We start from the raw sequence: 60000 nt of genomic DNA, 5'->3' as shown, positions 1-60000 counted from the left end.
CAATTCCTTGAAGCCCGTTGCGTAGTCCGTGTCGAGTTGTCCAATCCTTTATCAATAGGTACAACGGCAATCAGCGTCCTTCAATTCATGCTAGTCGTTGAGAACTCAGCATGTCGTCGTATTCTGGCGAACTCCGAACCGTTGTTCCGAGTCAAGTAGCAAAGCTAAGGGTAGGACGAATTATCAAAAATGGAGCATTGCCCTGCTTTCGTGTCGAGAAGCAGAGTAGCAGATGACTTTCCCGAGGTCACAGACGTAACTCAAAAAAACTCATTCCTTTTGAATTAATTTCGAATAGTTCTTATCTTTGAACCACTAACATCCAAGTATCAACGATGCGCGAGACCTTACAAACAATCTGGTAAGCTTGAGTGGACCGACTGAGATCTAAAATACTATGGTTATGGTTATGGTTATGGTTATGGTATGGTTAGGAACAGCTTGACTTATCTCAACAAGTGCAATTTCTTTCAGGCTTATTCACTGAAATATTAGAAACCCTTTTTTCTTTCTTAATGACTTCGCTCTTCACTTACTTCATATCCAACTATTGATAGCCGGCCTAGTTTCAAAGGATACCCAGGGCGCTAAGCATGAATAGGAGACAGTGAAAAACAGCAATCAGTATAAGAACGAAAACAAATAGTAGAAAGGAGTTAACTTGGGTATAGGTTTCTAGCTTGGGTGGGAGGACTCACTCACTAGGGAGGTAGCCGCAAAAATAGGAAACATAGGGAGTAGCAGCAATTTATAATAGGAAAGTAGGTGTAAGCAGCTACCCGATAGAAGTCTAACGAAAGTAGGAAAGAGTTTATTGAGTGACTTGAGGATAACGAAACCACTATCTATATAGATAGGATTTCCTATGCATAAGATTTCTGAGTAGTACTTGAAGCTTAGCACTAGCATTGGCATTTAGTAGTAGTTCTGGCAATGAGTGACTACCTCTATATACCTTGCTCAGGGAAAGGAATAGGCATATTTCTAAAAAGGATAAGCTGGCAAGCACAGGTTTCTAAACAGGAGTTAGGTATGGGTTGTGTGATTTGAACGACCAAGTAACGGATACAAGACATAGGCCCACTATAAAAAGGAGTTCATTTTTGCGTAACGGTGCAGTACCGGTATATCCATATGGTTTAGGTCAAGTAGTTGGATAAGCTGGATAGGTCAACAAGTGAGTACGTTGAGGGAGCCGAGCCGTAGTTGATTTGTTTTTTCGTTTTCACGGGCAGAGACAGGTATAGTTGTTTTTACAAGGGCTATTGTTTAGCCAATAGAGACATATTGAATAGGTCAATGCTAGGAATATGCAGTCACAGATAAGATAAGTAAAGAATAAGTGAGTATGTACGAGTCAACTCATAGGTTTAGTAGGGCTACTAGAAAGAGGAGCTTGGGACAGAGCTAGCAAGATATGAACCACGAGCAGAGGTTGTCCCTTGAAAGAAGCACCGACCGAACAGGTATCGAGATATGCATCTGGATAGGTTGTTTTAGCTAGCTAGGCATTTGCTTGTGATTAATACTTCTTTTCTTAAGGTTAAGGTAGTTAGCTAAGCAAGTATGTATTCACGGAGAAGCAATGGTATAGGTTGAGGTTTAGAAAGCTAAGTAAAGTATTTCAAGTATGCATGCGTGATAAGTCAAGCAAAACCCGGACGGAAGAGATGGATTTTTTTATTTGTTAGAGGAAGGTGTAATATGTGTATGTAATAGGACTAGAAAGAGGCATGTATGGTATAAGTAAGGAATAGGCTTTCACAGAAAGGCATGGAATAGCTTAGAGGGATAGTATAGTATTTAACAAAGAAGCACGTACCGCATCTGGTTAGGTCAACAAGTTGTTGGTTGGCATTCAAGGTATGTGTAACGTTGAGAAACAGGTGCTAGGTATGAACGAGTAAGCTACTAAAAATAGGCGAGATATGGTTTCAATAGCCTAAGAGTTCATGGAAAGGGATTCACAGATAGGCGTGGGCATGGGAAAGTAAAGTTATGTATGCAAGAGACAGGTATGCACGGAATAGGGATAAGCGAGCACCGGGAGAGATATGCCAGTAATAGGACTAGGTTTAGAGAAATAGGCATATGTGAATAGGGCTACTAGATCATTAAAGTATAGGTTTTGGGTAAGCTCGCTCATATCGAAAGAAGAAATCGAAGGAAATGAAGCATAAGCTGACTAGGTCAAATCCTAGGCTGTTTCGATAGACAAAAGAAAATAGAAAAAAGTAGTGAGTGAGAAAGAAATAAGTAAAAAAATAAAAGACGACCCAGACGAAACAATTAGTGAAATCGTTCTATTTCCTCCATATCCTCAAACATATGCCTATCCCCGCACATGTTCTTACTCGCATATTGGACTTACGAAAGGTAAGCCTTATTCCCAGCTATTTAACTCAAAAAAAAACTCTTAACGCCCATATGTTCATTCTTTCTTTGCTTCTCATGTTTCCATGCTCCTTTCTGGTGGCAGGAGGCAAAGAAGAGACATAATGGAGATAATGATGGTTCAAATCCAACCATTCCTTGGGCGTGGTTCGAGCGAGAATTCAATGATCAGTATTTAGATGTTATGTCTCGGGAAGCGCTTCGACAGCAATTCGTTAGCCTAAAACAAGGGAGTGGTACTGTTCAGGACTACAATATGAAATGCGACAACTTGATGAGGTATGCTCCCGACATTGTGGCAGATGACTTCCGCTTGCGACGGCAATATCTGGAAGGTCCCAGATTTACACAAATAATCGACCTTCCTGGTACAGTGAGACTAGTGGATCTGATGGCACATGCGCTACGAGTGGAGTCATATGAGCGGGTCAGCAAAGCTTTGTTCTCAATGTAAAGCCACGAGGGATCATCAATCAAGGCCAACAATGAATTCCCCGCCATCAGCAAATCCAGCTAAGCAAAATTCTGGCGTTGTGAATTACGAGAAGGTTTGGTGTCGATATTGTCAAGGGAGACATCATGAGTCAACTTGCTACAGGAAGAATGGCACTTGTTACAATTGTGGTGGGCTCGGTCATTTCGCTAGGGAGTGTCCCAAGCCAAATTCAAAACTCATGCTTGGTGTACAGACCGAACCAAACCGATGACACAGGGAGTAGTGGCGAGAGGTGGCGGTACACAACAGCCGAGAGGTCGTGGAGGTCCCATCTCTCAGCGGGACGTGAGATTTGGAGGCAGAGGAGGCGCGCGAGTCACAGTTCAGGCACATCACAGCGAGGCTGGGGGACCAATCGACAGACTAGATCAGACAGATGACACTACCGTGGCCACAGAACTGATAGCAGGTATCTTCAATATTTCTGGGTGCTTTGCTTACGTACTGATTGATACTGGATGCAGTCACTCAGTATCATCTAAAGCTTGGGTCAAAAGATGTGGGCTGGCGACAATAGAGAGTGGAAAAACAATGTTGATCGGAACCTTTGAATTCTTCATTCAGGAATTGAGGTGTTCATACCTTAAGATACAGATTGCAGGACGAGAGCTAAGAGTAGACCCAATAGTTGCAAAAGCAGGACGATATGATGCTGGGCTTGGAATGGTTGACTATGCATCATGCCACGATTGATTGTCCACGCAGGAAGGTGACATTCCAGAAACCGGGGACTAAGCCATTTTCATTGCAATTCAGACAAGTTGGTGATCGAATCACGACAATCTCAGCTTTACAGGCACAGCATCTAATCGAGTCAGGTTGTACCGCCTACCTTGTATCAGCCATGCAGACGAAATCGGAGGTCAAGAACCTATCATCTATTCCAGTGGTGTCAGAATTTACCGACGTCTTCCATGAGACTCTACCAGGATTACCGCCTGAACGAGAGGTTGATTTATGCATCGAAACCAAACAAGCAACGGATGGAGCAACTAGCGCGAAAGCCGTTGCGCGTTTTGGTTTGCTTTATCCGCCATGCCATTGCCATTGCCATAGTAGAAAGAATAAGCTGCTTCTTGTTTAGGGCGGGCTATCTTGACTCTTGAGCCTGAGAGGGAGAAGGCTTCCCGCGTGGGCGGATTAGCAATCCCTAGTCTTCCATAACGCGTATTGGACTTATGTTTCCTCCTCCTCGAAGATGATGGATCTATCTGGTCACCGAAGCTAAATGGACCCGAGCTGTTGATGACCGAATAGAAAGGTTTTTTTTCAATGGCAAGTCCTAGATGATGTAGGCTTTGCTTATCCTGGCCAACCACAAAGTACGCATCTCATGTGCAAAGAGACGATCTTCCGTCATAGACTATAATAAATAGTAAATGGACCGATCACCAGTTTATTGGCTCGTTCATTCAGGTAAGGAGGCTGTGACTTACAAGATGTCAAAGGGAAACCATTGTGGAAGTTCTTCGGTAAAGGGCTTTAAGCGAGTAGGGGTAGCTGATACTACGGCAGGGATTCGCGAAGAGCAACGCCTTACGATGTTCATGACCAATTGGTCAGCATCTAGCAAGAAAATGGATGCGTGTTAGCGCCGTGGCGCTTTCTAACCCTTTTATGCCTTTGATACCACCCTCGGTAACGCACTAATAGACCCCGCTGTTGACTCACGTTGGATTCAATCGATTGCTTTCCGCATTTCTAGCCACGTTTCAGCCCTATCCTTCTGTTCTTTATGCAGTAGTTGGTTGTTTATGGCCAGCCAGCCGAGCCGGATAAGATCAAGCAATAGCCGGCATTCAATTCTTCTTTACATCTGCAGCTCCAAGAAAAGAATCAGAAATTGAACCTTTCCACCAAGAGCCAGCCTATAGTGAAATTGGTAAGTTGAGGGCGCTAAGCCTTTTGTTTAAGATGAGTAAGGGCTCCTTTTTTTCAGGGAATAAGAATAATCCGAAAGTCGCTAGATTAGGAAAGCATAGGATCGAAGTCTTGAACGGACTCATTCACTGCCTCAGAATATGCCCACGCTGCGCGCCCTTGACATTTTGCATCACTGTACATCTTTTCTCCATTAGCCCCACACGAACCAGATTTGCTTTTTGAAGCACTAGAAAAGCCAAGCAAAACTCCAAAGTGCCCGGGCCTGCGAAAGCTGAATGAGGGTAGCCTCTCAATTCCTTGATATTAGTAGGAAACGGCATCCCCAGTATGTCTTTTGTTTTGGCGGGATACACCCTTTCTTTCGTACTCAGAATCCGAGGTTATAATATGCTCGACTGATCCTATTTCACTGTCACCACCTTTGCTTCTTCGGTTGATGAGTCTCAGGTGACTCTATTAGATTCTTGGGTCGGGGAGTTTTCAGTTTCTCTAGTGGGAGAAATGGTGTTTGACAGGAGGGCCAACAGTGTTAAGAAAAAAAAGGAGATTCTGGCGGATACATAAAAACCAAATGCTTAATGTAGGGGATTTTCATACTGTCAGATCAAGAAGGGTTAGGGGAACCATTCAATGCCAGAGTAAGCTGGGATTAATACAGCTTAATTGAAGACTTCTTTCTCTTTTTACCGAAGATCATTCTTCCCGAATAGAGTACGCGTAAGGATCTTCACTTTTTTATTAGTAAGGAGTAGCGAAAAGAGACTTTCTATTTCTCAGAAGCCTGCCGCAGCTTTTTTTCTCACGAAAGACCCTTTGACTTGATAGCCAGAACGCCGATGAAAGAGAACGTAAGTAAGTCTCCTAAAAATAAGTAGTAGCCCTATCCGATTCATTCTCCTATGCCTACAGATCGATTTTGAGCCGATGATCAGAGTGTTTGTTTGGAAGGAGGTAGTCCCATCCCATCCCATGTAAGTGGATGTAGGCAGATAGCCTTCCCTTGTTGAAGAGGCTAGTCTTTGTTTCGGATTCCCATGTTGACGAAGAAAGTGCCCGAGCTATCACATTTCTTATTCGAGGGATTTTTATGTTTACGATTTGCGTGTTTGGGTGAACCTTGACCAGCCTCGGTATCTAGTGAGCCAATGAAATTTTCTTCCAGAGAGGAGCCTTACCTAAAGAAGAAACTATGCCCCTGGTTTGAAGCGAAGCGAGAAAAGACAGCCTTTACCATCTTGACGATAACGAGTCACTAGTCTACAACGTAAGCAGATTCCTGAACTGACCCAGCTCTACTTATGCAAGCAAGTCCGGCACAGACAATTCACTTATATCTTGAGTAGCTAGCTATATAGGATCTAGAGAGCTATCTTCTTTGTTGAATGCTCTTTGAGAGTAGTAGAGCCAAGAGGAATAGTACGTTGACCAGTGCTACAAGTTTGGAGTTGAAGCCCGAGCGTTAGCGAGTTTATTTTTCACATGAGATGTAGGCAAGCACTGAGGTAGCCGATTCCACTCCGAACTCCGCGCCTTTCCATACACTCTTACTCCAAACCATTTGAGAAAAGCATACTGCGTCTTATTGCCAGATTAACGTCCGGGCCAAGCACGCACCGATTGCACTCTGACCTTATCTTATCTTGTCAGGCGTAGACGAGACAAGCAATGAAACGAAGAATTTACTAGTGAAGCCGCGGAGACAAACCCAGGAAGAGATCTGATCGAGAACGCTGCGCGCCTTTTCCACTTACGACAATATACGAAACACTTCATGATATCGCAAAACACAACCACAATCTAGATCCGTCAAAATGTGAGTTGGTAGCCCGCCCGTGCAACTTAGAAATGTGGTATAAGAACAATCGGGCAACATCGGGAGCAGTAAATGGGTTTACCGAGTATAAAGAAGAGCTGATGTTAGAACGCTTCAAAGCCCGGCTAGTAGCCAAAGGTGCGGAGCAAAGAGGAAGGAGTAGATTTCACAGACACTTTCCGCCCTGTTGTTCGACCCACATCAGTACGTGTTGTACTTACCATTGCCTTATCTTTTGGTTGGCCATTACATCAATTGGATGTCAATAATGCTTTTCTGCATGGTGACTTGGAAGAGCCGGTTTACATGCTTCAACCACCGGGTTTGACTGATCCAACCTATCCACAGCATGTTTGTAAACTTAGAAATAGGGCTCCCCGTGCCTGAAAAATTCCAAACTTGCTTGCAATCACTAGGCTTTCATTCTTCTCAATGCTTCGCCCTTCCTTATTCCTCTTCGTCTTGGTATGATACTTTCCTAAAAGCAAGGATGGGTTTCTTTTGCAAATGATCTGATCTAACAATTGAATGAAAGCACATGGTTTGCGGGGCAAGGGATGCTGTAGTTTTTTCTGAATGTGATAGCTAAGAACTGTTATTATTCGCTCCACTCTTGCCATCACGCTCTGTCTTGAGCATCTCCCACATCTAACTGCAAGCCTTGCTTTCCATTGGCTGATTCTCTGTTCCAGGTACAAGTCAAGTGGTCCGGGGATGGATTCCTGGTGAAGAGCACTTTTGGATTATCTAGTTGTTGCTTTGACTACCCCAATACCCAGGATTAAAGAAATACGATTCCTAGCGCTAGAAAAATGCATATATAGGGTCCAGAATTCATGCAATGGAATGAAATAAGGGTTTAAGCCGGGGATTAAAGAAAAGGAATTAGGGGGAATGTGGAGAAATCATAAAAGCTAAAATCAAGTCGGTGGCGCGATAAGATAGTTCTTCAAATGTTTGCGAAGCGCAAGACCGTGTATCTGCTTATCCACCCGCGGATTGTAGGTTAGTAATGCAGATCTTTACCCCTTATGGACCAAATCCCGGGCACTGTAAACACTTGCATTTCGCCACCGGGTGATAAAATCTGCAGGATCCACCTTTGTTTGATATCAACTGGACCTTATGCGAGAGAAAGTGATGCCATCAGAATCTTAAGGTATTAATATGTAATTGGATAAACTGAGCTTTCACCTAGAAACTTCTATTTCTGTGTAAGAAAGAAAGACTAAAAGCGAGTTCTACTAAACTCCAGATTGACTGGTTGTCTTACGCAGTGCTAGCAGGGGTTCGAATCTTCTTGATGCGGATTATCCAAGCTTAGAGTATGAAAATAGGAGCTCTTCTTAATCCCGGGCCAGCTTTGCTTTCCTCTAGAAGAGACAGGCTTACTGAAACTAGCACTAGCAGCGCGTCTTGTCGTCAGTCAAATCCAATTCAATAAAGAACAAGAAAATGTAGGTGAACAAAGAAAGAAGGCAACTGCACTGCTCTAAGCCGTATGTCATGTGCAGGTACAGCCCGGTTGAGTCTGCATTATTTAAGAGCTTCTAATGTCCGTATGCTGTCGCGGTTTGGTCAAGTCTAAATGCTCATTATGGTGGCTCATGCGACCTACAATTTAAATAGAGCTAATTTGGCTGCCAAGAGGCACCTGCCAAGAAGACTCAAGCTGTTGATTTCTGCTTTCATAGGGGTCTTTTGGGGGTTGTTTAAGCATAGGGATGGGCGAGTGTGGGCTACAATGCCACCGGACTTGCTGTGGGTAGCTCAAGAGGTCTGCCTATGGTTCAATTGACAGGTGGTTGTAGTTTATTTTGAAGTTTTTGATGTTTCATGTACATGATGATAGAGATCTGTCAATTTGGGATTTTTACACCCACTAGTTTTATAAAACTTAGATGCGAGGAGGTTTCTTTTAGAACACTCTTCAATGAGTCCTCTGCGAGCCTTATGAGTTCAGATCCTCTACTGTGCAGAAGCTCACTCTTAGCGATTCATCTTATCTCATGAACGAAAGGAGACTGCTCCGGTGTGCGGGTGAAGGGGACGAGACCTTGTGCCTTCCTAGTATCGAAGCAGGAGCTCCTTGTTAGAGTAGAGAAAAGTTGGTCGAATTGGAAATGAAATATTTAGAGCTTTTCATTATCTAAATTTACCAACTAGAAAATACTTGACTATTTTACTTAACTTATTCATAAGTTGGCGCTGTGTTTACTCAGGAAAATCCAACTAAAACACAACAACAAGAGAAAGATTCTACTATGATATGACCTTCTGTAATAATGAACTAGTTTTGCTGATGCAAGCCATCGATTCAGTCTATAACGATGATTGGAGGGTGAGAGGTGCTACGTCTTTCATCAAAGATCGTTTGAAAGAGATAATATACACTACTGGGGAGTACCATTTTTATCCGATTGATCTATATCATTTAGATAAATATTATTTAAAGAAAGAGAATTTCCTCTATCAGTTAGTTACTATGGAAATGGAAATGGAAGAAGATAGAGGGGTCTTAACCACAGAATGTGTGAACGGTGATGATTTACATGTCTATAAGTGTAGATTTGCATCTGATGCACTTCTACGCGTTAGCAAAAGTGTTATTAAACACCGTCTTAGTCTTAGTAGATGGATATGGATATTACACACCCCCGCAACTCACTAAGTTGAGGGATCTCAAGGAAGGCCACTATAAAGGCTTAGGTGAACAGAATAACGTTAAAGCACTTGTAAAGATACAATACAGTTGAGTGATAGTTTCTATCATACAAATCAAACTGATATATTAGCATATATTGATGGTATTATCCCCGATGGTCTTATAAAAGATCTAACCGGACAGGTTGTTAGTCTACCAATCTATTCTATTCAGAATCATAATATGATAAATTACCCATGGGTCTCTCCCGTAGGAGAACTAACTAAAGTTCTATTTCATCTTTACTATACTATACTATACTATACTATACTATACTATATTGAAAATTGAAATTGAATTGATACAGTGTTTGATAAATGGTATCCAGGAGTACAATATAGCCGTTGGTATAACGAAGTATTTATAGCCTTCAAGTACGATGATTTTGTATGTAACCTAGAAGGTCTTCAAAGTCTATTATCTACAAACCAACTAGAAGGATCTGTTGAATATATCGATTATATAAATAATTCGTATTTTATCACTCATAACGATGAAAAGTTTGTTTACCTGTATGATGGCCATGTTGAGGTAAGGACCCTCCATGGAGGCCGATCATTCTGGGAAAAAAAGGTAACACATAACAAAACATCTTGAAAGGGGTTAAGCAGGGAGATCTCGACTAAGATCGTAAAGGAGAGAGAGACTAGAGCCGCTTACTCACCCTAAGGCGGCAAGGGACAACAGAATCGAGGAGAGAGTCGAGTAATCGCAGAGTCGAACCACGATGAAGTTGTGCCCGCAGTGTTAGTTTGTAACGTATAACTTATCGAATGTTTCCGTGGAAGCGGAAACAAGTACTAGTTAGACGCAGGGAAACGAGCAGAGACCGTAAGTCGCCGTTAGACGAGTGAAGGCGACCCGAAGGGGCCGGCCCGCCAGAGTAAGCAAAAAAGGCTCTAGTAGATCTCGTAGTGGAGAGAGAAGTCGAGATATCCAGATAGGATGGTCTCTTTATGTCACTAATAATGCTATCTGTTAAAGACTAGCAAATATTATGACAAAGGTTGTCTGGCTCTAGACTATAACATGGATAGAGGTGGGAATACCACATGGGAGGAAGGGGAAGTTTGCCTGGTAGATCTATCTACTCCAGCTTTCATCGTAGTTTTCAGGGGAAGGGCGGACGAAGCCACTTTGACAAACAGGAACCAGCCACAAGTAAAAAAAAAAGGTGATGGGAAATTTCCAATTAGATCGAGATTCTTCTTTATTGTTATGGATAGAGGTTCGCTTTCCCAGCTGTAACCGATGCCACAAAGGCCTTAGGTTTGAATGTTTGATTCGACTTCTTTTCCAATTGTCTTTATCTAAAGGCAGAATTCGCTTGTTTATGAGTCGTTCCTGTCCTGTAGTTCAATACACTATTATAAGGCCAGTTGCCTATACAGGATCTCCAGTTTCTAGTACAGTCAGCTTTAGTTATCGCTACACCCTCTCTAGACAAACGATTTGATTCAACCCACTCTACTACTGGTACAGTAGCACCCTGCCTTAATAATCGCATAGGCACCCGGGAACCTTACTCAGTAAAGAAGGAGACTCCCTAAACAAGACTGCTAGCTGGTATGGAGGGACTCGCTTTGCTTGCTTCCTAGTCAAATATGCCCTATCCGTCTGACTTTAATATGGAATGGTATATATATAAATATCCTTCCTGCAGAACTTAAGGTCTACACGTGAGAAATACGTATAATACTACGATAGGAGAACTACTAACTTCCGCCATCTGCATTAGTTACGTTAGCGTAGGTAGGCGGTTCTCATGCCAAAGGGGAAGATCTCGCTCAGCCAAGTGCACAACCTGAGTAAGTACACTTATCGAGGAGTGATAGGGCAGCAGAGTTTGAGGCAAAAAAAAGATTTGGGTGGCTATGGGTGATATGGGGAATCTAACAATTAATTGACAATGATTTCACCGTGGTGTGCATTGGTAGCTTCAAGACGAAGGCATTTTCCATATGTAAGCCACAACACAATTTCAGTATCTTATTCTTCTGAACCAGGAAAAGCGTTCTGGTAAGGAGGATGAAAGAAGAGTACGAAAAAGGAAGTCAAAAGTGGTAGATCCAGGACATGCCAATTTCTTTCTCATCTTTCGCATCGCCAGACAGCGCATGGTTTTCTCAAGATCGTAGTTAATTAAAGAAGAACGGAGATTGAGAAGAAGATAAAATGAACTTAAGTCCTCGTCTCAAGAAAAGAGAGGGACGAGTCGAAATTCGTTCAGGACTTGTGCACGTAAAAAGGCTTCCACGTTTGACCATAGAAGCCCTGGGTAGAGCAAAAAAAGAACATAGAAAAAGAATAGGCCTGATTTGATTCGTCTGCTCGTGGGATTGCCGATACTGCTACCCGGCTACACTGAAAGAGGGAAGCGAATAGCCTGAAGATTCTTTCCTTTGTTGTCTCACTATCAGAGCTTGCGAGAGAGACCAAAAATACTCTCTTCGGCGACTTAGACTTACTCATTTTGGCGATGTCTGGCACCCGCGCAGGAAGGGTTGAATTGTCTGAATTGAACTCTGTGAGATAATGGATCTAACGTTAGGGCTTAGTTACTCCATCTCTCTAGCCGGAACTACTTGAACCCGAGTAATTAGCTTCCTTAAGCCATGTCCATATTTATGGAGCTAAATCGGATGGTAACTAGATTCATTCCGTAGCATGGGATGGGATTCTGTAAGAGCATCTCTAAATAATAGCTACGCATCAGTTTGAGTTCGAGATTGAAAAGTCCTCTCAAGTTGACTATTTTTGGATAAATGGGTCCTGTCAAACTGTTGTGACTGGCATCAAAATACGAAATGTTAGATTACCAATACTATGTTAGCATTATCAAGACTGCAATCTATCACAATTTTGAGATGCTCTATAATTATAGATACCAAGAAAACATGATTATCTGTAAATTGGTCCAGAAGTGAGAAAATAGGTGTGAAATTCCAGGCTAGGGTTAGCAAGGAATTGTTTGGGCTGATTGAGGATATAGAGCTGATGGAGCTACCTTTGCAAGGGCGCAAATTCACTTGGAACAATGCTGTGTCAGCTGCTAAGTTAGACAGATTCCTTTTTACAATAGACTGGGATTCAATGTTGTATACCCATGCTGTGGCGACAGCCCCTTCCTAGATATGGTATGGTTCAGACCATGTTCCTTTGTTGGTGGAGTGTGAGACTGAACTGTTCAAAGGGTTTTTCAAGTTTGAAAGATCATGGTTGAAACAAGAAGACTTTATTCAGAGGAGCATGCACTGTTGTTAAAAGGAGAATTGGGGAAGCCTTTTGAGTACATTTACAACAGATGAGAAAGTGTTTTAGGGGTGGAGTGCAAATGTGAATAGAGAGATTAGGAGAACAAAGGAAGAATTGTTGACCAGTCTGGATAAGTTGGAGCTTTAGCAGGAAGAGAGGGAATTGGAGCAAGAGGAGTGGGAGTGCGTTGATTACTGATTTCACAGGGGTTCCCCTACCGTCCAGAGAGAGTTGTCGCCAGGTCCTCGAAAAAGAATCTGCCATAAAAGAGATGGAGATTGACCATCTGCACCTGCTCATTCAATTATTCTATTCCGAGAAATCAGGACTACAATCTTCAGACAGAGCTTCGATAAACTACTTGTCTCATTGGGAATACCCTCTTATGGAGAGCTAGATTCCGTAGTGGAGTTTACTTAGCTAAATTAGCAACTTATCGATCTGCTGTAGCTTTTCAAATCCACTCTAACCGAACTATGTTAATTATGGAGCCTATCCTTAGAAAATAAGATTGTCCTTGTACTTGCTCTCTCATTCCTGGGAGTCCTTCAAGGGTATCAGATCTTGAAACAGGTTTTTCTTTCGCGCTTCCCCTAGCGCAGGCAGTAGTTTGATAGCGAGTTCACCTTCCTAGTAACGTTTGCTCATTTCTTTGTTTAGCATTTCTTTCCTGAATCAGAGTTTTGAGTAGCCGGGACGGACATGAAATTAAGAAAGAGCCCGCACGATCTAGATGCACTGAAAATGGCTATAAAATATCCAGTTTTAGAAAACAACACTCTCTCTCTCTTTACGAGAATTTCAAGTGGGTTGGTTCAATTCCTAGCTTTTTTGGATTTGTATTGCCTTACGAACTTGCTAACTAAAAGAAGGTAGGTCCACAAACAAGTCTATATTGGAATAGATAGAGAGCATTTTTCCCCCTTGTAATTTCACAAAAAGTGGAGAGCCCTAGCATTGAATGAACGTAGTTACTTATCGAATTACCTGAAGTGAAGGAATGCCCAGACTTATTTACTTGTCCGAATAGATTGACTCGGTAGGCCGTAGGAAAAGATAACTCATGCCTACTTTACTTACTTGCCCAAGCCCTACCTACATATTTTACTAGTAGTTCTTTCGGAGAATTACTCTCTACCTACCTATCCTATCCTATCCTATCCTATCCTATCCTATCCTATAGTAGATTGAGTCGAGTAGTGATGAGCACTTATATATACCAGTCCGAGTATGGAATCGAACTAACTCATACATAGGAATTCCTTTCAGGTTGTCTTGCATTTACTTTTTCTTTTATTTGTCCCGAAGAGACAGGGAAAGCTTTACCAGTTGAAAACTGCGGACGGATTAGCCCTCATTAACTTAAACTTATGAGTTAAGTTTAGTAAGGAAGATCTTGGCTTTGTATTGCCGCTTTTCCTAGATATAGCTATAGCATAGTAGTGCGTTTGCGATAAGATTGAATTGAAACTCGAAGTGAGAGCATGCATTTCCAGCCATACGGAGAGAATTACCCGCCTACCTGGATGGCCTGCCTAGTAGTTCTTTTGAGAAGAAGTGCGCGCACATCTTAATTCCAACCCATTTCATGGATTTTCTCTAGCTACCTCATTTCAGTAAAGTTAAGCGGGTCGCCCTTTAAAGCCCCAGATTACCTGGTGGGGCTAGAGTCTATTGTTCAAAGCTAGCTAGTCGAAGTCTTAACTCCGTCCGTTTGGCTCAGTAAAAAAGTATGGGAGAAAATCCCGTATTTATTTTAGTTAGGCCCCCTCTTTCCCTCGATAAAAAGCAACTCAAAAGACAGTATGTAGACTCGGGGAAAACCTCTACCTAGGACTTGATTTACTTGTTTGAAAAACTTTTTATTATCGTATGGGAAAGTCACCCAACACTTTCTCTATAAGGATAGAGAAAAGAACAACAGACAACAAGACCAAATCCAACCGTTCTCCCTCTTCTTCTTTTTTCCGTCTATGTATAAGTATAAGGCTCTTTCGAAGCGGAATGTATTCTGCTAATGTGCACCACGGCACGGAGTTTAGATGAAATCCCGGTGGACCTTTGGGCTGCTTTATCTCATTCCACTGCAGAATTGGGGGTTCACAAGAACTTTGACATCTTTCCGCGAGAGCTGGCAGATCATCCACTCTTCATTGAAAAGTGCGTAAATTGCCTACCTAGTTTTAAAATTAATTAGAAAATGAGTGTCACAGCAGTAGCTTTTAAGATAGATGGTAGCCATGAATAAGGATATAAATGAGAGGAGTGAGTGTGAGGAGAACTTCCCATTTGCTGTTCTTAGACCCTGTAATAAAAACTTTGGAAGCTTCCTAGGAGCGAGTCAGCAATTTCGCTCGTTTTCCTGGTATCCAGACTTTCATAGTAGGTCTCGTAGCCAATATCCCTACCAGACAATCCAAAATGGAACCTTAGAGTGCTTTACCCGTGACCTTTCTTGTTGCTCCCTGGGCAAATAGAAACTATATCTTTTTCTATAAATAGGTCTGCCGCCCTGTTAGTGCTCTATTAAACCGGCTTTGTTTAGTCTGATCACTGATCATTTCACATCAACTCAGCGATTAGAAACTCGATGTCTTTTCGGCTGTTTTATTAGCAGCGTTAATAACCCTCCCTTCTGCTCTACGTTCAAAGACTTACTTCGTTTTTATTTGAAATAAGAATAACAGAGATGAGGGTAGCGGCTCTTACTGTGGCTGTGGCTGAATCACCGGCAGCATTAAAAAGGAAAGCAAAGACGTACGTGTATACTAAAACCCTCCAAACAATAGGTCTCCAATCCAGCGAGTAGATGAACGAGCCGACCAATAGGTAGGAAGGAAGGAGCGAGCCCCCCTTTTGATTTGAGAGGAATGGCTCATCCCCTCACCTCAGCTTTAGGAAAGAGCGAGCCATTCCTTGCCGGGGCGGTATGAGTTAGCCATTCATCTGTTGGATGTATGGAGCCGACTCAGTTGGGGCCAACGCCAGCAACCTAAGAAGCAGAAATTAGAGACATAGGCATTTTGCAAATACATACAAATAGAATATACCTGGCTCACAAATCGAAAGCAGCAGAGTAAGCAATTGTTAGAAAACCAAGACAGGTCAATTGATCCATCTTAAGTAAGCACTGTCTGTGTGAACTAGACCGCCTAGTAAGGAGATGCTTATTGCTATGTGGTTTCCACTCTTTCTTACAAGAGCTAATGAACAAGAGCTATTCCCTTCCTCAGATTCCATTTAGAAGCTAAAAACATCAGTAATGATGGAGGAAAGAAAGCCAACCTTAGCGGCCTTCTTCATTGGAAAGAACATTTCTCCCTTTTTCCGCTGCGCATTTCCCCGCCAGAATCCTCGTAGTACTATACTATACTATACTATACTATACTAAACTAAACTAAACTAAGTCGTGGCTTACAAGCTAGCCCGAAAGCAGCTTACCCTTAGCTTAGCGATTTGACTAAAAAGCCGAGTTAGCTAAGAATGCAGGAAAGAGAGATGATCTTAAAGAAGATAACCAAGTGGTGTATCAGCCTGATAGCTTGCTTGGCTCCTTTACCCTTCATGGTTAGAATGGGTACCTCGCGGTTGGATCCATTCCATCATCCATCAATCTCAGGATCCAGGCTCGCCTTCACTCGGTCAAGGGGTAGCCCTTTACCTCGTTCCGGGGTGATGAACCCTTTCATTCCTAGAACAGGGTATCTCCAATTTGAGTAACCAGCTTGCCATCCTTCTCAACCCACAATTGGAATTAATCCCGATAATCCTTTCCTTAGTTAGCTGCCCAGAAGGCGATCCAAACAAGAGCTGTATCAGCTCATGGGGATGACCCAGAATCTCTTTTCTCTGGTCTGTCGATCCAACCAGCTACCATGTAAACAACTATACCATGACTAGTTGACCCAGTGAGTAACAACTATCGTAGCGAACCTAAAGCATTCAGGCTTACCTCTTGGTAAACTTTGACTTTAGTTTGATATTACGCATAACCTTCCATCCAGTGGCCTTCCACCAGATCTTTCTACATCCGTGGTTATTAGACAGGATTCTGTGCTTCTACTTTTAGGCTTGCGTTCATAGACTGAATTCCACTATCTTAGCTCGCTTATGGTGGGAGTGTTCACTCGCTATCCTTGGGTAGGATCTTCTTACCGAGGGTATGACTACAAGAGCACAGCCAGCTGTATTCATGCTCTTCGAAGTACCCCTTTCTTGTCCACAGCTAGACAGCTCGTACTCATTTGCCCAGCAGTGGTCGGGTTCACCCATTCTTTGAACCTACCTATCTGCTTAACCCTCACCTTCCTTCATATCAGAATGGAACAGTAAACTATATTGTTAGATGCTATGTTTCTAGGATGGAATTCCCTGTACTCAACAGTAAAAATACAAATAGTATCCATGGGATAACCCTGATCGATAGAAGTCACCGCTAAACAAGTTTTGACAAGAGGAATGCTTATTGAATAATAATAATTATTGGCTTTATTTATTGCTACTAGAAAGGTAGATACCGGTGGTAAGCGAAGAGGAAATAGACTCCTGTGAGTATCTATTTGAGTAGAGAGGTATGCCATTAAAAGCAATTAAATAATAGAAAATGAAGGAGATACTAGGTAATGTGTATGAAGGGGTAGCCTGTATAGCATGGTCTAGGGTTCTGAGAGAGATCGGTCATCAAGAAAAGAGATAAGAGTTCGCCCTCCCTGTTTTGAGTGGGTGCTCGCAAGGTCAAAGTAGAAAATTCGATTCTTTCATTAAGAGGATAAAGAGTGGAATTTATTTACACCTCGAAGTAGAGATGTATTGGTTGAGTCATTCGCTAAACAACTCGGATCGAGACCCGACCCCTAAAGTAGAGTCTGTTTAGTAAGTAGTATGTGGCGGTAAATCGAGCAAATCAACTCAAGGGCTTCTGTTGGCTCATGATCTATGTACCCACAATAGGGATTATATTCCTCAATACCGATAAAGTACCTCAAGTCACCAAGATCTTTCATTCTGAACTGTTTCTGAAGGAAAGAAAGAAAATTCCCATGTTAAATTTCACTTTCACTTTAACAATAACAATGCCTGCTTTTTTAATGTTATAAACTTAGACCAAAAAAATAACCATACCATAAGCCGTATAACAAACAAACAAAGAATGATCACACGAGCTCTGTCTGAATCCAGCTTCATTCACCAGCATGGCCATCTTGAATTTTGCAAACCGACGCTCTGGGTGCTTGTTTGAGACCATATAAGGCTTTCTTCAATCGGCAAACAAGGGATGGATCGGAAGTCTGATAGGGCTTTAAGAGATAGGGAAAACTGCGGTAAGAAAGACCCACTCAGTGAATCGGTGGATCACACACTTGGACCCGCCTGACTATTTCGAAAGTAGACAAGTGTTGAAAGAGTGAAGTCTGGGGACAACGGTAAACGTAAAAAATGGGATCTCCAAAGCTACCCGCCCTACTAAAGAAGTTCGCAAGCAAGGGACATGCCGAACACCTACCTTTCCAACTAAGTCCCACGCGAGGACCCTTTCATCCTTCCGTCGTTAGCAAGCGGTGGCCGACTAGGCCTTTTCCCTAAATATTTTAGGAAGCGAAGAGGACAGAAAAAAGTTCGGTAATCTTCTCCCTTTGGTAGGCATTTACCCAAGGCACTGATATTCTGAGTCTCTCGATTATACGTGAAATAGGGAGTTCAAGGTCTTATTTGTATTTCTTGGCCTGGCCAAAGTGAAAGTGAATATGAGCGAAAGTGAATAATTCACTATTGAAAGTGAAAGTGGAGTGAAATCTGGATATGAAGGTTCAAGTCCAGTTCCAATCTGGATATAAAAGTGCTGTTTAATCGTCGAAAGTGATCTCTCTTTTGTTGTTCTCTTTTAGTCCACTTTTTTTTTAGTCAGAAGTTCACTTTAGCTTAGCTAAGTAAGTAGTCCTTCATCAAACTTGCATATCTGGCACTTTAGGGGGTCAATCTTTCATGTTGGAAGCTAAAGAAAAGGTACTCCCCCTCATTTGAAAAGGATAGGCAATTGAGAGAGAATAGGGCGATAGCGATAGACACAGGAACTGAAATAGACTAAAAGAGGACTCCCGTAGAGGAGAGGGGAAACCCGCTTAGATAGGGCGATAGCCCGGTTTTTCTTGAATATCCTTTCCAGTGCTTGTCTTGTATTGAGGTATACCGAAGATATGAGTCAAAGTAGGTAAGAGAAGGAGGCTTTCACTATTATTATATTAAGAGTAGGGCTTTAATGAAAAGAGTAGGCCCTTCGTATCTTTCCTCCAAGACGGAGCGAGACGGATAGGCAGAGCAAGAGCTCTTAAAGTCTACCCTACCCGGGCTAGCTTCTTCATTCATCCATTTAGGTCAGGGGCGGGCTTCTTCCCTTATATACGATGACATAGATAGAGCCTCCTTCTTTGATCCATTCATTGATAAAATAAAGTAGTCTTCGGGGGCAGTTTACCTTTTGAATCGACAGTAGAGTAGGTTTGATCTTGCTTTCTCAATCTTTCTCTGATCCTAGCCGTGTAGTAGATCCGGCTTTATTCGGCTAAAAAGAAGTGTGTGGCCGTCGTATCTGCTCGCCCCCTTCTTCATTCATCCATTTAGGTCAGAATGGATCCAGGGAACCTGGCTCGGGAACAGCCCTGAAAAAACACAGTAAGAGAGTCCAATCTCTGAAATTTAGCATTTTATCTCCTAACCTAAGTAGTAGTAGTAGTAGTAGAAGGCTTAGTATCTGACTTGATCCAATAGAGTAAGAACACACAGTAGATCCAGATTCCACACCTTGCTGTGGACTGGGGAGAGAGCAGCTCTGCGAAGCTGGGCGTTCTGTGTGATTATGGAGGAACTGTAGTACTCGCCCCAAAATGCAAGCCGGGATAGATACTTAAAGAAAGGGGGAGCGGTGGGCCTTCAAAAAGGAGCGAGGGAGTGATGGGCAACCTTAGTCTATATGTTGCTCGTGAGCCGCCAAGTACCAGTCTCGCAACAGTACTGGCGTTAAAGGATCGGTCCTTCACTTGCGGATCGTTCGCGAGTCGAACTCGCTCTCTTGCCACGCCTTTGACTCACGAACTCGAGTCGGACTCATTCACTGCTTACTTTTTTTAGGATCGTTCGTTCTTCACTCTCTTGCTATTACCCGCAGGGAGCGCAGCAACCGACGGTGCATATTATCATATAGAAAGAAGCGAAGCGTAGCGATTCGTACTACCGGAAAAGTGTGCTAGGCAATAGAGTCAGCTTACGGGGTGGGGCGCAAGTAAGCGTAGCGAATCACATAGAGTTGCCCCTACCTGCCAGCGCGCAGATAGATAGGGCGGGCGAGCGCAGGGATGGATGTCTGAGCGGTTGAAAGAGTCGGTCTTGAAAACCGAAGTATTGATAGGAATACCGGGGGTTCGAATCCCTCTCCATCCGCGAGGGCATAAGTTCTCTCTTGCCTTATCTATAGATAAGAACGAATCTCCTCGACTCGACGGATATGATGGATGGAATGGGTAGAAGGTTTAGGTTATTGTGTGTTGATTTAGTTAGGACTTTGTCTCCCTTTCGTTATCTTCCGCCCCGGGGGGATGACCTGTGGGAGGGAGCTAAGTCGAAGATCTCGGTGTCGCCGTGAGTGGTTGATAAACAGCGATTGCTGTTTGATTTAGGGAGTCCTAACCCGCTTAACAGACAAAGAAAACGATAGAGACTTCCGGGTATAGGGTGACGACCTTAATGAATCAAGTATTCAGGTCCGGTAGAGCAATCTCGAATTATCATATAGAAAGAAACTCTCGACGGGTACGGGTATAAGTAAATCGTTTTTGCAATATTTTAGTCATCGCAAAATTAAGGTGAAGTATGATCTGTATCTGTAAAAGTAGATCTTTGAATAACAGATTGGTCTGAACTTAAAATCATTTTAACAAAGCATGACAGTTTTTCATGACTGCCTTGCTTTCTTTTATATGGGAGCTGAAATCAGCATCCGATCGACCCTTGCTGCGTACATGGGTCAGTAGATATCACAGTACTAACATCGCAAACAGGATTCAGGTTTAAGCCACAAAGATAGATGACGATGAAGAGGAATCGTAAATTTGTTCACAATCATTCCTTTCAGGGAACTCACAAGGCCCATCGTGCTATGTGTTCAACACAAAACCCAGTCTTTATCCGTCAGTTTTACCAACCTGACCAAGAAACCGTATCAACCCTGCCGCAAGGAACCATGCCGAGGATCTTTTGAGATATTTCCTAGTCTAGTGGAAGTCTAATAGGTCTCAGGATTCGAGGTGGCTATCTTCCCTTCCGTGGATTTCCTAGTTCGATTTCTCTCTTGCATCTGTTTATTGTGATACTTCCATGGATCTGTTTGGATCAACCTCATTGGCCAGTTCTAGGCAATAAAGAGACAGACAACTCAAAACTCTATTGGATGCCGGTTTGCGGAGATTACCTACGAGGATTTCTTAGGATGGCTCAAAGACGGATTCGGTCTTTTCCTCAAAGGCGGATACGATGGAATTCGCTTTGGACTAGGAGAGAGCTAGACAGCGGGGATGAAAGGTTTGCGAGGAAGAATCAATGGTTCTACAACTGCAACAGCACTTACTTCAAAGACTATTCTACGACCAGCCGCCTACTTAATTACACTTCCAGCATGGCAAGTTCCTTCTTCTGCGAATATGAGATAGACCGACAGCCGGTACGGGACTAAGGGACTGTGGGAACAGCGAAAGACCGGATTCTAAGATATAGGCCAATCAAAAGGAAGATGGTGAAAGACCACCACAAAGAGACCCTCGCTCACGCCTTAGTTGCGCAACCAGTGCCGTCTCAGATTTCATCAGTGCCTTCTCTACCTCAGTCGACTGAGTGGCTCTTAGACTCAGGAGCTTCTCATCATGTCACCGGTGACTTGCTTCGCACCTGTCCTCTTATTTTGCTTATGCTGGTTCAGATACTCTCACCATTGGAGTGGAGTGGAGATGGTACTGGTATGAAAATATCCCACATTGGCTCTTCTCCTGCGGCCTTGTCTCATGGTTCCATTCACGCTTCGCGCCCTCTCGCCTTTTCCCACAACTCATTCATAAAACCAGTTGTCCGTACACTCCTCAGCAAAACGGAGTGGCCAAGCGCAAACATAGACACATTACCTTAGCGGCCTTGCTGTTATGCAACACGCTTCTATCCCGGTTCCTTTTGGGATGAAATATTTGCAAGTGTGGTCTATCTCATCAATCGCTCCGCGCCTCTTCTTCTTCTCTCTCTCCCTTCACACAATTGTTTCATAAAGACCCGAATCTTCGTATTCTCAGACAGCCTCACCTCAGACCTTACATTGATCACAAGCTTCAGCCTCGTTCGATGCCGTGTATTTTTCTTGGTTATGCACCACAACAGAAAGGTTACCGCTGCCTTCATATACCAACTAACAGAATTTGGATTTCCAGACATGTTGTCTTTGATGAAAACAGGTTTCCTTTTAGGGAGCTCTCTACATCTGGATTGACCATTCCCGAGTCCACCATCGAGCCGGCACTGGCACCATTACGAGCGAGGTAGGGCAGCTAGCGAAACAAAGTGCGAGGGATGGATTCGTGCATGAATGTCAGATGGTTGTAGTGGTGAAGCTCGTGATGCTCTGGATGAGACTGACTCTATATGCCCGAAAGGACCAATCAGGTGGATCATTTGGACAGAGGAAGAGATGGGTGGGTGCACTGCCCTGCCGCAGAGAAAGAAGACAGCTCTATCTCAGAAGTGAGCTCCGTCTCACAAGTTAGCTCAGCTCCGTCGATCTTCTCGAGAGGAGCAGTTCAAATCACCCTGTACGGATCCATTGGGATCTGGTCGAAGTAACGGGTACCAGGTTTTTCCTGGAGTTGCCTTTATTCGTTCATTTCTGGTTGAAATATGGGCTGTTTTCTGTGTGGGTCTAGGAAATCAATCCGAATCTGCTTTCCATAGGATCGTTTGGATATTAATCGATTAAATAGGTGTCTTCTGCTGCATTTCGAGTTAATATGTGTACTCTACCGAACGAGGAGGGTCGAGTCGAGGGAACACTTCCTTGACGAGAATCGCTAACAACTCCTTTTCTTTTCTTTGACGAGCTTAAACCACTCCCGGATTCCTAATCATAGCTTTCTTTTGTGGGCCTCCCATCGGTAATGGTATGGGTTCCTCGGTCTCATTATGCATCTGTTTTGTTGCAGTTTTGAACTGTAGTGACACAGGTGCGTTTTAAGAATGGCAGCAGGTCTAATTATTCGTACTTTCGGTGCATACGCCTGGTGAAGGAACCTTCCTTGGGTAGAAAAGTTACTAATAGCTCTGCCTCGAACAAACCCAATTGTAGTGATCGCCCATATTGGATCTTTCGTATCGAAAAGTGATAGGAGGTGAGACTTGCCTATTTCCTTTGGATGCCTATTCATATGTTTTGTGAACAAGTGAGCAGCTGGTGCTCTAGTATACTGTAGTGAGCCTGAATGGTCTTTATGAATTGTGCACTTGCTATATTATTTGTTCTTGCACTTTGGCCTTGAATCCTTATTGTGCACCGTGGTCTCTTGGCTTTGATGACAGGGATATCCCTTTCCCTTCTACTGCTTGATCCATCCCTGCGGCTTGCTCTCTTGAGAAAAAGAACCTAAGCGAATTCCCTTATCTTATTTGGAGGATTAGCCATGGCCTTCCTCAGATTATGGGGCTCCTAGTTTGCTGATCTTGTAAATCTCTTCCCCGCTCAAGTTAAGGTTCCCACGGCAATGAGTGCTTTGCTTCTCTACATCTCGTCTGCTATCTTGATTGAGATGCTTGTTTTCCTAGTAAGAGTTGTACAGCCCATCTCTTCCCTTCTATTCACTACCATTCCGCGTCTTCGACTTCTATTAGTTTCTTTCTTTCTCACTTTCTTTGGCTACAATGGTTACTGCCAGCAATATCAGATCAGAAATGTTATAAGAAATAGCTATATCTATTTTATTTTTCTACTTCCGCTACAGGTGGGGATAGACTGATTCGGTCGGGTCGATAATCTGCCCCGACCTCTCAAGCCTCTAAAGATCGATAAATGGTATCTATCTGGATGGAATGCTAGCAAAGCAATAAAGTACCTTGCGTTGCGGGTGGAAAACAGAGAGGAATCTCCTGCTGCTTCGTTATCAAGAAAGAAAGCTTAGGTTTGGATTTCTTCTCCTTCACTTGTGACCTATGAAGCACCAATGCTTACGATCCGGTACTAGTCCTCCAATTATCTTCCTCCCAACGCGGCAGGTCGGATCTTCTAACCCGATCTCTTCTCAGGTTTCGAGGTTCCTAGCTGTACTGATTAAGGGAGGACAGGCAAGTCACTACACTACTCCAAATGCAAAAGAGATGCTCATCTACGTAAATTCAAGTCAAGCTCAAGTCAAGTAAATGGCCCAGGAATGGATAGCGTAATGTGTGAATCTCAATTGTTCATATAGAAATGGTGCTCTCTGGTTGACAGGTTCGACTTCTTCATTTTACTGGGATTTTGGGCATCAAGTCAATTTTGCCTAACTTTTATTCGTCACATTATACGTGACTCATTGGATTTCCAATGAGAAAAGTGCGGATCATATAGATGGCAAAGTCCATAATTGGTTTTTACCTAGGGAGAGTCGATTGCTTTTTGGAAAAGTTCATCTCACTATTTGGAACTACTGCAAAACTCTCATTTCCAGAAGCCCATTTTCTTTAGTGAAATTGGAGGATGGACGAAAACACCGGGAAAATGAAAGCAATCTTGATTCCGGTTTGCCGAGGAGGGTAGGCTTGTTTTCCCACTATATGCGACAGGCCTGGCTTTCCATACTCAGACACTATAGGAGTGCTGCTACACGAACATCCTTTTATTCGTCACATTATACGTGACTCATTGGAATGCTGTCTTTCTTTGGAAAGCAGAAGTGAGAATTGGATTGCTGTCTAGGCGAAAGCGGGAACTCAGATGACTTTGACTTGATACTTGATTGAGATGCTTGTTTTCCTAAGAGACCAATCCTATGAATCTTCCTTGGACGATTGCCGAGTTGCCACTTCTGATTACCAAGATTACCAAAGACTTATCACTTCTCGATACGAAAGACCTGTTTCCCAGAACCAGAACCAGAATACGAGGAATCGATTTTGACCACTGCTTTGTATGGAATGGCATACGGCGCTTCTGCTACGAATCAATGTGTCAGTTCCCACTATCCTAGCGAACTGAACAATACCAATACGCGAATCACGAGCCGGAACAAACGAAACGAGTGCTTTCTCCGGAACAGAGAACGAATACACGGCGCTTCGAATGGAGAATACGAGACTGAGGAAGAATACCTTGACTCGCTATCTCAAATTCGAATACAGAAATGCAACATATGGTGGAAATGCTATGAGGAACCACAAATCCTTCCTACTGAGGTGAGGAAAATACTAGATTATTTCCGGCACCTTTACTTTACTTTACTTTACTTTACTTTACAGTAGTAACCATACCATAACCATAGTTGGAGGTAGTTCACTAGCACAGCCAGCCAATGAGTAATCAACCTTCCCTTTAGCCAATGAGTAATCAACCTTTTCCCTTTCTGGACCAGCAAACAGAAGAACCAATACGAGTAACCCTTCAAGCCAGAAGAGTAACCCTGAAACCTACGAATAGGAAACTGTCTTTACTTGAAACCGTAAGCAGCAAACCTATGCCAAGGTCACTCATCTTTCCTAAAGACGTTGACTACGACTCTAGATTAGATCTGGTGAATCACCGGTACCTCTAGGTATGGAGATCCTTCGACAAGTTCTTCTTCCCCATTGGCCAGGTCCCTCTGCATACATAGAATGTCATAGATAGAAACGATATCTCGTAACGGAAGACGATAGATTCTAAAACTTGATCTCGCCGGGACCACAGAATTTCGTTTTTCCTCGATAGAGAGTCCTAAGATCTGATCAAGTGATGCTCACCATGGTCCAAAAGTTGACAAGCAGATTTTCTCTCGATGGAGAGCCAGCTGATAAGAATCAAGTCTGTTTCGTATAGCTGGAAAAGTTACCAAGTCCGTTTTCCCGCGATTTTCGCTTTATAGCAGATTTTTCCTCTAGAGATGGTCTTTTGGTCTGAGAAAAGTATGCTTCCCTTAGTGCCAAAACTACTTCATCTGATTTTGCCGAAGGAAACTCTAATCTGGATTTCGAATAGTTCACATTCCCCGGGTATTTGACATATAGAAATTCTGGGAGTCTTCCTGGCCACACGTGGAGCAAGCGGCACCTATCTTTCTCTATCTATCTTGGCAGGGCTTCAAAACTAGTTCGAGAAAAGAAATGCGTCTCTCCTATAACGGAGAAATCACTGAAGCCTATGGCAGCCTCTATCTAGTCGATTGCTTTTGGATCAAGCCCAGTGCAGTGTAAAAACGAAACCCTATTTGACCTCCGGAAAGCCTATTGACAATTCAAAACTTCTGGTCCCCTATACTATACTATAATAGGGAAAGTAGGCAAGTCCATGGCCACCTACTTGAAGTGAAGAGCAGAAAAGAGATTTGATTCACTACCGAGTTCTCTTCCAATGAGTAACTACTAATGTTACGAATCAAAAACGAGCCCTTCGTCCTCTGAAAGCCGGCGATCGAGTGAGTAAGTCCGCCAGGAAGCTAGTTCTTTAGGGCTTAAATGAAAGCTTGTCGGCTGTGAAAAGTATACCTTTCCTTTTCCTATCCTTTCTTCTCTACTGGCTATCCTATCCTTTCCTTGAGTTTGTTTCTTTCCGCTGCAAAAAAGAAGCTAGTCTACCAGCGCTTCGTTCTAGCTCGAAAGCAAGGTTCTATGAAGACTCACAAGCACAAGCAAAAGTAGCCCCTCCCTTAGAGCAGTCTCTTTTGAAACAAGTCAAGGAAACCAGTCAAGTCAACCTGACCCGAGATGCAATGCAATACGACTTCACAGTTGTGTTGATTGAAGGAAGTGAGCGTATGCCGGCTAGTCCGGTAAATCGTATCATGATCATAGCATCGGGTTGGTGGGACAACCCTAGTCAGAGTGAGGGTTAACAAGAGTAGCGAACGGATTCCAGTATTTCATTTTTCCTTTCACCCGGGTTTCCTCTTTTCTTATCCGACGACTGCCATGCTTCTACCTTTCTTATCTGCCTACTACTAGCCTTCCTTCTTACTTTCTGGTTGGAGTATTTCTATTGACGGATCGAGGTCCGGGTCCTTGGCCTACGCTTTGGAACCTGGAAGAAGGAGACTCATTAGCTGAAGAAGTAAGCAGACCTAGATATTCCCTTAACCTAACCAGCCGGAATCCTTATTCCAATAACCCTTAGCCCTAGCTTTCATTGAAGGAAGTGAGGGTCGACCTTATAACTCCGTATGTATCAACTAGCCATTATCAGATCCGAGGTCCAATTTACTAGATTGGCAAAAGGGGCGGGTGCAGGACAAGAAGCCAATCATTCATTTTCATGCATTGTTCGATTCACACTGCTCCTTGGTCCGTGGCTAGTGCTTTTCTTTTCGCTAATCACCCAACTCTCAGGCCAGTCAGAAGGGCATTGATGGAACACAGACCGGTAAGCTCTTCGATTAACGCCGTCCGAACTCTTGCTTGATAGGACTTCCTATTCTTCACCTGGGGCTGGTACCTTTCCCAGCTTTCTTTCTGGACAGCTATCTTTGATTGACGGAGGGCAGCCTGCCAAACGGCTCTGCCCTAGCTTCTACTTCCTAGTTTAGTTGATATCTAGGTTCCAGTGTAGTAAGTCTTCCAAATGTATAAACACTTTTCTGGTGTGGTTGAACCTATGATTATGATCGGTTGGGCAATCCGCCTATACTATAGCCTGCCTTGGTCCCGGGCGGGCGGCACCTAGCTATAAAAAAAGTGGGCGTATCAGAAGAAAAGAATGGTTTCCTGCAGTACTTTTTAGTAGGGGAAGTTCCAATATATATATATAGCCTTCTCGAAAGAAGAGCGCGCGCAGAGCTCTAAGAAAAAGCATCACTCACTTACAATAATAATGAGGACCAGGAACCAATCTCTTTGTTGCGAGGAATCCGGGAAATAACTAACTCCAAGTCACTTAACTCACTCTGTAAGGCCATGAAAATCCCAAAGGAAATATAGGAAATACAAGTCAGTCAAAGAAATGCAATTCGGAAATGCGCACGCACCAGTCAATCTAGTCAAGTGCTACTCAATCTCCTACTAGATATATAGAGGCCATATAGAGGCAGGCAAATCCAGGAATGAGATATAGCGGAGGGAATACGGGCCTCCTTACCTACCTGAAATAATCTATGAAAATTCAAAGTGGAGTAAAGAAACCTAGAGGTAGAACCCATTTGAGACTATGAATATTCAATCTCAGTTTGAACCCTCAAAAAGGCTAGTTTGAGAGGAGTCTAGAACTAGAAATAGAAATCAGGCTAAAATGCACATGATCCAAATAAGGAGAGGAAGCGGAGATCTTGAATCGAGAAAGTGGCTTTTTCTATCAGAAAATGAATCTGCTTTCTGATGGCCATTTCGGTCCGTTGTGGGACCACGGCTTGCAAAGAAGGTATGCTCGGTCGGCTTGCGCTCTTACTTGGAAGTGGTCTCAGTAGCGAAGTCAATAAAGAGGGTAGTCCTCCTAGCTAGGAAGTCGTTGATGAATCAACCGATTTGTTTTTACTACGTATCATTAAGAATTCGAATACTAGCTTGCGGCAAGTGACGTCAAGTAGGGAAGATACCCAAGGCCCATATGAGGCGCTTGAAGAAGTGATCCATTAAGGCTTGGGACTAAGCAAAGCAGAATAGGAAATAGTAGTTGGATAGCTTTTCCTTGGGGTGTTCCCTGCCCTTTCATCGATTTTCGAGAAGTGCACTACATGTCAAACTCGAAGAGTTACTCACTTGGCCACAAGAGCAAATGTATAATGGTAGTCAATACCCTCACCCAATCTGAGTATACCCTTTGGCGACGAGGCGGGCCTTGTACCTATAAATACTGCCATCAGTATATGCTTTCATTTTTGAGACCCAGCCAATGGCTTTCTTGCCAGTCCTTTCCTGACGTCTTAACTCGGATGGGCTTAGTAAGAAAAGAATGATTCGCATAAAGATCCGGCTGCTATTGACGTAATGAAGAATTTCGGCAGATAAAAGAAGCAAGCTTTCGAGGAGAAAAAAGGATTGAATCAAAGGGTCCATAATAAAGTTGGAGGCCATAATGTACCCTTTAAATCCCGAAAAATACGCTTTAATGCTTGCCAGTGCAAATCTCGTGGGTGTTGCATGAACTGACATGCTAGGTTTACTGCATATGAGATATCAGGTCTTGTAAAAGTGAAGTACTGTAGAGCACCGACAATTTGGCGATAGGGAGTCGGATCAGCGAGAAGCGAACCAAGATTAGATTAGAAGAGAGTTGTGAGTTGGGTGCTACCGGTGTTGAAACCGGCTTGCAATCAGCCAGGAGTGCTCAGTTTGATTTGATATGATAAGTAGATACTTTTCAAGGAAGATAGCCTGAGCGAGTCTTTTCGCGGAGCTATTGTGCCGAACGCTGGCTTTCAACTTCCCGTACCGGGAGAAAGATTCTAACGTTGATCGAGGGAGCAAAAGGGAATCTAAAGGGTGAAATACGCGTCTGTCTCATTAGAACCCCGCTCCGCTTAGTCGACAACAAGAGAATCGAAGCATCCTCCTATTCCTTATGTTTCAAGAGTTCCCGAGATATGCAAGCAAGTTGGGCTGGGCACTTGTTTTTAATAATGCCAATGGGCATTCGAATCCCTGAGAGAGAGCTAATAGGAAGGAAGATGGCTCTGGATTCACTAGGCTTTCGCTGGCTAGAAGCTTCGAGAGAAAGTAAAAGAGATGATGTGGTTGAAAAGGTGGTAACTGTGGATAGCGCCAAGTAAGCTAATCCTAAATGTCCAGCCACGCCAAACCGAACTCTTATCACATTATTTGTAGGCTTTGCTATTCTTACTCCTCTGTGACCTTCATCAATCACTAGGCACAGTATCAGTTAGCGTGATATGGGTTGGTAAAGTAGTAAAGAAAGTCTTAGTTATTAGGAAAGAAATGTTGCAGCCTATCTGCCACTGAGTTGGAATCGATTTGCTTAACCTGCTAATGCACGGAGATTAGCCAAATTAGAGAATATGAGGACGTCGGCAATGGTTGGTTTTAATGCTCGCACAGACGAAATAGAATACCGGATTGGACCTTAGCCGCTCGGGAATAGAATCCTTCACCACCAGACCAGGAAAGGCAATCGCCACGACGCTGACATCTTTTCATACGTACTAGACCCGGAGGCAAGGCAAATTCGGAAGAAGCCGCTTACACGACTTCCAATACAGACAACTCAAGCAAGAGGTTTGACATCACTCCTGCAACTGCAAGACAAAGACTCAATCAAGAACCAGAGAAACTTAAATCAACCTTAGTATTAGTAAGAGTAAGAGTATTAGTAAGAGTAACCACTTCTGGCTCGTTAATGTTTCGCTTCTTTGTCCTTAAAGAACTTTGCATACATCGGAACATGTAAGACAGCATCAAGGATGGGGATGGTAATCTGCGCATCTTGAATCATCTCAAGAAACTTAGCAAACTGCTTGTCTTCACTTGACTTCTCAAACCGTTCTGGAAATGGCTGCTTCGGCTTGGTAGGTGGAACTGAAGTCGAACTGATTGATGATGGATCATTAGGAGCTATAGCTGGTGGTGTAGAAGAACTAGGCTGTCCAGCAGTAGTAGTAGTGGACTGCTGAGGTACCTGCTGGTCCTGTGGAGAAGGTTCATTTATCAGGAATCTACTTGTTGCATAATGCACATGCCACAAACGATAAAGTGGAAGCACACTCAGATGAAGAGGATGGTGAATTGATCAATAATCCCATGTCTTTTTTTGCTGAGAAATCTTGGATCAAGACATACAAGGCAGCATTGGTCAAACATAGGACTACCTAGGCTAGGTCATTCATTGCTTGGTCCGCTATATTCGTTTTGTCTTCTAGTTCTCCACAGGGACTTCCTACTACTCCGCCGAATCTCTCATCTGAGAAAGTAGGTCACCTGGGTCGGGTAAAGCAGCGTAGATAAGGCTGGAGTTTATGAACAAGTTGATGTCTACTAGGGCATTGACCGTACAAGCAGGTAAGTATAGGGCTCGGCTAGGAATTCGTTTATGCTTATATTTATAAGCTTTCTTCTCACTAGGTAGGGCGGGCAGTTGGTCTTATTGCCCTGCATCATATGAGAAGGAGTTCTTCCACGAAATAGAGGTCGTCTATGGTCTTTGTGGCATTGATGGATAGTACTGGTCTGTTGTCAACAAATAGACTGGCTAGGTCACAGTCTGCTAAGTCTACTAGTGGGATATGAATATGCATTAGTAGTAGTTATTGCTGCCGGATTGGTATTAACAGTTGGTCAAGTCTAACGTAACGTTTTTCAAGTAGAAGGATAGGGCATTAATTACCTGGGGTCGATAGGTACACCTTTATAATCAATTATTAGCACAAAGCTCTCATCTCACTTTTCATAGGTAGGCCTCTATAGTTATAGTGTATATTGGCTTTGATTCTTTCTATTGTTATGGGAAAGGCATATCCCCACCCAGTTCTTCTTCGTCTTAATTAATAACTCCTTCCTGAACTTCAAAGTACGATAGAAACTGACTTATATCTCGTAGGAAAACTAGAGAATGAGCCATCTCCATCTCGTAGAGAAACTAGAGAGGTGCTGGGCGCAGCTGAAAGGAAATCCAAGAAGAGTCCATGAAAGGCTAGCACGATTAGGATCCTTTGTAGGGTTTATCTCGGAAGAGAAGGCTATGAAGCGAACATCTCTTCTTTGGGTTGGGAGAGAGGGGAAGATCTATGCAGGACACTTAACCCGTGCCGGAGGACTGCACACAGCTGGTACAACCTCGTACATTTTACATGTTCTTACAAGTCCGATGGTACAGTTGACCTAGTATCGAATTATTATAGATTCCGTTGGCAGCCATTGCCCCCCTGCATGTCGTCTGACACGACCGAAACGAAACTTGACACCCCCTAGCAGCCCCCTGTCGGCATCGAAAACGGAGGGAAGTGCGCGTGCTGATGTTTAATCATGCGATGCCAATGATGTAAGCGCGGGCCCGCAGGTGCAGACAGGTTCGTCGGGGGTTATGCAAGCTTCAGAGGTGGGGGGTACGATTGTGGAAGATCGCGTGGAGGCAGGGGTTGGAGATGTGATGCAAGGGTGCGGGGAATTGGGTGGAAGGACAGTCGTTAATGTGGAGTCAGGTTTGACGGGCGTGAGGCAAGAAGTGGAGGGAAGTGGGATCTAGATTAGAAGAGATAAATACGATATTCCTGATCTGATACCCGCGGACGATCCCTAGCCTAGCTTGGCAATCCCTTGAAAATGCAATGCATTTTCCAAATTGCTTTTTCTCAAAAAAACTCTCAAATCAACTCACGCATATTCCCTTGCTTCTGTTAACTACGCATATCTCCTGTTTCTATACTTGCTAGCTAGCAACCTCTTATCACACAGAAAGCGTGACATGAATGCATACCCCCGTGTATACAACTCCTTACTATCTCTAATATACCGTTGCTTGTTCGGCGCATAGACCTATTATTATTCTCGGTCAGGCTTTCCTTTTGGCAGGTGATTACTATATATAATATAGCGGGCTTTCCCTTATCCGTTCGCTTAGGTATCTGACTGTGTAGCGTAGTTCGCCGATTCCCGGGGCCGGCACGGCACAACCGGATCCCCATCCTTAAGCAAACACACCTTCCTTTGGGTCATTGAAATTTCATCTTACTTGATCCTTCTAAATCAGCTTGTGCTACTTAATCTAGATTTACGAGATTCTTCCTTCTATTCTAGCTAGGTGGCAGGCCAATACCAATACAACTAAGTTTAGGAGTGGATTTCATTTCGTACCTACGTAGGATTCCCTAACTCATCCTCTTATCCATCCTTTCCTGGACTTTCGTAAGGGGCAATAGCACAAGCAGAGCCTTTATAGAGCAGTTGGATTGCGCCTTAGTCACTAGCATACGTTTTCTTGCTTTGAGCTACTAGCGCGGATTGTTCTGGTTTAGCTTGACCTACCCCCGTTCTCTTTCATGCTTAACTTGAATGCTGAACTATCGATAAGATAAGGGCTGTATCGTTCGTGATCAAGTCATCGAGCGCATGTTTGGAATTCAATAGCGCTTTCTTTGGCAAGGCAGGATATGAAAGGAACGGAAGTACCGTTGTTTCCATAGAGGATTGAGCAGTGCCAGATACGGAAACAATAATGGCAGTCAATTCCTTCTGAAATCTATTTATACGGGGCCATTCGAAGCAATACCTTGTAGTTAGAGTCCTCTGGAAAAGCAGAATCTTAATAGTTTGAAAAGATAGAAAAAAGACAGAGTGATACCCTTAGAGCCAAAAGCAGATAAGTCAAGCGGCTAGAGCGAATCCTGGATAAGGCTCCTCTTGCCTGAGAGAAAGGGACTTCTTTCTACAGCCGAAGCCAAGCGCAGACGGCATATGAAAACCCGTCTTTAAAAACCAGGAAAGACACTCATAAGATTTCCAATGAAAGGAACGCTCGCCAGAATGAAATACTTCAATTAGGATGAGCTACTACATATCGTTCTGAAAGGGGCCTGTGAAACTGAAGCAGTTCCTGCAACCATCAACGAAGTCAAGACATTACCTATAGCAAGAAAGACTACCGATACCGATAAAGAAGAGCCGAAGCCCTACCTTGTTCCTGCCATCCCTTCCCATTCATCTCCACTATACCCCTCGTCTTCTAATTCCTTCCATTCCACCACGGAATTCTCTATAATAAAATAATTCGCAAATCCAAATCCGCTAATTGTTCTCTAATAGCACCCAATGAGTAACTACTAATGTTATGAATAAAAGGCCTGTCGCAATTTCCCGATTTCGAAACAAAGCCTGGGGTAGAAAAAAAGGGAGAAATGCTGTGGTTACAAGATGCAATTTCATCTTCGAATAAACCCCGTAATCGTAAGAAAGTAGGTTTTTTAGCGCTGGGCCTAGCAAAAGAGAAATCGCCGTATACTAGGCCCTCCAATTTCTTAAGGGGTTTATTTAAAAGATTCGCGATATAATATAACTAGGAAGACCTTTCAAATACCACACATGAGTCACTGGACATGCCAGTTTGATGTATCCCATTTGATATCTTCGTATCCGAGAATCAACAAATTAGACCCCGCATTTTTGGCAAACAGACGAGAGTGAATTACTCTTACTCGGAATGGGGAGAAATCCCTGACTGGAAAATACCCCGCTCAGAGTAGGTGAACGAAGCGATATCCGGGTGGATATAGCGAGAGAGCCGACCAAAAGCTAGGCTATGTGAGACAGCCCAAGAACCTCTTTTCTTTACTGCCCTCTCATCAAAGATGGACCTGATAAGGGCTTCATCCCATTGGCTTGTCTTGTCCTCCTGTTGCTTGCATCGCTCGTGCTCCCTATCGAGGTCGCTCTTCACCCTATCCCTTTAGTGTAAAAACGGGATAAAGAGCCCTCAATAACACGCTTGCCCAGGAGGGTATAACAGCTGATAGAGCCTCGGATATGGCTCCTTAACTGGTAGTACGCGCTAAAGACACCAGATCATTTTGATAGAAATGAGGTAGACTGGAAGCTGAAGCCAATAGACCAATGGAACTAATCAATCACTTGCTTTCCCGAACTGGACAGCAGGATTTTATCAGCACTGGACTTGAATCGCGTCGATGACTCTAATCTTTAGAGACAGAAGCAGATGGGAGAAGGTTGGATATGGATCATGATCAAGTCTACCTCGTAAGCTAAGCCACTTAAAGATCTTTGAGCAGCTCGAGAGATCTTCATTGGTAAAAAGTAACCTCCCGATTAAGCGATATTATAAAGGTACAAACCAATTAATCTAATATTGATTTGCAGAACGGATTCAAATACCGAGCATCAATATTAGATTCACACAAAGATCCGGGTGTCGGATCTAGTAACTAACTACTAGATCAAGCCAAGGTAAAGACACATCATTAGTATCATTACTATAAATAAAGTTGATACTCTTATATGATTGGAATATCCACCACCGGACGATATGATAAGTTTTAAGAAAATAAAATAAAAATGAAAATGCTCTTTTTAATGAAAGGCTCTTATTTATTTCAAATTAATATGATAATTTCACGGTGTTATTCAAAAAAAACTAGAGCAGAAAAAGCGAAAGCTAAAGCTTTCTCTAAAGCAGCAACTAGAGCAGAAAAAGCGAAAGCTAAAGCTAAAGCTAGAGAAGAAGAAATTGCTCAAGCTGAAGAATATGTAGACAATGTTGTGAAACAACTATCCCAGGAAAAACCTAACCCTGTACTGGATCCTTTTAGGGAAAGCAGCGCTCCTGTCATCGAGCTTGATAATACAGTAAGAGAACGCGATGATCAAGAGATCAGTAAAAAAATGATAGAATCTCAAAACCAAACTGTATTTGAGGAGTGGGAATCAAAAACTAGGAGGTATAACTCCTAATTTTGGGTGCCCAAAGAAAAGAATGGTAAGTACACTACTGAGATGTTAGATCTACTTTATCAGTTCTGGGATACCCTCATGAAGTCCTACGAAACAGAATCACTTGATAATAAGAGAGAGGAAAAACTGACTTATAAAGTTTTTTAGTTTATCAAAAACTCATGGAGAGAAGATCTATCAGATTCAGAATTCAGAAATATACAACTCAAAGTGGAAGATATGACTCTTCACTGTAAAGAAAATACTATATATAATAATATACCACAGTTGAAGGTATTATTCTTCAATAAAGATTTTATATGGATTATCTTCTTGATAAATTACAAAATGAGTCAGATAAGGTTATAGTCAGAGCAATGGGGACATATACAATTGAAACTATTGTTATATGGGTGCTAAGCAAGCACTTTAATGTTTTTGCACTGGAACAAAAAAGTGTACGTCTGTCTACTTTAGTAGCTGAATTAGACATAAACGTAAGAAATTACACGAATAATGAGAGCTGAATTAGAGAATCCTCTATCAACTTCCCAGATTCTGTTGTTGAGACTATGGCTGAGGTGACAGATGATAGTCTTAATCAGACAACTGATATTCCGAAAGAAGAAGCTAATAATAAAAGCAATAAATCAGATAGCTCTAAAGAGCTGTATAATATAGGGAGTACCCTATTTACCTGGCTAAATAATAGGAATTTGGTTGAGATCTACCATCCTCATGGTGATATCAAGAGCCCTAAAAAAGGTAAGTATGCAAAGTATATCACCTATGTTAGGTGTGTATTTGACATTAAGGAGCTACCGCTCCATATAGCATTACCTATGGTGTGTCCACCACTTGAATTGAATGGAGGAATCGCAGACCCAAACGGCTGAATAACGACAGAGTAACAACCAAACTGAGGGATCTAACGGGTGGGTACTTATCTTCTGACCCAGAAGTACTTGGTCATTATACCAATACCTCAACCCTGTTATCTACACACGATGAAGAGCGTTTTAACATATATATTATATGGTGAGTGATGAAAAAACAGCTCGACTAACCCGTGTAATAAACAAGTTACAGAGTGTGCCATATCAAATAAATACAAAATTATTATGTCATTTGGTAAAATGTAAGGATATATACCATGCATCAGGGCTTCTCATGCCTAGCATTCTTGCTTCTATTGATAGAACGGAGGGGACTGTAAGACTAAAACATCATTACTTGAATGACAAAGAAATGAAAAAATATTTTTCTTTAAAAGACTTGATCAACATTTGGATAAAAAACATTCAGTCTGCCTGCTACGAGCAATACATTTTAAAACTAGCTGATGCTTTACAAAATTACAATTTGTATTTCCCAACGTTTTTGGACTTTAGGGGACGAAATTACCGATATGGTCCTTTTCATTACCACGAACGAGATCTTGTTAGATCTCTCATACTCTTTGCGCAAAGTGGGGTGACAGATACACCCCCAGATAAAGGTAGTCAGGGCATACGAACCTTTATGGCTTCAACAGCTTTCCATTATTCCAAATATTGGAAGAATTATAATGAAGGTATAATATGGTTTATTAAAAATATACATGAGTGTCCTGACTTAAATAGTAATAAGGCTGATATCGTGCTAGACAGATTGGCTAATCTAGCACGTAAGGCTAGACACCCATTTCAGTTTCTCTCGAGTGTTATTACACTAAAAAACCGTGACTCTGATAAGATTGCTAGAACACCAATTCACCTGGACGCATCAGCAAGTGCATATCAAATGTTGAGTTATTTACTGGGTAATATTACCATGGCTAGAAATACTAATCTTATAAGTGAGAATAATAAAATAAATAATATTTATGAAATTATTGACTCTGATTTTAAGAAATATATTGAACGGAAATACGGTGAACATATTATCACCAGATATGTGTGTAGCTTATTTGATCGTGATATCATCAAAAATATCTTTATGCCTATTGTGTATGGGAAATCCAAATTTAGCACAGCTATTGATCTGCTGGGAAAGATTGGTAGTTATATGGTAGTAGAAGATTTAAAAACTATTATTAAAGAATGTTACAATTTCTGGGAATCTGAATATAAAGATATGAGGAACCTCATGCATTTGGTTGCAAGTATTAGCTGGGTTAGTGGTTTTATCAATAAACCAGTTATATATTCCACAGAATACTGGATTACAGTCCAAGATTATATAATCATGGAACCTGTCAAAATAACTGTTAAATACCAAACCCATGGCATGGTTCTAATCCTAAAATGAAAAAATCAGTCGTAACGCTACGAATACCCACGAACAAAAAGAATACTCGGAAGAACACTAGTTCCACTTTTGCTAACTTCATCCATCAGAAGGATGCCTTAACTGTAATTCATTTTATTGATATTCTAATGGATGAATATGAATCTGGTAATAATACAGTACCTGTATACACAGTTCATGATAATTTCATCACAACACCATTGTATGGCGCAGCATTCCCAAGCCTATATAGGAAAGCAATGACTCGATTCGATTGGGACACCCCATATTTATAATTAATAAATTCATGTATGACAATATTATATATCGAGCTAAGCAGCTAAGATATGATCTCCTATCTCCTACTACACAAGGATTTATTGAGCAAATAGGCAAAGTCTACGACTCCCATAATGAATTGTATAACACAGAACATACTATATATGAATATGAAAGAGAACTTTATTACTTTCCTCAAGATATTATAGTTGACTGCTTAAGCGTTTTAGTCCCCCAAAAGACTAAGAGAATAAATGATTATAAGAATAATATAAAATAAATATTACGTCACTACTATACTATGATTTCATAAATCACCATGCCAATAGTATAGTATGGATGGACACAATAGTATGATGTATGAACTGAAGCGATTGCACAGTAACTACGATTACTGTATTCATTGTTAAAAAACAAAGTTATAACACGTGTAGGATAACTATCTTTATCAAATATATAAGAATAAGTTATTCCGAGGCCCCTCCTTCACTTCCCCCTAGTTGTTGGGGGTGATGGAGGGTGAAAGAAGAGTGGGTCGGCGGGCTTCTTTCCCTGAATGTACTGAAGAATTAGAACACTTAAACCATTATTCCTGTTTTTTTTTCTGAAATAAAGCTTGATTAATGTCATATTTCTGCACAGACGTTGGTTTGGCCAATAAATACATATTCCCTACGGGCAGGATATCAATCTAGATTGGAAACCTATTCGTAAACCGTTCGAGCCAGGGATTGGCCCCATCTCTCACTGATCTGGATGAACAGTAGCTTTTGACCTTCAATCAATAGTTCGATTTATTATTAAACTATCAGTTGCTATATTGCTTTCCGGTAATGTACATCCGGAGATAAGGGTTTTTTTGGATAAGCTCGAGGGACAATGTGTGTCGAGGATGAGTGATAACTTGAGCCATGGAGCAGTTCCCTGCGCTGCTCGAAGCTTAGGGGTTGCGCGTAGGCTTCCCCCACAGTATATAGATCGGTTCTTCAGTGTGGTCACAACCTAGTTGTAGTCGTCGTCGAGGCCTGCCAGGATGTAGGAGACAAGGTCTTCATCGTCGATCGGCTTGCCAGCGTTGGACATCTCCACTCCAAGCGCCCGCATCTTCCCGACATATTCGGTGATAGATAGGTCGCCTTTCTTCAAGCTGGAGAGCGCGATTCTTGTATTGACTATTGACGACGCGCGCCTTCGTCACAGATGAGAAGGTTGTCTCAAGGACACTCCAGACTTCGGCAGCTGTGCGGCAGGCGGAGACTTGCACAAGAATTTCTTTAGTCATTGCAAGCAACAAGTATCCGAGTACCTGTTGATCAGTTGCCATCCATGATTCATACAATGGATTGACGACTTCGGCGTCTTTCCCCTTGATCTTCTCCTCGGGGGCTTTAGTTGCGCCAGTCAGGCCCCCCACCGCAGCTTACCTACTTGCTGACCTGGAAATGCATATTACCTGACAAGCTAGTCGCTCGGCTGGCACGCTATCAAAGCACGACGGATTGGCTGGTCCTATTCCCATCCCAGCAGTTCCTACTTTGGTTTGGAACATTTCAGATAATATAGAGAGGAGGGAGACTAGTCTAAATCGATTTTTCTATCGTTTCTTCGAAACCTCGCTTACGTTTCACTTCCCTTCACCAACCTCAGAGTACGGGCTTAGACTCTCTAAGATATCCAACTCAAGTGCCGTAGCGAAAATCATAAGTAGTGTTCAGAAGATTGGGAAGGAGTAGGCCCGGTTTGTCTTGTTCATCCATGATTCCCCTTGTGGAGTGAAGTGGAATGCTAAAGATAGAAAAGTGAACCGTAGGATCTCGTCTTAGCCCATTGACAAAACTAGTCCAAGAAACCCAGATTGCTAAGTCTCGAGTATGTCAATCAAGCCCTAATGTTTCCATTCCGCCGGACCAACTAGCCTAACCTTTCACAGAATTGATCATTTATGCCCAAGGGACAAGAGGTTTTGAACTCTCTAGTAGTTCCAAGAAGTATGCTCATTTCCTTGGATGTGTATTCTGGATTTGGATTCACTAATGTGGAGGGCTATTTATTCAAAGATGATTAGGGTGCGCTCAGCATGTCCCACCATCAGAGCTAACCTAACCTGTCCTTATCCTTAGCACGGACAGCACTCAATATCTCGCTGCGGAATATGTCTACCGGAGTAGGCTCCGCAAAGCTCCTCACTCGGCACTAGATCCAAGTCCCCCATCGCACTCCACAAGTTTGGGACGACCCCTTTCTTTCTTATATTATATGATCTTTTCCACTGCAGCCAGCACACCTATTTCCCTTTAGCTGGTAAAGGCAAGGCTTCCCTACTAAACCAGTACACACTAAGTACGGGATCATTAGTCATGACTCCTTGGTCTTCATAGTCCTCGAGAGATCCACAATGTCTCCCATCCCAGGAATAATCGAATACCTTCGTTCTGAAGCAAATCAACGGGCTTGGCCGGGCAACTCACTCTTGCTTTCTCTGGGCCGCCTTAGATTCTATAGTTCTCGTCTCCCCAGTCTAGTGAAACAGAGGGATCCCAGTCAACCCATGCTGACCTTCCCTATCTGTCTGAAACCCAATATGTGCCTAAACTAAACGCTTAGCTGTGCCCAGAATGTGGAAACTCGAAAGAGGTAAACAATTCTTTTTTGTCATTTTGTTCACTGGTCTTCACTTCAAGCAATTCCATTAGTCCAAGTCTGCTGCAATTGGTAATTGGAGATAAGCAATTGGTGGTCGTAGGCTCACCCTCCTCTAAATAGATAGAATGGATCGACCCTTTATGGCACTTTGACTTCTCCACAAGGAGAATGCAACTACAATTCTCACGGAAATGAGACGCCCCAATTTCATGTGGTCAAGTTGCATGATGACCGACGCAGAACTAGCCCGGTTTTTACCGTCTTGCACTTGCAATTTCCATTCTTTCCACGCTGCGCGCCTCTATTCCATAGGCCTCTTTAGTCAGGGAAAACCTTCTACTGAGTTCAATCGGTGATTCTCAATCTTTTTTTGTGCAATTCTACGATCGAACAATTGGAAGGAGGAGCGTAGAGGGCGCTAAGGTGTTCGCATTCTCGAATAAAGCGACAGGAGAGAGTGAAATGCTCGACTGAAAGGAGAGGGTGGCATGTCGACGAGATTAGACCCGTCCATAAATATCCACGCTCTATTCAGGTACCGGGGGCCCCTGCACAAACATAGGACGAAAGAAAGGAAATGAATCTGCCAAGTCGAGAAGTTTTTCTTTTATACCACTGGCACTTTTGCAAGAGCAGCTTATTATCCATGATCCAAAGTATTAAACAGTTCTTCTATCCTGCAAAATAGGGCAGTCAAAACCAGCCAATCGAACCCATGAAAGAAGCCCACTTACCCACTCTTCTTTCCCACCATCCGCAGTATACCAATCACTCACTAGATGGTGGCCTCGGAATCGGAAAGGAAATAAGCTCATACTACTGGAATGGAATGGAATATGAGACACTTTACTTCCTACAAAACTCAAGTGAGGGGAGGGATGGATGTCCCGCCACGAACGGAAACATCAAGCCTCCCCAATGGTTATGTTACGTATCCACTCATCCTACAAGGAACTATGTCCAACCTATTCTATTTATTCCGCTATTCTATTTATTCACGACGAATTTGTTTCCGGAAGTGGCATTGAGAAGTGTTGCTCCAGCCTTTCATACTTTACTCGAATATTTTAGAACACAAATAAGATCCCTCATAAGTGCAAACAATGCAATAGCTTCGGTTAAGGCAAAGCCCAAACAAATCAAAAGAAAAGAAAAATAATTGTCTCGCTAATGATGGATTTCTAGCAACTGGATTGGTTTCTAGTTTCTTTGATAGTTGGAAGTTCTCCAAAAGTATGAAAGGCTGGAGGGCTTTGTACCAACCATTCTAGTGTGGTTGGATTCTGCTCAACAGCCCAAGGACTTTCCGCACATCTTTTGTTCTTTCCACTGCTTGAAGTGATTGCGACAACTACGAAGAAACGACGAATCCCAACTACGGATATATAAGAACCGAAACTGCTCAGAGCATTCCATCCGGCGTAAGCATCTGGATAATCTGGAATGCGACGTGGCATACCCGAAAGCCCTAAGAAATGCATGGGAAAGAAGGTCAGATTAACCCCGAAAAAAGTGATCCAAAAATGGATTTGGCCTAAAGTTTCAGGATATGTCCGACCAAAGATTTTACCCACCCAATAGTAAAATCCAGCAAATAAAGCAAAAACGGCTCCCATAGAAAGTACATAATGGAAATGTGCAACCACATAATAAGTATCATGTAGAGCAATGTCTAGCCCAGAGTTTGCTAGAACTATTCCAGTGAGCCCTCCTATGGTGAACAAAAAGATGAACCCTACAGCAAATAACATGGGTGTTTTGTATTGTATCGAACCTCCCCACATGGTAGCGATCCAACTAAAGATTTTGATTCCAGTGGGCACAGCTATGATCATGGTAGCTGCGGTGAAGTAGGCACGCGTATCAACGTCTAAGCCCACAGTAAACATATGATGAGCCCAAACTAGAAATCCAAGAACACCTATACTTATCATGGCATAAACCATGCCTAGATACCCGAAGACCGGTTTTCTTGAAAAGGTCGATACGATATGACTAATAATACCGAATCCAGGCAGAATGAGAATATACACCTCTGGATGACCGAAGAACCAAAAGAGATGCTGGTATAATATTGGGTCTCCCCCTCCTGCTGGATCAAAAAAGGTTGTATTAAAGTTTCGATCGGTTAATAACATTGTAATTGCCCCTGCCAGTACCGGAAGTGATAATAAAAGTAGGAATGCTGTCACTAAAACGGACCACACAAAAAGTGGTAATCTATGCATAGTCATTCCAGGTCCACGCATGTTGAAGATAGTAGTTATAAAATTGATAGAACCTAAAATTGATGAAACACCTGATAGATGAAGACTAAAAATTGCTAAATCAACTGCTCCTCCAGAATGGCTGGTAATACCACTTAAGGGCGGATAGACCGTCCACCCAGTGCCGCTGCCCACTTCTACTAAGGCTGAGCTTAATAGGAGCAAGAGACTTGGTGGCAACAACCAGAATGATATATTATTTAATCGTGGAAATGCCATGTCAGGTGCACCTATCAGAATCGGAACAAACCAATTCCCAAATCCACCTATCATCGCCGGCATAACCATAAAAAAGATCATTAAAAAAGCGTGAGCCGTTATTAAAACATTATAAAGTTGATGATTCCCACCAAGAATTTGATCGCCGGGTCGGGCTAATTCCATACGAATCAGTACGGAGAAGCATGTGCCCATCACTCCTGCAATGGCACCGAAGATGAAATATAGAGTACCGATATCCTTGTGGTTAGTGGAGAAGAGCCATCGGACCAGATTTGTCATTTTTTTTTCGTTTTGAAAACCTTATCAGAGAGGGGCCACTAAGGCAGGCAGGCCAAAGAATGAAGGGCAGTGAAAATGGTTTCTTCTTCTGGCTAATTCCGATACGAATACCAAAAACAGCTTACTTCCGTTCGTGTCCTCGGAAATTGGATTACTTATGAGTTTCTTCGGTGCAAAAGTAGGCAAGTCCATTTTATCGTGTTTTTCGTCCTCAAGACCTGATTTTCCAAAGTGCATTTCATATAGCTGCAAAAGTTGCTCATCCGATTTTCCCTCGCTTTTATTCGTAACATGGCGTAGTTACTCATTGGGTCCGCTGAGAAGAAAACAATAGGTCGTCACTACCTATGCTTTCATCTAGAGGAAGTCAGGCTGTGATTCGTAACATGGCGTAGTTACTCACAGGCCGTGGATCTCCTTTTTCTAATCAAGCAGCAGGCCGTGGGTTTTCTGGTTCTGCGCTTCAGAAGAGGCAAAGTTTCCGTGATTCGTATCTGCTTTGAGGGCAGGTGCGGGTTGGTTCATGCTTCGAAGAAGAATCGTTCTTTCTAGATCGAAGAAGAATCGTTCTCTTTCTCGAAATGAAATAAGTTAAGTGAAGTGATCCTGCGAAACCTAAGATGCCGGACCAAACCAATGGAGAGCCCACAGATGATATCAAGGAAACTGTTCCAGTGACAATGCCAACTAATACGACTTCGGACGAATACGCTATCCTCGAAACTAAACTCCCTGTATGGTCGAGAATGAATGGATTCCCCTATGGCAATTTCTTATTCCTGCTATCATAGCCTGGCTGGGATCTTAGCGGCACATTCTGACCTTGCTTCATAGACAGCGGTACCTTTCTCAGCTTCTTCTAGATAGAGATAGTTAGTTTCCTCTAGATAGCTAGTTTCCTTTTTTTTGGAAGATTGAGATTGACGCTTGGCAAATTGGGTTGACGACGCGCCATATGGGTTTGAGGATAGTGCCAGAAGTGCCGTAGCTCCTTTGCTGTTCGTGGAGGCTGGCTATTTGCAGTTGACTTCCTTCCCGAAGTGACTGGCTAGAATTCTCATACGATAATAGGAGAGAGATGCCGATAATTGGAGAAGGCGAGACCAAGCCTGCCGGGAGAGGAGAAGTGGCTTACGAGGCTAGAATAGAGTTGGTTGGTGCTGATACCAGTAGCTGCAGCTGCCGGGGAAATCTGTCCTGTCGGTTCGCGAGGAGTTGAAGTTGTTTGTACTTACTTAGACCCCAATGAGTCTATGGCTTGCCAGCCTCTATCTAGTCCTCTGCAGGTCAGGTAGAAAGACGGAAAGACTTAAAGGGAAGTTCTTGTTCTTATCTAGCGCAAAAAGCATAAGGATGAATTGGTTTTCCCTTCAAGCCACAACAGCGGTATGAGTTAAGATCCAAATCTAGCAAGAATCTTTCGCCACCCACATAGGAAAATGCGAGCAGTTTACCCACACCTATTCGAAGAACCAAGGTAGCTGCCTTTCCAGTCGAGTCACTTCTCTACCAGTACAATAGCTGGGTCTCTTTCTCGTTGGCACCATCCCTTATTCTTAGAATTCCTATGGCACTTCGAAAGATCATGTGCCCTGAACTCGTACGTGACTTATCCTCACTGATGTCAAAACCCAGCAGATTGTACTTTTTCTTTGAGTGGCCAGGCCAGGCAGATCCTAAGAATAGAGAACCTATGGCGTCTGAGATGGGTGAACGGCACACCCTACTACGGCGTGTTTATGTCATTGACACAGCTCGAGTAATAGAGACACAGATCTTGTTTCTTGGCTTGGGAAGACTTCCAACATAGAGTTCCTTCCCTTCAATGGAACAGCAATCGATGAATGGAGTTTGAGGATTGTCATAGAATAGAACAGAACTCGCCTCCACCTAAGAACTTCACTTTGAAATCCACAGCACGAACACGGCTCTTATAGATTAGGTTTCCTGGGAGTTCCCTTTCTTCGAGTACTATCCATACAATATTAGTGACCCTGCTCCTTTCCTTGAATTGTGATCTATTGCCTATGGTGGCTTCGGCTTAGGCTGTTGATTAATGCCTTGGTGTGTTTTCTTCTTGTTTCTTCTCTTCTTCTTGTGATCTTGATTGCGCCTGTTTGCACTTAGCTTGATGTGATTTTCTTTAGGCTCAGCTCTCCTCTTTGACGAGAATCCGAAAACTTTCCTTTCCTTGAAAGGGGAAGTCCGCCACTCCACTAAGACCGCTTGCTTCTCATGCGCTGATGAAGTTCGTACCACTTCTTGCTGTCGAAGAGCTAGGAATCCAGTCACTCAGGAAAGCGTAACTATACTATACTATACTATCTATTTACGATAATTTGATTGCTGACAACATCACGCTTCTCTTTCTCCAGCGTCATGCCTTGTGACCTCTAGTTTCAACCTCCTAGCATTGGCTTCACTTGATTAGAACCATAAGCATTTGCATTCGCGACCGTCCTCGTCCCAGGTTTTGTTCTTCTTTGCTTTGGTGAGGTATACCTCTATCAAATGTGCTTAGCCTTTTCGCTAGTGCTATTTCATGCCATTGGTTTGAACTGGATAGAGGGGAAGGGCCTTACCTTATCTACAACTATCTAATTGCAATTCCGGATAGCATAGCATTATTCTTAGCCGAGGAAGGAACCGTTGATGGCGGAGTTATTTGCACGGATTTTCCAGCTATATGAAGATGAGGCTAAAAGACGCGGATAGAAGTCCGAAAATTAGTTCAAAAAAGGCCACAATCGTTAAAGAAAGGGACCTTGATCCTTTCATCGTTTTTGCACTTGAAAAAGAAATTTGCAAAGCGGGTTATTAACGAATTGAGTTTACTTTTCAGTTGAGAACCGTCCAGAAGCGCTGAAGAGGGTGTCGGAATCATTCGAGGCTCCTGGAAGTTACCAGCGAGTGCCGGATGAATTGAAGGCTCGACGACTCCCTCGAATCCTGCAGGGTTAAGGGAGGCTACCTGAAGCTGCTGGAAGGCGAGAATCGTTTAATAAACAGACTGAGTTATAACCCATATTATAGTTATAAACTATATTCATCAAACTACAAACTACTAGAATTGGAAATAAAATAATGATTATACTCGGCCAGCGAGTAACAAGAAGGTGGCACAATTGAGGGTAGGAAAGAATCCAGGGTAATGGTCAATACTGAGAACATGAATTCCCTTAGCGCGTTGGATCATCGAATAATGGAAAAATTCCTATCTCTGGTAAGACGGGTTCATCAACTCATTTCTCGGTCAGATATTGGTCAACAAAAGTACAATTGGAACTTGTCACCAGCCTCATCTGGTGAGGGATCAGCTGTATCGGCTTTCCCTAGTGATAAGGTCTGTGAGGTTGTGGAGAAGATGAAGTTGATACACACTACGGAATTCTTTCTTCTTTTCTATTGCTTTTTTAGAAGAAAAAAGAAAGATAACTCAAAACACGTATTGCTGCTTCTTCACTCTTTGCTTGATCGCATATTCATGATGTTAACCCTTCTTCTATTTGCTGAAGCTGGGCATTGGTTGGGATTGAACCTACGGCACTACTTATGATGCTATCAAAGGTATTGAATCCGTAAGCTTATTGATCGCATATTGCACTTCTTTTCTGGAATGAGAGAGGAAAGGGTAGAGAGAGCGAGGATATGCTTAATCCGCTTTGGGAGGCATATGCATTTCAGTCTGCACGGGCTTACAAAGAGGCAGGCATTTGGATAGCACAGATAACCGAGACAGGAATAGTTGTCACGAGATATGAGAGGGAGAGTTTCTAGATGAGCAAGAAGGCGTTAAATATATAATGCAAAAAGGAACTACCTAATAAGCCAGCTCAGCTCTATGGTTTTTGCAACGTTTCAACTAAACTAATTGGAAATGCCTGCTCTTCGATGTTACAAGCTAGCCTTGCTACGATTTCCATATAGGTACAGAAGATTGTGATACCCCTCCCAGAGTGTATGCTCCAGATGAAGCTAGCTTCCAAGCGAATGAACTGTAAAATCTCTACTCTTTTGCCATCTTATTCTTACTTAAGAAGCTTCTCTAGATCGACTTCTCTTTCTTCATTAGGCAGGCAGGTTCGCCGCTTTGCCATGCCAGGACGAATAGAGTTAGCGAGCACGTAGCATTATCTATATCAGGAGCTAATAAAAGTCAAGAGATCAAATCCGTGCACTGGCATTTTGGAAGTAGCATTGGAAAGAACTTGCTTTGCATTTGTACACAGGGTGTACACATTATATATGAATGAAACATATTCATTAACTTAAGCATACTCCTTTTTTTATTTAATGAGTTGATATTAATTAAATATCTTTATTTTTTTCGATTTTTGCAAAGGTTTCATTTACGCCTAATCCATATCGAGTAGACCCTGTCGTTGTGAGAATTCTTAATTCATGAGTTGTAGGGAGGGACTTATGTCACCACAAACAGAAACTAAAGCAAGTGTTGGATTTAAAGCTGGTGTTAAGGATTATAAATTGACTTACTACACCCCGGAGTACGAAACCAAGGATACTGATATCTTGGCAGCAAGCATTCCGAGTAACTCCTCAGCTCGGGCGCCTGAAGAAGCAGGAGCTGCAGTAGCTGCGGAATCTTCTACTGGTACATGGACAACTGTTTGGACTGATGGACTTACCAGTCTTGATCGTTACAAAGGACGATGCTATCACATCGAGCCCGTTCCTGGGGACCCAGATCAATATATCTGTTATGTAGCTTATCCATTAGACCTATTTGAAGAGGGTTCTGTTACTAACATGTTTACTTCCATTGTGGGTAACGTATTTGGTTTCAAAGCCTTACGCGCTCTACGTTTGGAGGATCTACGAATTCCCCCTGCTTATTCAAAAACTTTCCAAGGTCCGCCTCACGGTATCCAAGTTGAAAGGGATAAGTTGAACAAGTACGGTCGTCCTTTATTGGGATGTACTATTAAACGGATTATCCGCAAAAAATTACGGTAGAGCGTGTTATGAGTGTCTACGCGGTGGACTTGATTTTACCAAAGATGATGAAAACGTAAACTCACAACCATTTATGCGCTGGAGAGACCGTTTTGTCTTTTGTGCCGAAGCAATTTATAAAGCACAAGCCGAAACCGGTGAAATCAAGGGGCATTACTTGAATGCGACTGCAGGTACATGCGAATAAATGATTAAGAGAGCTGTATTTGCAAGGGAATTAGGGGTTCCTATTGTAATGCATGACTACTTAACAGGAGGTCGCAAATACTACTTTGTCTCATTATTGCCGCGACAACGGCCTACTTCTTCACATTCACCGAGCAATGCATGCAGTTATTGATAGACAGAAAAATCATGGTATGCATTTCCGTGTATTAGCTAAAGCATTGCGTATGTCGGGGGGAGATCATATCCACTCCGGTACAGTAGTAGGTAAGTTAGAAGGGGAACGCGAAATAACTTTAGGTTTTGTTGATTTATTGCGCGATGATTTTATTGAAAAAGATCGTTATCGCGGTATCTTTTTCACTCAGGACTGGGTATCCATGCCAGGTGTTATACCGGTGGCTTCTGGGGGTATTCATGTTTGGCATATGCCAGCTCTGACCGAAATCTTTGGAGATGATTCCGTATTACAATTTGGTGGAGGAACTTTAGGACATCCTTGGGGAAATGCACCTGGTGCAGCAGCTAATCGTGTGGCTTTAGAAGCCTGTGTACAAGCTCGTAACGAAGGGCGCGATCTTGCTCGTGAAGGTAATGAAATTATCAAAGCAGCTTGCAAATGGAGTGCTGAACTAGCCGCAGCTTGTGAAATATGGAAGGAGATCCAATTTGATGGTTTCAAAGCGATGGATACCATATAAAATAAAAAAGAAGCAAAATAGAAAGAGAAAAAATAAGTTAAGAAATGCAGTAATTCTTCTTTATTCCTCTAATTGATTGCAATTCAATTCGGCTCAATCTTTTCTAAAAAAAAAGACTGAGCCGAATTGAAATAGATCTTGATACGATCATGAGACTTGACAAATCGAGATTCTTCTATTCTATATATCTAGAATATAGAAAGGTATAATACAATAAACAAATATAAATAAAAATATAGTATTATCGTACGATAATGGAATCAAATACGCAGTATTTACAGAAAAGAGTCTTCGTTTATTGGGAAAGAATCAATATACTTTTAATGTCGAATCGGGATTCACTAAGACAGAAATCAAGCATTGGGTCGAACTCTTCTTTGGTGTTAAGGTAGTAGCTGTGAATAGCCATCGACTACCCGGAAAGGGTAGAAGAATGGGACCTATTCTGGGACATACAATGCATTACAGACGTATGATCATTACCCTTCAACCGGGTTATTCTATTCCACTTCTAGATAGAGAAACGAACTCAAGGAGAATACTTAATAATACGGCGAAACATTTATACAAAACACCTATCCCGAGCACACGCAAGGGAACCGTAGACAGGCAAGTGAAATCCAATCCACGAAATAAATTGATCCATGGACGGCACCGTTGTGGTAAAGGTCGTAATGCCAGAGGAATCATTACCGCAAGGCATAGAGGGGGAGGCGCGCCTATACCGTAAAATCTATTTTCGACGGAATCAAAAAGACATATCTGGTAGAGTAGAATCGTAACCATAGAATACGACCCTAATCGAAATGCATACATTTGTCTCATACACTATTTCTGGGGGGATGGTGAGCAGAGATATATTTTACATCCCAGAGGGTTGGAGATACTATTGTTTCTGGTACAAAAGTTCCTATATCAATGGGAAATGCCCTACCTTTGAGTGCGGTTTGAACTATTGATTTACGTAATTGGAAGTAACCAATTAGGTTTACGACGAAACCTAGAAATCGATCACTGATCCAATTTGACTACCTCTACGGGATAGACCTCAACAGAAAACTGTTGAGTAACGGCAGCAAGTGATTGAGTTCAGTAGTTCCTCATAGAAAATTCTTGACTCTAGAGATATGGAGAAGACAAAATTGTTTGAAGCACGCACAGAACCGGAAGCGCCCCTTGTTTCAAAGAGAGGAGGACGGGTTATTCACATTTCATTTTATGGTCAGAGGCGAAGCTAAGCAGTGGTAATTAAGACCCCCGGGTGAAAATAGGGATGTCTCCTACGTTACCCATAATATGTGGAAGTATCGACGTAATTTCATAGAGTCATTCGATCTGAATGCTACATGAAGAACATAAGCCAGATGACGGAACGCGGAGACCTAGGATGTAGAAGATCATAACATGAGCGATTCGGCGGATTTGGATTCCTTTTCTATATATCCACTCATGTGGTACTTCATCATACGATTCATATAAGATCCATCTGTCTAGAGATCGTCATATACATCTAGAAAGCCGTATGCTTTGGAAGAAGCTTGTACAGTTTGGGAAGGGGTTTTTTGAGAAAAAAGAAGAATCTACTTCAACCGATATGCCCTTAGGCACGGCCATACATAACATAGAAATCACACGTGGAAGGGGTGGGCAATTAGCTAGAGCAGCAGGTGCTGTAGCGAAACTGATTGCAAAAGAGGGTAAATTGGCCACTTTAAGATTACCATCTGGGGAGGTCCGTTTGGTATCCCAAAACTGCTTAGCAACAGTCGGACAAGTGGGTAATGTTGGGGTGAACCAAAAAAGTTTGGGTAGAGCCGGATCTAAGTGTTGGCTAGGTAAACGCCCCGTAGTAAGAGGGGTAGTTATGAACCCTGTGGACCACCCCCATGGGGGTGGTGAAGGGAAAGCCCCCATTGGTAGAAAAAAACCCACAACCCCTTGGGGTTATCCTGCGCTTGGAAGAAGAACTAGGAAAAGGAAAAAATATAGTGATAGTTTTATTCTTCGTCGCCGTAAGGTAAGTAAATACGTAACTAGGAATATGGAAAATTGCATTTTTGGAATTTGCAATAATGCGATGGGCGAACGACGGGAATTGAACCCGCGCATGGTGGATTCACAATCCACTGCCTTGATCCACTTGGCTACATCCGCCCCTTATCCAGCTAAAGGATTTTCTCTTTTTTCCATTCATTATTATTCTATTTATTCTGACCTCCATACCTCGATCGAGATAGTGGACATAGGATGCCACTCTTTAAAATGAAAAAAAGGAGTAATCAGCAAAAAAAACGAATCCTTTTGTAGCTCGTCATTTATTGGCAAAAATAGAAAAGGTCAATATGAAGGAGGAGAAAGAAATAAATAATAGTAACGTGGTCCCGGGCATCTAGCATTCTACCCGCAATGGTTGGCCATACAATCGCGATTCATAATGGAAAGGAACATTTACCTATTTATATAACAGATCGTATACTAGTATTCTCTTAGGACTTGGAAGTGTAGTTGTCTTTCCTTAGCTGCACAGGCAGTAAAAGTAAAGAGCTAGAGGTCGGATCCATCCTCTCCTCTATTAGGCTAGGCTGAGCAGCACTTTGCGCATTCAATACGGCACTATTTGAAACTGGGCTATTTGAACCTGGTCAACAACTTAACTTCTCTTCTTGCAGCTTTGGGTTGATAAGATAGTTGGTTGTGGCTTAACAGAATTGGTACTATGTCCATCCTGATCTGTGACTTTGACTCTTGCTTTGATCCCCACGTTCCATTAGAACGAGTGTAGGAACCCTCTCTTGTCATAACCTATTTGATTTACGAGATCTATTATTCAATAGATAAGCCACTTCTCTTGGTCGTGGGGGAACTATGATCGATTCTATACCTAATATAAGATATTGAATGAAGGTAACACAGAATTCCATAATGGTTTATAGCAGCCGTTAAGTACCCGTTCTTTCCTGGGCACCGCTAATCGGAATACAACAACCGTACCATTTTGTGGAATAGGAATCAGCCTCACATCATAAACAGCCCAGGGTTTAGTTGTTTCCCCGGAATAGGCCTTGCTCAGAGGATACGAATCGAAAGCCAGTCTTCGAATGTGCTTAGCCTTTCCCGAGGATATTACCTTTTCTTTGATCCAGCGAGCAGAAGTCTTTCCCTTAGCATTGGTTTCATGGCTTAGGAGTACCGGTACTGTTTGAATTGCTTTGCAAGGAAATAGTCGTTGTAGGATCGTATCTCCACGGAAGTACCGTTGTAGGATCTACTGCCGTCTACTACTATTATATTATACTATACGAGAATTTCCACCTTGTTGAAGATCTGGTGGTGCTACCCGAAGACTTAAATGAATAGCCATCGCTGTTAAGAACAACCGATGCCTTATGTATGTGTATTGGATCCGCTCTTCTGTTAGCATGAACACATGAATGAGATTCTATTCCTCTTCCTTATTCTTAAAAAATAGAACCCTAGGTGCGGAAGTCAAATCAATCCTTGTTTGTACATCGCTGAACTTACATACCCGGGCCCGGCTCAACACATTCTTTTAAAACAATCGAATAACGGCTTTTCCATGACTTGGCCATTCAATCTTGTGAACTAATCGAGACCGAAATTGGATAAAGAGATACAAAAGGAGAGGAATACCCAATCGATGAAAGAACATGAAACCCTTCTGTTTCTATAGAGGTACGGGAAACGGTTGGGGGCAATAAAGTAGGTGAAGTGGTTGGATTTTGCGAGCTGTTCCAACCACTGCTGGATGTGACTCCAAGAGCCGAACGAGAATGAATACCACACAGAAGAGTCAAGACCGGGCTCCCTAATAGAATGTTTAACCGATCCATTCCGGATCGATCGAATTGGTACGGAAGTTGTAACATGGGAAAAGCACAGAAAACACGACTTATTTGAATAACCCGGTGACCTACCAATTGTAGAAGTAGGATTTTTGGCAAGCAATAAGCACTTAAATAATACAATTCGAGTGTACCAGATTCTTTATCATTTCGAGGAAAAGGTTCGGGAGGAAAGGGAAACAACAGAGAGATCCGAATCGAACCTAAATGGGAATGACATGAAAAATCTTTTTCAAAACCTATCATTAAGGGCGTGACGACGATATACGAGAGGAATAAAAAAAAACTCGTGATTGGTGTGGAGGGGAAGATCTGCTTATGAAATTGTTCAAGAAAGAGTCGTCTCATTTCCTTATTTCTTCGTTCTTTCGAATTCATTCACTTCGACGGCTGGCGCTACGCTAGCTTTGCATGATTAGCTCCGACAGAACAGGTACTGCATTTCCTTAGTTGGATCCGCTCTTTCTCTCTCGTGCAGTTGTTGCTTCCGGCTATTTATTCAGTCGTCAATCAGCATTGATCCGGGTAGTTAGTCAGTCTCTCTCTTTTTTCCCGTCCTTCTCTATCTATGAAATTCCTAATTAAGGGAGTTCGCTTTCCAATATCTAAATGTTCATGCAAAGCAACAAACGAAATGCAAGAACTGTCACGCAGAAGTCACACAGTATGCTGATCGTTCTGAAATGATAAAAAGTATTGGATTTCATAAGAGATTCATACATAGAGATCTAAACTCATGGAAGGGCCCGGCCACTTTACTGCTTGATAGCGGCACTGGCTCGTTCTGGGCAATAAGTCGACACCACTCTTACTTCCTTCTTTTGAACTTGTGTAACACCACTCGGCACTTCTTTTGTCCTTGTGGAATAGAGAAAAGTCTGTTTTCTAGCGAAACTCGATCTCGATAGTAAATCATTGGTACGTACGAGTCCCTTATTTGTTGAGAAATTCTTTGTTGATTCGCCTATTCCACGCTAAAAAAAGGGGGACCGAGATCTTCTTTGAACGACTGATCTGCGACTTCCTTCCGCTCGTGTATCAGCAATAGAGTTTGTTTGACAACAGATCCCAATGCCACCTGCTTTTAGCCAATTCGTCACTACTACTACTCTTCCTCGGAAACTCATCCGAATCAGAAAAGGATGATTCCCTAGTGGGAAATGGGAAAAGTACTACCAGCTATTTGACCTCGATAGCCTGCCCCAACTATCTATTCTCCTCCGGCACCTTCCGGCAAGGCATCCCTACTAGAAATCAGAAAAAAGGCCACTTTTCTGAAACGCACTTTTTCTTTTCCATCCATAGAGGGAAAAAGGACTTGTCAACTTTTGCTGCTATATGAAACGGAAGTGGCGATCGCTGATGCACCAATACAACCTCTTGAAAGGGGAAGGGGCGCGGGGCGGTACGGAGTTGTCCCATTCTCCTAAAGAAAGCGGCAGTGGAGGGGCACTTGTGCCGTCAACCGCACCTTAATAGCTCAGCTCAATCGAAATACCAATAGGAAGATGGCATTGAAACTATAAACAGACCGAAAAGATCCAATCTTTCGAGGGATAGTTTGGGATTAGGGTGCCATCCTTGCCTTTCCATCCCGAACCGGATATACAGAACTGTGATAGAAATCTAGGGACAAAGGTGCCATTCATAGCGGTAGATGGCGCGGAATGCCTAAACAAAGAGAAGGGGTGTAGCGAGATCCAATGAACCCTGGCTCTTACTCTTAAGGAATTGGAGGCAGTGGACAACACACACTTATTTATTTATTTAATATTTAATCAAATGAAATGCCACCAGGGAGTTGATGCCGTGCTCCCCAAGGAGAGGCCCCTGGAAAAGCCTTGTTTTTTATGTTCTGGAGCTGCCATCGTCTTATTCGGACCCTTCCCCGCATATGATCCCGCGCAACAACACGCAACTGCTAAGCGGATATGGAAACGAGAGCAGTTCGCCTCTTTCGAGGGATGTCCCAATCGCTTACCCGAGTCGACCCATGGCCCATACCCCTATTTTGTTTGATCTATACCCAAAAGGTATGGAGCTCTTAAGCCCTTTTCGAGGCGAGGGATGGATATGGGCTTCCCCTGCCAACATCTCTAGTACTAATTCTGGACCTCTTCCCAAGCTGGGAACCAGTCACTCTTTAATTCGGGGAATCGAGATGCTGTTTACTTTGCAGAGGATGGACCCGCGGGAGCCCTAAAGCATGTGCCAGAGGATATAGGCCTAATGATGACCCACCCCGTGCTTCTACAACTACCTGTGTGGGTTACCTTGACCCAAAGCTAGGAAGTAGCTTTATTAAATTCAATATTATTTCTAGAGCAAGCTGGTTATTTGGGCGAAAGTTGTGAATCGTATGGCAAGCTTGGGAGCCATTCCTAAGAAAGTGCAAACTTCTGTTCGTGTAGCATTCCTCCGTTCCTGGGCCTGGACCACCTCTTCATCACCCGATTTTGCCTCGGGAGAATGGATTTACAATTCCAAAAGTAGATTTGATCTCACCTAGTGGCTGCCAGTGGCACTATTTCCTGGCGCATATCATAAGATCAACGCGCTGCACTCTTGTTCGATTCGTGCCGGTGCCGGGATACAATACAGATCAGATCTTTCTCTTTAGCCAGGCCATTCTCTAGAGGAGAGTTCCGAGAATGAATTCCAATCTGGTACCAATCTCCGAAATCGTATTGTAGAGTTCAATCAAAAGGAAAGAAAGAGTTCTCACTTTCCAGTGCGCCAGTTGAAGACTGCAGTTCTCCAGGGCCAACAAATCAAACTGCAATCGATACCCAATGAGTAATAATGTGTAGAATAAAAGAACGGATCGGGACCTACACCTAAGATTTCGGATCTAACTAGATCTGGTTCGCTTGTGGCTTCAGGAGAAGTGCCAGCTTGATGAACCGACCCAAGCAATAGTGGCACTCCCTTCTTCGTCTACTGCGGCACGCTAGTGTTCTCGTAGATTAGATGAATAAAAGTGTGAGCCAAGGGAATCCATAGAGATTTGCATAGCATAAAAAATAGAAGTTGTGCTGCCATCTCTTTTATCATCGGCAACATTGTCTTCTTCGAAGTGAGTTCCGGCATGAGTGCTTATAGAACGGATGGGACTGGGATTGAGATTTTAAGTAGTGGTTGCGTGCGCCGGTAAGTAGAGTAGTGGTTGCGTGGACGTGTGCTGACTCGAACTCGCTGGTAAAGAAAAGAGAGTAGAGTCTAGGGAAGTCTATATAAGGGTGCCGCTTCCATCCCTCTAGTACGGAAGATATCACTCATATCGGCCGCAAAGGCCAGGCCAGGCCAGGATTGATCCCTGTTCTGTTCAATTCTACGCATGAGTCAAAGCAAAGCCGTGGAAAAGAAAGAATAGGATGTTGGGTACATCGGTCCCTTGGTCTCATACAGGTGTGAACAAGTCGGTTGTTATCATGCCCAACCCAAAGAAGCCAGAAGTCTTTCTAAAATACGCTCAAGAACCCGTGTTTTTGAGGCAACATCAGCCGTTCTATCACTTTTGAATGTCATTGCCCACCTTGGAAAGACGATTTGCTTTAGTGAACTGACACATTGATAGGTAGTGGAATCCGGGCTTGGGATCAGTGGTAGAATCCGGACTTGGGATTGGGATCAGTGGTAGAATCTGTTGTTATCTAGCGAGGAATGAAAGCACTCGTTTGTTCCGGTTCGGATCCGATTCTGGTTCATAGGTTGGTAAGCCTCCCGCATACGCGACTTGTGATTTCACCTCATCAGAACAAAATTCATAGGGTAGGGTTTCGAGATCCCCAACGAAGAAGACGGAAGGTTTTCGAGGAGTTTTTCCCCCTTCCTCTTGGTTATGTAGTTGGGGAGGGGTGGTCAAGTTCTCTCCTTACCTAGTTTTAGGTCCCACTTCCTTGGCTCGATAAGCTGATTGAGATCGTTCAATTTCTTGGGTAGATCAACTTGTAATTTCGAATTTCTTGCCCTCCTCTACGGAAAGTAGGCGAACGTCACATTCATTTTTGAGACCCAAACTATACTATACTATACTATAGACCCTCACGCCAACTGCCACTATTTTCGAAGTTTTGTATCTTTCGGCATACGCTTTAACAACGTCCCCCGGTAAACGATCTCCTTTTCTTTTGTACGAGCGAATCATCTCTATAAGTTCATTTCATAGCCTTGCCTAGACTAGCGGTGGGGTTTGGTCCCTTGCCTTTGATTGACTTGACTTGCCTCGTAGAAAGCAAAAGCACTGGCAGTTTATGAACTAGATAGATCCCATGACTTTCCCTTGCCCGAAGTCAACAAAGGTCAGAATGAAACCGTATCCATCCACACGAGAAACTAGCTGCTATGAACCAAGGTTCTGTTCTCATATCCCGGCAAGCAAATAGGCCAGTGCTCAAACTGGTAGTAGAGAGGGCTTTCAAGTAAAGATAGTCAAGATCTCTATTCTCCAGGAGGAAGGAATCTCAGATCCGCCAATTCAGAGAAGAGGGATTCGTTCTATTCTCGCAACATCCATTAGCCAAGTGCCCACCCAATTCGTACAGTCCAATCCTGGCTTGTCAAAGAAGAAATCTGTTGAGTGAATGGGATCAGTGGTAGAAGTGCCAGGTGCTAGTGCTCAACCCAAAAGACAGGTGCTGAGTTGAAGAATAAGCCGGGAACGGAGGAAGCAAAGAAAGCGGATGCAAAAGAAAACGGATTTCGTAGTCGTCCTAACGCGCAACGCCGCTAAAGGCTAGTGCGCTCAAAGTATAAGTACAAGTGTAGTGCATCCGTTGCTACTGACTACCCTTCATGGGCAACACAATTAGTTTAGTTATGAGTTATGCCCTTTTTTATCGATCAAGAAATTAGAGAAATGATTTCTATCTCTATTGGGCTGGGCCATTGAGAATGATCAATAGTATTCTACTCCGGTATCAGGAACGTAAGAACTTCCCGATGTAAGGAAATCACTCCGATCACTGGGCGCCTGGGCTAATTGAATGGGGCATATGATCCATACGCTCGCTAAGATGAATTTGTCACATTTCTTTATGAGATTTTTGATAGCGTATTTGTATTTCTATAATATGAGATTGTCCAACCTGAACTGAACCGAGTGCATTTGAGCATATAGGACAGGGCTCACTAATGTGGAACGAATCGTAGTCCTCGTACGTAATATTCTTCTTTGCCTTGGGCTGAGGTAGGGTCAACGGCTGAATTAGCAAGTGAAGTGGATGCATGAGTGCTTCCATGAGCGGAAGGAAGAAAGCCTGCGAATAGCGAATCTGTTCAGTGGTCAATAAAGCCCTTGCTGCTAGGAAAGCGGTTCTGTCCAAAGCTCGGGATAAAAGGTTAAGCACTTCTCTGCGGCACTGGCACTTGATACTGGCCATAGGTTGACACCCTTGTTAGTATATGTTCACTTCAGCAGAGCAGAAAAGATACCAACAGCAGAAATACTAGTCCAGCCCCGTGAGAAGCATTGGCAAGGATAAGCTTTCCATGCTCCCAGCTTGAATGTGTATCTTTTAGCCTGAGCTGACTAGTACTAGTTCCTTGTGAAGTGCAAGGGAACGAACTCAAGTATAGATTGGCAGAACGGGTTTTTGAAGCGGGTAGCACCACCTTAAGATGGAATCGATACTAGAGAAAGGGGAATGGAATCGAGCCTAGATCACTTACTTTACTAGATCAATATCGCTCTTCCTAAAGGTTCGGCTCTAGCCTCTGTAAAAAGTGAAGAGAAGCCCCACCCCAGATATGCCTAGGCTATGTATGTTGTTCCGTCTAGTCTAGTCTTGTTTTTCTAAGGAAATAAACACCTACTTTTTCTAAGGAAATAAACAGCAATGCTGTGGTGAAAGAGAGTGGTATGGTATCTTCACTATCGCAATGTTTTCATGTTCTCAATGAATCACTAATTCCCTAGGAATAGCACAAGATGAAGCCCGAATGGTAGAATCTCGTCGTAATGGATTGGATCTAAGCAAGATTCCTGATTCATGTACTCTCCTAGTTGGGTTGTCCGTCTTCAACATTCCTCCATAAGACAGATTTCCTCGATTCCTTGCTATATTCTATTCTCGAACAGAGGTCAGTCCCGCTTCCTCCTCTTTTTTGAGTGAGTGGCTTTCTCTTTTTAGAAGTCGAAGTCTAGACCTGGCTAAGTCTGGCACCTTTCTTGTAGCAGGGCTACGTCCTAATGGATTGTTTCACGCTCGAGGCACCTAGAATGTCATCTTTGTCCAGAGCAGAGGAATGAGGACTTTCTTTCACTGAAAAGCAAAGCGGGCGGGCTGGTGTTGGTCAACCTCTACCTTGGCCTATGAGAAGCTGTAGTGTAGGTTGTTCTACAAAGGCGGCTTGTCCCTCATCAATCTTGTGGATGAGTCTCTCTGCTCCAAACCATTGGGATGAATCGATTCCATAGCACAGGCGCGTGCGCTGAGGAAGAGCGGTATGGATGGAGTCGAGATCCATTGCTGCCGCAGTCATAGGTTCGTTAGTCAGCTCAGAAGCAAGCATGAGCACGCTGTGACAAAGAAGTCCTGTTCCTGTTCTATTTGAAGTTGAAGGTGCTCTGGTGCAATCCTTACCGACAGAAAAAGATTGCAGTCGGGTTGATAATAATCGAGTGCCATTACTTCGTCGGTCCGAACCAAGGAAAGGAATCCGTTAGAAATGTTTTGAAATGGATATTGTTCTCTCTTTGATTAGGGATGCTATATGAAAAGAAGTGGAGTTTGAAAAAGGGAACGGAATGGTCAAACCGGAACTGCTAGAGGAACGAATTTTCAATAGCATAACTTGGGCTCCTAGAATATGGGTGGGGCCCTTGGGACAATCTATTTGATTGCAGGGACAGGTACGCTGAATATGACTGGGGATTTTCCTATGGGTATTGGAGCGGGTCCAAGCAGATTAAAGAGGATGAGTTGTCAGAGACTGCTATTTATTCGAATTATTTATGGTATATTTATCATAAAAAGGGGGAGGTGCAAGAGACTGATTCGGACTTCTTGCAGAGTGGAACAATGCAGTACCAGACACGAGATATATCTTTCAAAGAAGAAGGCTTTTTTCGAATAAGCCAATTGATTTGGGACCTTCGGATCCATTCTTTTTCCTATTCAAAGATAAGGCCTTTGTCTCTGTGTTTTCACGTCGAGAATTCTTTGCAGATGAAGATGAAGAGATGGCAAAGCGGCTTAGTACCAGTACCTGGAGAAAAAAGCCTCCTAAACA

General features: G+C 42.9%; 2 non-coding genes and 1 pseudogene across 3 annotated transcripts; 2 read left to right on the top strand and 1 right to left on the bottom strand.

The window, feature by feature from the left end:
* Positions 1-19893: 19893 nt before the first annotated feature.
* Positions 19894-19980, top strand: TRNAS-UGA (transfer RNA serine (anticodon UGA)). The gene has a single exon. It is a non-coding gene; the product is annotated as a tRNA-Ser (tRNA).
* Positions 19981-38584: 18604 nt separating this feature from the next.
* LOC118473807 (small nucleolar RNA Z247) lies at positions 38585-38718 on the bottom strand. Its single transcript, XR_004853653.1, has one exon. It is a non-coding gene; the product is annotated as a small nucleolar RNA Z247 (small nucleolar RNA).
* An 8664-nt stretch (positions 38719-47382) lies between these two features.
* On the top strand, positions 47383-48913 carry LOC118473806 (ribulose bisphosphate carboxylase large chain-like; annotated as a pseudogene). Its single transcript, XR_004853652.1, has one exon. The product of XR_004853652.1 is annotated as a ribulose bisphosphate carboxylase large chain-like (transcript).
* The last annotated feature ends 11087 nt before the right edge of the window (positions 48914-60000 follow it).

Source organism: Zea mays, unplaced genomic scaffold, assembly GCF_902167145.1.
Source record: "Zea mays cultivar B73 unplaced genomic scaffold, Zm-B73-REFERENCE-NAM-5.0 scaffold_138, whole genome shotgun sequence".
Classification (NCBI taxonomy): Eukaryota; Viridiplantae; Streptophyta; class Magnoliopsida; order Poales; family Poaceae; genus Zea; species Zea mays.
The sequence above is the reverse complement of the archived record's forward strand: the minus strand, read 5'-3'. Positions and strand labels throughout refer to the sequence as shown.